The sequence below is a fragment of the Eulemur rufifrons genome, chromosome 24 (genome assembly GCF_041146395.1).
Source record: "Eulemur rufifrons isolate Redbay chromosome 24, OSU_ERuf_1, whole genome shotgun sequence".
Lineage (NCBI taxonomy): Eukaryota > Metazoa > Chordata > Mammalia > Primates > Lemuridae > Eulemur > Eulemur rufifrons.
In genome coordinates, this window is record NC_091006.1 from 18852094 (window position 1) to 18924182 (window position 72089).

General features: G+C 36.6%; 1 protein-coding gene across 1 annotated transcript; it reads right to left on the reverse strand.

The window, feature by feature from the left end:
- Positions 1-659: 659 nt before the first annotated feature.
- On the reverse strand, positions 660-57376 carry MRPL1 (mitochondrial ribosomal protein L1). The gene is made up of 9 exons (XM_069457543.1): positions 57327-57376; positions 50020-50131; positions 41126-41384; positions 38189-38272; positions 37440-37511; positions 33838-33949; positions 23134-23240; positions 5501-5582; positions 660-969 (listed from the first exon to the last, which is right to left on the reverse strand). Exons 1-9 carry the CDS (start codon positions 57364-57366, stop codon positions 851-853), a joined length of 987 nt encoding a protein of 328 aa, XP_069313644.1. The 5' UTR covers positions 57367-57376; the 3' UTR covers positions 660-850.
- Between the last annotated feature and the right edge of the window lie 14713 nt (positions 57377-72089).

Here is a 72089-nt window from a genome sequence, read left to right on the forward strand (position 1 = left end):
ACAGTTGGAAACTAAATGCATGCTAAAATTATCTTTTTTTTTTTTTTTTGTCCCATAGTAAGCACTTAAGGATTAACACTAGTCTGCAAACTGGCTCTTGATGAAGGATACTTTACTTTTTACCTGATTCTTCATCTATGAAGTTGTTTTAGCTACCTCATGGAGGTATTCATTCGACAAACACTAACCAGACACCTATTATGTTATTAAGTAGAGGAATTCAGGATCAAATGAGGTCAAGTATATGAAAACACTACACACACAATGCCTTGTATATTGCAAAACATCGTAAAAATAAAAGGTACTATTATCATAAAAAGTACATTACACAGTGATTCCCAAGGGAAAAAGAGTTTACCCACACGTTTTAATGGCTTAGTAATTTTCTACATTCATGCTATCACAAATGGTGATATGCAGAATTCTTTAGAAGGCACATTTTCCACATTTTTTTTTTTTTTTTTTAAAGAAAACAGTCATATTTATGATGTAGCTCATGACTCTGATTCTCTGCCTTATGGAAACTGAGGATGTAACTATTCGGTCAGATGGTTATGGCTCCCAAGGGAAGGTTATTAAGCTGGAAGTTGCTGCTATAATTACCAGTATGTGGACTCTGGTTTCTAAGGAAGAAAATGCGACAGGATGTAAAAGGCAGGTTCAGACACAGGGAAAATTTTATTTTCTTATTCATGACATTGTGTAAGATTTTTCAGTGTTGAAATTCACTTTCAAGTAAGATGGTCAAGAAATAACAAGACAAGACACCAAATGCAGAAATTATGAAGTTTTATCATGTTCTCTGTTGCTTCTTAATCCATTAAAAAAATAATTTCACAATTCAACACATTTAGGCAGCTTCTTTGCTACTTTCTTCAGTTTTTACTTCTTTAGGCAACAATGGATCAATCTTTAGTAACAAACCTTCACTTGTTGAACTACGAAGGAAAGCACGTACCACAAAGGGACCTGAAAACAAAGACAAGACTCAATTTTGATTTTATTCCATAGATACCTAATGAGCAAATATAGTAGGTCCTCAGTTAACATCGATAGGTTCTTGAAAACTGTGACTTCAAGCAAAATGACTTATAATGAAACCAACTTTACCATAGGCTAATTGATAGAAAAAAGAGTTAATTTTCTACAGCACATTTCTGGTCACAAAAATATCACCAAACTTCTAAATAAAGATCCCAAACACTTCTAATATTAAACGTTGAAATAAATGTGACCTACACATACATTTAAGAAAGATTAATAAAAACAAGTAAAATAATTATTTACCCAACTTTGGGTGAGTGACAGGAGTCATAGTGGTGATGGGTTAAATCAAGGCATTAAATGCAAAGTGAAAATTGTAAGTTTTTACCACCAGGAAGTTCAAAAACTAACAAATATGGTGGATCCACTGAGTAGCTTTTGTACGGGACTATTTACTGTCCTGCATTTGTATGATTATCATATACTTTACAAATTTTTGTTTTACAATAATTTGTATTCATTCATTCATTATTTTTAATCCACTTATTTCAATTCAGCATCTGGGTGGCCAGAGCCTCTCTTGGGCAGGGTGTAAGGTGGAAACTAACCCTGGACAGGACACCACACAGGGTGCCACTCACACCCACAGTCACTCATACTGGGACAATGTAGACATGCCAGTCTGCCCATTTCTGGGATGTGGGAGGAAACTGAAGTACCCAGAAAAAAACCTACACAGACACGAGGAGAACATACAAACTCCACACAGACAGTGGTCCAGGCCAGGAATCAATTTTTTTCTCATCAATGTTATAATGAAATGATATTATTTGAGGACCTGCTCTCAATATGTATAACAGAAAACTATATAGGACTCATATTTTCACTTGAAAAGTACTATATTACTCAACTAATATTTTGAATTATAAGAAAGGGAAGATAGTTTCATTTCTAGAGTAGAAGACAAACTAGCTATACTCTAGAATATTAGAGATTTATCCTTAAAACTACACATACTCAATAATCACTTCTCTCTTCCAGAAAATGATCACCCAAAGTTTATTTTATTGCAAAGTCAACAATGAAAGGAGCAGGTGGTGATACTTACATTTGATGGAAATATTCTAAATATTTGTTTAAAACAGTACAGATGCTCCCTTTGTGTTACCAGTTGGCAAAAATTAAAAATCTTTTCATGAGAATAATATTAAGGGGCTTCATTTAAAATGGAAAAAAGAGAATCACAACATTGCTTAGAGGATTTACTATCCATCATTCTACCCTTGCTACAGTCTCAGAGGATCCCATACCGAAATCAAAGTTCTCCATGGAATACAAGAATTCATATGCATAAAATCACTAAGTATTATGGCCATATTTAGGACAATAGAGTTAACAGATAAGGTATTTATTCATCAGTGTGTTTAACTCCCAAAGAAGGTGAAAAATAGCTTAAGATTGTGTTTTAATTATAAACTTGGTTATAAAACTAAACCTGACAAATTCCTATCATAGTAAGCCTATAAATCAATTGAATATAATCGACCCTTGCTTGGCTTCAACCATTCACAAGTGAAATTTGTCTAAGGAAGAAATCTGAATGGCACATAATGCAATGAGAAGAGGCACTAGACTGGCCCGTGTTCCAGCCTACTACTGCTTCCACATCTCGGTCAAGTTTAGCGATTTACCATGCATCATTCCATTTATAAGTGACTCTCATGACATAATAAAAATGATCTTCTTTCAGGTCCCATTTATTTAGTTTTGTAGTTGCTGTGATTGCTTTGGGGGTCTTCTTCACAAATTCTTTGCCTAGGCCAATGTCTGCAAGAGTCTTCCCCACATTTTCTTCTAGGATTCTTAAGGTTTCATGCCTTACGTTTAAATCTCTCATCCATCTAGAATTGATTTTTGTAAGAGGTTAGAGGTGGGGATCCAGTTTCAATCTTCTGCATGTAGCTATCCAGTTTTCCCATCACCATTTATTGAAAGGTATTCTTTCCCCAGTGTGTATTTTTGTCTGCTTTGTCAAAGATTAGATGAGAATATGTGGATGGTTTCATCTCTGGATTCTCAGTCCTGTTCCAAAGGTCTCTATTCTTGTGCCAGTACCATGCTGTTTTAGTTACTATATAGCCTGTAGTACAGCTTGAAGTCTGGTAGACTGATACCTCCCAGTTTGTTCTTTTTACTTAAGATTGCTTTGGCTATACGAGGTCTTCTCTGGTTCCATACAAAGCGTAGAATTATTTTTTCTAAATCTGTAAAGAATGATGATGGTACTTTGATAGGGATTGCATTGATTCTGTAGATCACTTTAGGTAGTATGGACATTTTAACAATGTTGATTCTACCAATTCATGAACAAAAAGCTTTTTTTTTTTTTTTTTTTTTTTTTGAGACAGAGTCTCACTCTGTTGCCCGGGCTAGAGTGAGTGCCGTGGCGTCAGCCTAGCTCACAGCAACCTCAAACTCCTGGGCTTAAGCGATCCTACTGCCTCAGCCTCCCGAGTAGCTGGGACTACAGGCATGAGCCACCATGCCCGGCTAATTTTTTTGTATATATATATTTTAGTTGTCCATATAATTTCTTTCTATTTTTTAGTAGAGACGGGGTCTCGCTCTTGCTCAGGCTGGTCTCGAACTCCTGACCTCGAGCGATCCACCCGCCTCGGCCTCCCAGAGTGCTAGGATTACAGGCGTGAGCCACCGCGCCCGGCCACAAAAAGCTTTTGTACAGCCAAGGAAACTATCATTAGAGCGAATAGACAGCCTACAGAATGGGAGAAAATATTTGCCCTCTACCCATCTGATAAAGGGCTGATAATAAGAATCTATCTAGAACTCAAAAAAAAAATCAAGAAAAAAATCAAATGACCCCCTCAATAAATGGGCGAAGGACATGAACAGAAACTTTTCAAAAGAAGACAGAATAATGGCCAGCAAACATATAAAAAAAAAAAAAAATGCTCAACATCTCTAATCATTAGGGAAATGCAAATCAAAACTACAATGAGATATCACCTAACTCCAGCAAGATTGGCCTTTATCAAAAAATCCCAAAGCAACAAATGCTGGCGTGGATGTGGAGAGATGGGAACACTCTTACACTGCTGGTGGGACTGCAAATTACTGCAACCTTTGTGGAAAAGAATTTGGAGATACCTCAAAGAGCTACAAGTAGAACTACCATTTGATCCAGCAATTGCACTATTAGGCATCTACCCAAAGGAACAAAAGTCACTCTATAATAAAGACATTTGCACTCGAATGTTTATGGCAGCACAATTCACTATAGCAAGGATGTAGAAACAACCTAAGTGCCGGCCGGGCGCGGTGGCTCACGCCTGTAATCCTAGCACTCTGGGAGGCCGAGGTGGGCGGATCGTTTGAGCTCAGGAGTTCGAGACCAGCCTGAGCAAGAGCGAGACCCCACCTCTACTAAAAATAGAAAGAAATTATATGGACAGCTAAAAATATATATAGAAAAAATTAGCCGGGCATGGTGGCGCATGCCTGTAGTCCCAGCTACTCGGGAAGCTGAGACAGGAGGATCGCTTGAGCTCAGGAGTTTGAGGTTGCTGTGAGCTAGGCTGACGCCACGGCACTCACTCTAGCCTGGGCAACAGAGTGAGACTCTGTCTCAAAAAAAAAAAAAAAAAAAAAAAAAAAAAAAAAAAAGAAACAACCTAAGTGCCCATCCTCAATCCATGAGTGGATTAATAAAATATGGTATATGTATACAATGGAATACTACTCAATTATAAAAAACGATGGTGATCCAGCACCTCTTATATTTTCCTGAATAGAGCTTGAGCCCATCCTTTGAAGTGAGGTATCACAAGAATGGAAGAATAGGCACCACACGTACTCGCCATCAAACTGGCACTGATCAACAATAAGGTGCTCACACAGTAGTAATATCCTTTGGGGGTAGGGAGATGGTGGGTAAACTTACAACTAATGGATGCAGTGAGCGTTGTAGGAGGGGAAGGGCACATCTCAAATCATGGTTGGGATGTGGCAAAGTCATAACATGTAACCAAAATGTTTGTACCCCCATAATATCCTGAAATTAAAAAAAAATGACCTTCTTTCTTTTCTAAAATAAGAGTAAGAAAGATAATTGCTAGTGTCGATGACAAAGTGAATGTCTGGCTTCCCAAGGTCATTTCATAAATGATTTTAGTTTCTATTTAACAACATTGTATGTTTAAAGCAATCAGTTGTGGTTTTCTTTCAAACTTTATTACAGTTAATAGAAAAAATGTGGGAATTTACAAAGGTTTCAGGATGTATTCCTTATCAATGCTCAAGGGGTCTTCTCTCTAAACAACTACACTTATAAATAAGGTAATTAGGAATCCTTTGAGGAATTAAATTTTATTTATTTCATCCCTGGAAATACTGTTGCTATTGTACTTGTATGTCAACTTGATTGTTTTCTTAATATTTCACATTTTTTAAAGTACCACAGGGCTATAGGTAAGTCTACCCTCAGCAAACCACTTACCTAAACTCGGTGGCCTGTGCCTACAAACATCATTAATAACTGCTTGCAGATTGGCAGTTATCTGGTCACTTGACATATCCAACTGAAAGAAAAGGATATATATAACATGAATGATGAGAAAATGAGAATGCTGTACAATTTAGATAACTGTATCAGTATTTTTTCTAGACTATTTTTCAAACATTCAACTAATGCAAATTATCTGATAAGAGACCTAACTGTGAAAGGAAAAAATCCTCATGACTCTTCTTTCAGAATGCTACATTATCATGTCTTTACATGCCAAGATATAATTATCTTACAGAGCATATTATAGCAAAATGTTTTAAGTTTTTGTACTTGAGAGCCCTTGATTTCCAAGTGCTTTCCCCAGACCATATCCTGGAACAGAGTACATCACTTCCCACGGTCCACCCCAAGGAATTAGTGATATTTTCTCTTGAAGTTATTTGTTGATTTACTTTTAAGGGAAATTGAGAAAACATTTAGAAATTAATGCTTTCATGAGTCCAAAATAAAATTACTTGCTACATGCATTCAGATAGTACACATCTGACACAGATATTTTCAGGATGCTGTGCTAACATTCTAATTTTTCAAACATCCTGTGCAATAATAATCTTGCTATTCAGCAAAAACTACAGTAAGTAAATATATAGTGAATGAGTCTTATTCATAAAACTCCCAAACCCCACACACACCCTTGAAAAGTCCTTGTGTTCATCACTCATTCAATAAATATGAATGATTTGAATATCCCAAATATGCCAGTTAAAATCAGTTCTATTACATTCAAATGTTTAGAGGATTTTGCATTGTGCCAATTTTTTAAATCAATTGTAATCAATTTTTAAAAATTCATATAAAACTTATAATAGTGTAACTGCCAAAAATCATACAGTAAAAGAGTTCAAATGCAAACGATTTCTATTTTCCAATGACTCTGAGACCATTGTGAGAAATGTGCTCCACATAAGCATAAAGAGAATTCCTCCTAAAAAGAAAAAATGTTTTTCTATCATCATCAAACACCCACTTGGGCATGATGCAGTCTCAAACCCTAAATGAGAAAGTCTGGACATTATTGGAGGAATTCTCTCATTATGCTAATCCATAAGTGAGAGTTCTGAGAGAAAAAAAAAAAATCACAGCAATGCTTAGTTCGACTTATTAAGTCCATAGACCTTATAGACTTTTAATTTGCATTGAAGCAAGTGGTTCATTGGCAGAGAAGGAACTTTACGTATTTTATGTTTTTTAAAAAAGAAAAGGCTATGGGCATCAGCATGTGTCCCCCACCTCTTTCATTCCCTTCTTAATTCTCCACTTTACCTCAAATTGTCCTTCTATTATCAACTGAAGTGACCATCACAGCTCTAATAAGTTCCTTTACCCTTCATTAAAGACCTATACTTATCTTAAATTTAGAAAATAGATACAAGAAAAAGCAAGATTTCCAACATATCTATTTTTTAATAGTTATGCTCTATATTGTTAAAATATGTACTAAACTTCTCAGATTTTTATAGCTATACTTTCTGCAACCATACATTTGCCATTCCTACAGCAAGCTAAAATGACAACATATGCTTTAAGTGCAAAACAATTACTTCTCATGGAACTTTCATTATTAGGATGCCTTCAATTACTTTATTAAGTTTTAAAAAATATAAAAATTTTATTTTTATTTTTGGAGACAGAGTCTTGCTCTTTTGCCCTGGCTAGAGTGCCGTGGTGTCAGTCTAGCTCACAGCAACCTCAAACTCCAGGGCTTAAGCGATCCTCCTGCCTCAGCCTCCCGAGTAGCGGGACTACAGGCATGTTCCACCATGCCCGGCTAATTTTTTCTGTATATTTTTAGTTGCCCAGCTAATTTCTTTCTATTTTTTAGTAGAGACAGGATCTTGCTCTTGCTCAGTTGGTCTCGAACTCCTGACCTCAAGCGATCCTCCTGTTTCAGCCTACCTAAGTGCTAGGATTAAGGCGTGAGTCACTGCACCTGGCCTTGTTATTTGTTTTTCATAATAGCCATCCTAAAGAGTGTGAAGCAGTATCCTATTGTGATTTTAATTTATATTTTCCTGATGGATAATGTTATGTGTTTATTGGCCATTTGTATATCTTCTTTGGATAGATGTGTATTTAGATGCTTTGTTCATTTTAAAATTGAGTTATCTTTTTATTGAGTTGTAAGAGTTCTTCATATATTTTAGACACAAGTCTCTTATATATATGATTTCCAGATATTTTCTCCCATCATTCAATTGCTTTTGCACTCTATTGATTTTACATTTTCATAAAGTCCAATTTATCTACGTTTTCTTTTGCTGTCTGTGCTTTTGGTGTCGGTATGTAACCTTTTGAGATTGGCTTCTTTCACTTAGCTTATAGTATGTAATCATTTAAGATTCATCTAAGTTGCTGTGTCTATCGATAGTTCATACCTTTTTATTGTTGAGTAGCATTCCATTGTATGGATGTACCAGAAATTTTTTTCACATGTAGGAAAAAATCACCAGCTTTTGGTGATTATCAATAGAGTTACTATAAACATTTGTGTTCAGATATTTGAGTAAATGTAAGTTTTCATTTCACTTTAAATTTTTCATTCTGTGGAATAAAGCCCCAGAGTAGAACTGCTGGGCCATATGGTAAATTTATGGTCAGCTTTATAATATACTACCAAACTTTTCCAGAATGGTGTACTATCTTGCATTCCTACTAGCAATGTATGAGAGTTCCAGTTTCTCTGCAATCTTTTCATTATTGTTTAAGTAATTTTCTTACCATACTTCCTCCTTTCCTTCTGGAACTCCAGCGACATGAGAGTTAGAACTTTTGTTATTGTCCCACAAGACCCTAAAGCCCTCTTCTTTTTTTTGGTCTTTTGTCTCTCTGTTTTTCCGATAGGATAATTTCTATGATCTTCTGTCATCTCCATTAATTTCACCTCCAGAAGTTCATGAACAATTTTATGAGGTCACTTTCCCAAGTTCTGCCTTCTCCTTGATCTCTCCCCAGTACTTACGGTTTCCCTAGGGCTCTCCTTTTCAGCACTCTGCTCAGAGAGCCGGGGCTTTATTTACCCAGTTCTGACACTAACTCTCTGCAAACTGTTCCTCCATTGGGGGCCAACTAGCAGGAGAACAAAGAGAGAGAGAAAAAAAAAAAGCAGAGGTGGTGCACCCTACCTTTCTGTAGCCACAGCTCCCCTAGTCAGAAAGGAAGGGTCGCTTCCCTTAAAGTTTTAGATACCTGCATCTTTCACGACACCTATTGTCATGACGAGGAGACACAATTTCCACTTCTCAAGCCTATAACTGGAGGTCTTCTGAAGCACTCTCTGCTTACACTCATGTCCACTGCCTGGTTTCAGGCTGTGTTGAGACAAGGCCAGGTGACAGCTGACGGGGATAAATGGCAAACTCGCCACTAGTTGGTGGTACTTCAACTTCTGGTCTTCCTTCCCAATCTGCTATTTACTCTTTACTACTTTACTCCTCAAACAGCTGCTCCATACATACTATCCAGGTTTTATAACAGTTGTATTCAGTGGGAGCGACAAGGTATCATGGGATTATGCCATCTCACCTAGAACCAGAACCCTCCAGAATTATGAGTTGTATATTTATATTTTAAGCTTGCAAAACATTTTCTGAAAAAGGCCAGATAGTAAATATTTTAGGCTTTGAGGACCACGTATGATCTCTGTTGCATATTCTTTTCCTTCTTCCTTTTTTTTAATAAACCCTTTAAAAGGGTTCTAAGCTCATAGGCCATACAAAAACAGGCCATAGAACCATTGTTTGCTAATCTCTGTCTTAGAAGACATTATTTATCTATAAATACATGAAAATTCATGTAAAGATAAGCTGTGGTATAAGTTATGCTTTACAATATCACTTTAACGAATTAATATTTTTACCAAAATCTCTAATGGGGAAGAAGGGTACCCTTAGGCAGAAGTAGCTTTATCATTGTTTATGATAAAGTTGCTTAGAAAATGCTTAATTTTGTGTTTATATTTAATAATTCATAATAGGGTCTTATAGATGTCTTGTTTACTATAAACACTGTATTAATGAATGTTACTATTTGTTTAGACATAATACTAATGAAACTCACAAGGAATTACCTTTCAAATCCATTCAACAACTTCTCCCAGTATTTGGATAAAGACAGAATTCAGCAAAAGCTATCATATTTATCATAGGTTTTTAAAATAAAACTAACAAAAGACAGCTGTGTGTACAGTATGCTGACAACTACTTATTAACAAATGGATTGTCACCAAAGTAATCGGCAGACAAAGGAAAGCAAATCAGTTTACTCCCCTTTTACACATCATGCTACATTTGTATTTTTCATCGTGTGTTATTCTATTATCAATGATTACTACATTGCTGAATGAATGCAATGGATTAATGAGAAAAGTTAGCTGTTTCTCTCAAATGGTATGGTTTTCTTATGCTGTTATTTATATATCTGACAAAAGGGGAGAGTCACACTTTCAATTCCCAAAAGTTCTAGGAAATTACTGCTGATTTCAAGGTACTATAGGTTAAGAAAACCGAAAATGATAATAAACTATTTTTTGATTCTAATATTCCCACTGGTAAGAACATTGGTAAAAATCCATCCAAAGAATGTAACCTAAAATACTACCAGGAAGATTCTTCCCAATTAAATATACATCTCTCACAATAAAGCATTAAGGACAGGGCTGGCACAGAATGGATTCTGAGTAAATATTAGCTTCTCCTTTCTTTCTTTGTGTTTTTTAATAGAGTCGGGGTCTCACTTTGTCACCCAGACTGGAGTGCAGTGGCACAATCGTAACTCACCGCAGCCTTGAACTTGTGGGCTCAAGTGATTGTCCTGTCTCAGCCTCCTGAGTTGCTGGAACTACAGGCATGTACCACCACACCAGGCTAATTTTTTTTTAATCTTTTTTTAGAGACAGGGTCTCGTTATGTTACCGAGGCTGGTCTTGAACTCCTGGCTTCAAGTGATCCCACCTCTTTGGCCTCCCAAAGTGCTGAGATTACACGCCTGAACCACTGCACCTGGCTTCTCCTCTTTCTTAGCTCCATACCCTTGTAGATTTAAGATCTACTGCCAATCTACTTCCTGTTTTACATTCTACAGTTTGTTTTCCTCCCTTTAAAATTCCCGTTTATGACACAGTAAGCTGCAGTACACCAAAAATAATGCTACAAAAGAAAAAGTTAATCATTAACTGGAAGGAATGAGGGGAACAAAAACGAGGGCAAGTGGCAATGAGCCATGAGCCAATGGGCTGATGCCTTTTATCCAGCCATTGTTTGTATCTAACTGATTAAAGCAATATTTCTTGCTAGCCACCATTTTAACTTATGGACCTAGCTGCTTCAAAATAAGTATTCTATTTCCTCATCTTGTTGTTTAACTGAACTCCAACACATTTCGCTTTTCCTGTTCTAACATGTTAACTGAAAGCAAAGGTTCTCTGATTTCAACATAGGATTTTACTATGTTTATATTCCCTTGCCCTGAACTTGTTTATTTTTGTTACAATATACTTCAGCTTTTATCAGCTGCCAGGCTGATAGTATTCTTGCCACAAAACAAGTTGCTATTATACAAGCAAACATAGTGATACTTACCTATGAATGGACCATGTCTACAACTTTAAAAAGAAGGATAAAAAATAAAGCACATCAAAGATACTGCCTTTATATTAAGTACGTCAAAGCTTCAAATATATTTGAAACCGAGACAAGAAACACTTGTTAACGCAGGTCTTGGCAAGATTTGGTATTAATATAAACATAAATCTGAATTGTCCTATTCTTTTTTTCTTTTTAGACAACAAGCTTAGGTTTGATGTGCCAATATAGTTAGTGTTTATAAGTCCTTTAAATTTGGATATTTACATGATTGTAAAAGGGCTACAGTTGTTGTTCTTTAATGCTATGATAACTTAATGTGAAAGCTAGGCTATTATACACATGCATTTATATAATGTAATTTTAAAAGATGTTCTTCATAATTTCAGTTATATTTAGTGAATTTTTTTCTAATTCTTGCTCTTCCCAAATTATCTAAGATTTTATGTTCTAATTACATTAAAAATTAAAATAATGGATATAGTAATAGTTTTTAAACTAAAACAAGTGACATCCATATTTTTAAAGTATGTAGTCTCTTTACAATGCTTTACTTACTGTTACTGACGTAGGACTCTACTCATTCATAGGAGGAATCAATGCTTCATAATAAACTTACTAATGCCATTAATTTGTAATTAGTAACAATTCTGAAACTGTGTCAAAGATTAATATGTTTAAAGTTTTATGATATAGTTAATGAATAACATATAAAAGATTGAGGAAAATGTTTAAACATCTTTAGAAAACACTTATGTTAAAAACATTTTCAGGCCGGGCGAGGTGGCTCACGCCTGTAATCCTAGCACTCTGGGAGGCCGAGGTGGGCGGATCGTTTGAGCTCAGGAGTTCGAGACCAGCCTGAGCAAGAGCGAGACCCCACCTCTACTAAAAATAGAAGAAAAAAAAAAAAAGCATTTTCAAATATAAACAACTTATTGGTTAATTATATGGTGTTATTAATTCAGGCATCTATCAAGCAACATTTTTTGATTAGATACTCTGTAATTAAAATAAATTGTATTGTCATTGAAAAACTGAGACACACTCTATGCTAATTCATACTAATTTTCTCATTAATTTCATTTTTCATGTCTTTCTGACATGTAGGTAGACAACCAAAGAGGAAGGGATAAATATAAAAGAGGGAGGAAAAAAGTAAAGAGAGAAGGAGAAAGAAAACAGAAATAAAAAATTTCAAAGAGCTATTAAAAAAAAGAGAGAAAGTGAGAGGAAGATAAGGAAACCTGAAAACAAGCATCAAAAACAAACTATAAATTATAACAACTATTTTTAAATCACATCAAGTAATTCTCACAAAAGTACCAGAAATGAACAACTATCTCTTCGTCTAGAGATGGAAAAAGAGAGTAAAGCTACCTACCACGAATGTTCAAAATGGGAAGGAAAAAATTGTAAAGCTGGCTCAAATGCCTTACTATCATTATAGCCTTGAACTAAACTTCTAGTCTCCTGCCGCCCAGAGGGCCAGAGTTCTGGGAGCCAAGGAAAGGAAGAGGGATGGTGGTGGGGGCTAACGGGAGTTTCTCAGCATTCAATATAAATATATTCATCTAATCTTCCTGTTTTCAATTTCCTCAACTCCTGATCACGTCCAGTCTAGAAGACCCTATGTTTTAATCTCGCCAGTCATCTGCTGGCATGGAAAGGGCAGATACCCAGTGTCATGAAGTGTGTTAGAATTTTCTTCAACAGCTTTCAACCAAACCCCCTTTTCAGACTCCTCTTGCCCCATCCCCCCCTCACACCACTAACACCCAGTTCCAAAGATATCTAGAGCCATATCCTAGCCTTTTAAAGATCCTAAGGTTTAGATTGTATTAATTTTTTGGCTTCCTTCTTTGCTGATTTAGGATTTGGCATTTTCCAATCAGTTCCCACTGTGATGTTCAATCCATTATCTTTACCTGGAAGCCTCAGAACACATGTTATTTTCAAGTGTCCATGAAATACCTGAAAAAAGAATATTAATCTTACACTATAGGTTACAATGACAGTCTCAAGAAATTAAAAAAAATAGAAACTACAAAAATGCATTGTTCAACTGCAAAACAAACTATAATACCACAAAAATTAAAACTAGCCAAAAAATATGGCAAATTTTAAAATAATCTCCCAAATACAAAGAAAAAAAATACCATTATAGACTATTTCTATCATGATAAGAGAACTAAGAATTGAAACATGGGTTTGCAGCTAAAGTTGTAATTGGAGGCAAATTCACATATTTAAACTCTTTCATCATTGAAAAAACAAAACAAAAAAATGAAAACTTACAAATCTCATACATAACTTAGAAAACCAATAACAAAACAAATCTCAGGAAAACAGGATTTAAAAAAGAACAAATCAGGCCGGACGCAGTGGCTCACGCCTGTAATCCTAGCACTCTGGGAGGCCGAGGCAGGTGGATCGTTTGAGCTCAGGAATTCCAGACTAGCCTGAGCAAGAGCGAGACCCTGTCTCTACTAAAAATAGAAGGAAATTAGCTGGACAACTAAAAGTATATAGAAAAAATTAGCCGGGCATGGTGGCACATGCCTGTAGTCCCAGCTACTCAAGAGACTGAGGCAGGAGGATTGCTTGAACCCAGGAGTTTGAGGTTGCTGTGAGCTAGGCTGATGCCACGGCACTCTAGCCTGGGCAACAGAGTGAGACTCTGTCTTAAAAAAAAAAAAAAAAGAATCGTTAGATATGAGGTATATATCATATCAGTAGATTACAGGAAATAATTATCTCAACAGATTAAAAAAAAACTATTCAGTTAATTCCAATAAATATCCCTAACTAAAAAAACAAAATAACAAAAATACCAACTCCTTTCCTCCTAAATATCAAATCTCTTTAAAAACCTTTTCTTTACATTATAAAGAATATTTATCTTGAACCAGCAAACATCATACCCCTACTGAGGAAAATCAAGCTTAAGAACCACCTGTATACTCATGACTCACATTGAGATCTCCATCCCTACCCTTTTCTCTGACCTCAGACTTGAATATCCAACTACCTACTTGACAGTTCCATTTGGATGTCTAAAAGACATCTCAAACTTGTCCAAATCTAAACCTCTGATCATAACCCTTCCCCTCCACTCTACCCCTCTTTGTAATCTTCCCTATTAGTAGGTGGCGTTCATTATTCCAGTGTCTTTGGCAAAAAAACCTTGCAACCACTCTTCACTCCTCTACCACATCTTCTATCCAATAGTCAGTATATTCCATACACTGCACCTTTAAAATAGTTCCAGAATCAAACCATTCTTATCATTTCCCCTGTTATTAATAATACCTGGATCCAAGCCACCCTCATCTCCAGCCAGAATTATTGCAAAAGACTTTTAATTGGACTCTCTGCTTCTGCCCATGCTCTCTTAGGTGTACTCTGAATACAGCAGTGAGAGTGAGCCGTTTAAGAAGTAAAGTTAGATTGAGTTACTGCTCTGCTCAAATCCCCCCAAGGCTTTGCATCTCACTCTGAGTAAAAGACAATATCCTTACCATGACCTAATCATCAATTTCTCTCTGTTTCTCTGCTCTAGCCACACTGCCTGTAGTAGTCCTCAAACATGCCAGATACACTCTTGAGGGGCTTTGCATCTGCTGTTCCTTCTGCTTGTAATGTTCTTCCTTCAGTCACTTTCTCTGGATCATGATTCCAAAGTCACATTTTCAGAGAAGCCCACATGAGATACCCTTATCTAAAATTTTAACATTCTAGCTCTGCTACTTATGTGCACTCCCTTCTTCTAACATTTTTTTTTCAACTTAGCATTTCTATCTGAAACACATTTTTTAACTTTATATTGTTTTCTTCTATCTCCAGATATTCAGTCTTCTTGTTTATCTATTCTGTGCACCACCCACACGTCTATCCCACAAAGGCAGGAACTGTTGTCTACTTTGTTGACGGAGATATCCCTATTACCTAAAGCAGTGCCTGGCATATAGTAAGTACTCAATATTTGCTGAATGAATGAATGATCATGAATCCCTGACGAAAAATACAACCACTCACCCAAGAATAAATGTATGTGTGCATATACACATAATACTCTGCATACAATTTCTGGAAGTTCACAAAATCTTGAAGTCCATTGTTAGCCTCATAAGGGTTTTCTGATGTTAAAAACCTCTGCACAAAAGGATTTTCTATTTAAATAAAATCAAGTCAAGATTGTTATAATGTACAACTACTCAGGAATGTACTGTCAAAATAAAATATATAATTCTATGTTCTCCTGTATCAGAATAGTTTCCTTTGTGCATTTAATACTTTTCTCGGAACTTTTTCAACATGTATTTCTTCAAAGATATTTTAGCCTTTTCTAACTCAGAAGAGAAAAATACCTCTTGTTCCTATAAAATCTCAAGCCCTTTTCTTCCTTTGTACTTGCTTGCTGCGCCCTCGCCCAAGTATACTTTTCTCCCAGATATCTTCACAACTTGTTCTCTTACTTCATTCAATCTCTATTCAAGTGTCACCTCAGGCCTTCCCTGACCAACCCATCTAAAATAGCCACACGTACACACACTCAACCATCACTCTGTCCCCTTACCAAAGTACATACATATTTATTTGTATATTATCTATCCTCCCAACTAGAAAGTAAGCTATTTGAGGACAATTTGGGTTTTATTCACAATACATCCCCACAGTAAGAACAGTTTTTGTCACACAGTAGGCATTCAGGATGTGTGTATGCGTGTACTTTGTGATAGAATAGTACGAAAGGTACACAGTACTAAAGGAGGTGCCAGCCCACGTAAGACCAGCAAAAAGATTTTTTTACTTTTACTAGATTTGGTGTGATATGCTGAATTACTAAGTCAAAGGATGAATGGAAAAAAGAAGGGTGTACTACAGAGAGAATGAAAGCAAAATAACATGGAAGTAAGTTTGTTCTGGACATAATAAATGTATGTGCTATTAATATTTAGCAGAAGCCAGACTTTCTGTTTGCATTTGAACTTTTGCCGCTCAAGAATCAAACCTCAGGTGATCCCACAGCCAGGTGCCTATATTCTCTCTCCTCAGCTATTTTTCCTTTTTAGGGAAGAAGCTTAATTAGAGTTAGGGCTTTATGAAGCAAGAGATTCTAAGAAAATGCATGATGTTTCATTTCTTTACTTCCTTACCTGAAATGTTATGAATATGGGTTAATTTCTCTTTAGATTTTCTTTTGAAAAGTGCTATGAACCAAAGGAGCTCCCAATGTTCTAAGATAAAATGAAGATAAAATAACAAATTCCTGATTTTATGATTTTTTTTCAGAAAATATTATGTAAAAAGCCATTTTAAAAAGCTTTACTTGTGTGCACATGTATACTTGAAAAGAATTACTTTGAAATGAAAATTAAAACAGAAACTGACTGGAAATATAGCAGCCCTTCACTAAACATTCTTCGAAAGGCCAAACATTTTTTACAAGGTGTGGCAAATTCTACCAAGTTGCCGCACTGACAGCAAAGCACTTGAAAAGGGACCAAAATTGTAAAAAAATGGTTGAAAACTTAAGTAGCTTTCATAGTACACTGCATTTTTTAAAAGGTCCAGTGTGCATTATCTTCTTATCCTGAACTTTTATCTAACTTTATTAACCTCAAAAGATTTTTTATTTAGAATTGATTTGAAAATCAAAGTCTAAATCCATGAAAACTATATCAAGTACTTCTACATTTGTGAGATTCTACTCAACTGTATTCAGCCATAAAAGTAGCTAGTTGTTACTTGAAAACATATACACAGAAACATGGGTTTCATTTTATAGGCTCTTGAGTATATATAATAGATCACGACAGTCATATAATTTATTATGGCATTAAATACTATGATAGGTTAAACATACCAAATAAGCACATTCCAAATTTGTCTTTAAATTAAATTTAAGTCATGCCCTCTCTTGTGCATAATTACTTCTTACCACAAGTCCTAAAGTAACATATTTTATAGCTCCTCCTTGGTGAAAAGTTCTACTCCTTGACCTCCACCACTTTCAGCAAATGAAAGAAACCTCACTACAATACTATCACATGTGTGTGTTTTTGAAATATGTGAGGCAGTCACCATGAAAAATGAAAGAGAGAGCATTTGTTTTTGACAAATATTAAGGTATTTATGTGTGCCTCTGTAAAATGGAATAGGCAACATTAATAGAAAATTAGAAAGAACTTTTACCTTATAATGAAGGACAAGTGAAGAAAGCCAATCAACAATGCAAGTGGCCTTCAATTACATTTAGGAGTGTTCTGGAAAAGCAGCCTGAAAGCCAAGTATCTTAAATCACACAAGGAATCTATCAGTGAGAAAAAACAAAGCAAGTTCTGAGGGCCTCACAGCTAACATAAAATGGATTTGTGGTATGTTATAAAATACTAATAGGCACCCTTTGAAAATTACTTCAAAGTCTCTATTCTGACAGGCTTATGCCATAATATCTGGATACAGTTTAATTGTTTTGAATAACATCAAAATATAAACCTAACTAAGCATTTCTATAATAGAGGACAGGATTTTTAATTCTAACTCTCATTTTGTGAAACTCCTAGCAATATTTCATTTGCAGTATTACTCCATTTTGAAAAGTTTTAGCATAAATCAAATTTTTATAAAATAAAGCATTTTTCCATTGATTGACTATATAATTTGAAATGTCTTTTAATAATTTTTAACATCTTCAATTGGCAGATTTTGTTTATTCATACACACGTACGTTCATTCAACAATTACTTACTGAGTACCTACTATTTGCCAGGCATTCTTACAAGACTTGGGGATACAGCAATAAACACAATGAACAAAAATTCTTGCCTTCTACTTTCTTATTCTTTTAGGTGTCGTGGTTCCTCCCAGCTGTGTTAAAATCCTAATTGTCTCCTCAAATCTACCCCCTCTTCTTTTAACTAATCAAAGTTTTAGCTGGGTACATGGCCATACAGCTAGATGCTAATATAACACAGACCTTGAGCTCTAAGCCATGTGACTAAGCTCTGAACCCAAGGGATGGGGACAAAACTGATGAGGGCAATGGCTTACATGCTTGCAAGAAAGCTGCTTGTTCTCTACCTCCTCTTGCCTCCTTCACTCGGGCTACAAGTCAGACATGGTTGTCGGTAAGCTTCAACCACACAGAAGACCTCAAGGAGATAGCAAAAAAAAAAAAAAAAGGGAAGGAACCTTCATCCCTGGATAAACGTGGACTCCTGTGGAGCAACGAAGCCCTGAGCTGAAAACCAGATCAAACTTGGGAGAAAATTAACTTTCTAGCATGACTAAGTCACTGTGATTTGGTCCCTATAAAACAGCTGAATCAACAGCTACTTTATGTGTGATAGTCCATTCATCATCTTGTATATTATTTATATCACCTATCAAACTGACAAAAATGTTTAGGTTTGATAATAACTCAATGCTGGTAAGGGTGTAGAGAAACAGGCACTTTAACATACTGTTGGATGAATTATAAGTTAGTGTAAACATTTTAGAAAGTAACTTGGGAATATTTATAATAAAATTTTCAACATATATTCTATTTCTGGAAATTTACTTTATGGAGATACTTGGGCAATTTTGGCAATATTTATTTGTAAGAATTTCACTAAAGTATCATTTGTAATAGCAAAAAACTGGACACAATAAAGGTCCATAAATAGGGAACTGATTATGATATATAATGGAAAACAATTCTATGCAGACATATGAAAAAGAACATGACAGATCTCTTTGCATCTTTAAAGACATCCATGCTACAGTTTTATCAATGGAAAAGAAAGTTACAGAACATTATATGTGATATATCCTGTACAAAATGAATTTTGTAAGGGTGTTTGTTTGTTTATGCTTTAACATTTCTGGAAGGACAAAACTAAAACTATTAATAGAAGTCCCACAAGAAAACAATTGCAGGGAAGAGGGCTTCAGTGTCTCCTTATATGCTTTTGTGAACTATTTGAATTAAACCATGTGCATATATTAATTTGAAAATTCTTAAATGTCAAGAGAATTGTCTGAATAGAATTGTGACTATCATATTGTTTTCTATATTATAAACTCAGATAAATCCTTTTAAAATTAGTTAATTACCATCTGAAATTAAACTGCTATTTAGAATATTAACACTGGCCACCTACATACATATATCTCAACTTTAGTTTCATTTCTATTTTATGGAAAGAGCCATTGGGGGAAAAAAGTTGAACATGTGTACTTTTTCTCCTCTGTAGCCCTTTATTTTTAGTTTTATGCTTTAAAACCTTTCCCTTAAATCTAATCGCTTAGCAACTTACTTTTATCCCAACCAATTATGCTTCATGCCGAGCGAGAAAATAAATGGTGACTACATGATAGCAATATAATTGATTAAAAAATAAAATATTCCAATAATTTGTCCTATGTTCATGATGTCCAACATATCATTTGAGTGACATTTTCACTAATATGAGCATTTGACTTGATAACATATAATAACCAATTTCATGAATATGTAAGTTATACCTACAAATGGTAGGAAAGATTAAGAATGAAACTAATTTACCTGCAAGTACTGCTAACAAAGGTTAGAGCATGGCTGGCTATAAGAGCACAAGTATACAGAGTGCTGATCTACAAAGGCATTGATGGCTAAGTACTAATACTCGAGAAAGATACTCACCTTAAGAAAGATCATTCAACTGATTGTATTTACCACTTTGACACAGAAGGAAAACTAGTTTAAACTACTCAAGATCAATTTCATATTACATCAATATTAGAATCAGATCTTGAGTGCAGATCGTTTGCAGAAACATAACAAGGGACATCAAGATGATTTAACTAAAGTGAGACAATCTCTCCGGTGCAGTTAGAAACATAAAACTAATCCATTTCACTCTCCCAAAAAGTATTTTTCTAGACCAGGAGTCAGCAAACCTTTCCTGAAAAAAGCTAGACAGTAAACATTTTAGGCTTTGCAGGCCACATTCAATGTCTGTACTGGATATTTCATATAAATGGTCTCATATACTATGTTGGTTCTGTGTCTGGCTTCTTTCCCTGAGTATAATGTTTTCGAGGTTCATTATGTTGCCTTTAACTGTAGTTTATTACTTTTTTATTGCTAAATAGTATTGCATTGGGTATGCAGCATGTTCTTAAAAGTAGACAATTTATTAAGCTTTGACCTATGTATATACTCATGAAATCATCACCAGGTCAGGATAACAAACATATCAATTACTCCCAAAATTTATCATGCCCCTTTGAAATTCCTCCTTCCTGCCCCTCCCCATACACTTTTGTCTCCAAGGAAACCACTGACTGGGTCTGCTTTCTTTTTTTTTTTTTTTTTTTTTTTTGAGACAGAGTCTTGCTCTGTTGCCCGGGCTAGAGTGAGTGCCATGGCGTCAGCCTAGCTCACAGCAACCTCAAACTCCTGGGCTCAAGCAATCCTTCTGCCTCAGCCTCCCGAGTAGCTGGGACTACAGGCATGCGCCACCATGCCCGGCTCATTTTTTCTATATATATTTTTAGTTGTCCATATAATTTCTTTCTATTTTTTAGTAGAGACGGGGTCTCGCTCTTGCTCAGGCTAGTCTCGAACTCCTGACCTCGAGCGATCCACCCGCCTCGGCCTCCCAGAGTGCTAGGATTACAGGCGTGAGCCACCACGCCCGGCCATGCTTTCTGTCACTATACATTACTTCACATTTGTCAGAATTGTACATCAACAGAATCATACAAGATGTACTCCTTTTTTCCAACTTCTTTCACTCAGCATAATTATGTTGAAATCCATCAATATTGTATGTATCAAGAGTTTTGAGCACTAAAGAGTATTTTTATTTATACATTCATCTGTGATGAACATTTGGAATTTTTCCAGTTTTTGGCTATTACAAATAAATCTCATATGAACACTTGTTTACAAAATCTTTGTATAGCCATATGTTTTTATTTCTCCTGGGTAAATTATCTAAAAGTGGAATAGCAGGATCATATTACAGTAGGTGGATACTCAATTTAAGAAACTGCCAAATTGTTTGCCATGGCGGTTGCATCACTTAACATGCTCATAAACACTATGAGTAGTGTTCCATTCCCTCCACATCCTCACAACACTTTATGGCCAGTCTTTTTAATTTTATTCATTCCAATAGATGTGTAGTGATAGCTCATTATGGTTTTCATCTACATTTCCTAACAACTAAAGATAATGGGCACCTTCTCATATGTTTGTCATCTGTATATCTTTTTGGTGAAATGTGTTCAAATCTTTTGCCGATTTTTAAACTGGGTAGTTTTATTATGGAGTTTTAAAATTTTTATATATTCTAGATTAATGGGATACCCCGATCTCTGACTGGATTAAACTTGTTTTGTTCCCTGTCTAAAAGCAAGTTTTTCTATCATAAAACTAGCTGAGAAGCCAGGTGTGGTGATGTATACCTGCAGTCCCTGCTATTCAGGAGGCTGAGGCAGGAGGAGTTCAAAGCCAGCCTGGACAACACAGCAAGACCCTGTCTCCAAAGCAAAAAACACCTAGTTGCATACTTTTGTACATTTTTGATGATCTACAGTGGACACAGCTCAATGAGCTTGAACTACTAGCTGTTCGCTATGATGCAGAATTCCTTTTAAAAGTAAGATGGGAAGACAAAGAGGATTATTTGATTATTGAATAACTGCTATTCAAATAATTCCAGACATAAGCAAGATGGTATAGGGGCAAAGAGCCTGGACTCCTGAGGAAACTGCCAAGGTTCAAATATCTATTCTGCCTTATAGTAGCTGTGAGACCTCAGAAAAGCTATTTAACTTCTCTGTAAAATGGGGGTGATAATTTTACCTCTCATAGGGTTGAAGATTAAAAAAATATATGAAAAGTATTTAGAATAGCACCTGACACTAGGTAGGCACTGCTTAAATTTTGCTATCAACGTTACTCTTATTCTTATAGTTACTGAACAGGAAAAAATTACATATGTTAAACAGGCACTTCAGAGATTCTTTAGTATAAATAACTTTAATGTTTTTTTTTTTTTTTTTTTTTTTTTTTGTTGAGACAGAGTCTCACTTTGTTGCCCAGGCTAGAGTGAGTGCCGTGGCGTCTGCTTAGCTCACAGCAACCTCAAACTCCTGGGCTTAAGCGATCCTACTGCCTCAGCCTCCCGAGTAGCTGGGACTACAGGCACGCGCCACTATGCCCGGCTAATTTTTTCTATATAGATTTTTAGGTGTCCATATAATGTCTTTCTATTTTTAGTAGAGACGGGGTCTCGCTCAGGCTGGTCTCGAACTCCTGACCTTGAGCAATCCACCCGCCTCGGCCTCCCAGAGTGCTAGGATTACAGGCGTGAGCCACCGCGCCCGGCCTAACTTTAATGTTTCTAATGACTATATATTTAAAAACACAGTCCTATAAATCAGACATCTATATTAGTGTCCTAAAAATGGCTTTGCATCTTCTAAAAGCAAATAATTTTCAAAACACAGGGATAATCAGACACAATTCATTAAAATAAAGGAAGTTATTCAATTCCACTAAAGTATAAGCAAAAAATTTTAGAGAACAAAAAATACATACACAAAATAGATAAATAAGGCAAAGTACAAGTAAATGTCAGTGGGTAACACATAACTCTGTTAGGAATTCTCAAGTGCCATAAAAATTTGTGAGTTCAATCTACACAATAAAAAAATTGGCTGGGCATGGTGACTCACGCCTATAATCCTAGCACTTTGATAAGCCAAAGCAGGAGAATTGCTTAAGGCCAGGAGTTTGAGACTAGCCTGAGCGAGATAGCAAGACCCTATATCTACAAAAAATTAAAAAAAAAAAAAATTATGTGTATATTTAGTGCCACTCCTAATGCTAGCTCCAAGGACAAGTTCAAATGACTGGCATATTATAATATTATAAATTATTAATGAATTACTTTAACAAAAAAGAAAAAAGAGGGTTATTTGATAACTCCCATCATAACTTACTGTTGCTATCCTTGTCCCGAGAAAGTTCTCCCTTTCTTCATCTACCTGAATTTCATGTCCATTTTTAAATAGTTCAAGCATTTTGGGGATGTCACGGCCAATGGAATCTGGTTAGAAAAACAAAAAATTCAAAATTAGCACTGTATCTAAATAAGTAGCAGAAATTGTGGAATAAGATAAACATGTATCCCATGTGAAAATACAGCAAATAAGTTGTGGCAGATAGACTTTAGGGTAGCCCCCTAAAAATCCCCATTTCCTGGTGTTCATGCTCTTGTACGATCCCCTCCATTGAGTGTGGATAACACCTGCAACTGCTTCTAACCAAGAAACAGAATGATTATCTGTATATGATTACATTATATACAACTATAATGCCTGTCTTGGAGGAGACTATCCCTTATTGGCTTTAAAGAGACAAGCTACAATGTTGTGGGCTGCCATACAGAGGGCCATAGGGCAAGAAGCTGAAAACAGCCTGAGGCTGATAGTCAGCAAGAAAAAAAACAGAAGCCCGTAGTCTAGCAGCCTACAAGGAACTGAATACTGCCAACAACCATTTGGGTCTGGAAGCAGAACCATCCCCAGTCATGTCTCAGATGAGACCAGAGCCCCAACCAACACATTGATTCGAACTTTGTGAGACCCTTAAGCAGAGCACCCAGCTCAGCTAACATATATTCCTGACACACAGAAATGGTGAGATAATAAATGTGTGCTGTTTTAAGCCACTAAATTTGTAGTAATATTGTTGTACTATTACAGATAACTAATAAATAAGTATATGCAATGGTGATACCTAACATACTTTAAAAACACATTTGACATATTAAAATCTATAAAATAATCTATGACAAAAGCTAACAGTATAGTCCAGAGACTTAAGAACTTTTACCTACCTTGCACAGAATATACCTGACCTCCTTTACCATAAAGAAATGAAAGAGCAGGCCGGGCGCGGTGGCTCACGCCTGTAATCCTAGCACTCTGGGAGGCTAGGATGGAGCGGGTGGATCGCTCAAGGTCAGGAGTTCGAGACCAGCCTGAGCGAGACCCCGTCTCTACTAAAAATAGAAAGACATTATATGGACAACTAAAAATCTATATAGAAAAAATTAGCCGGGCATAGTGGCACATGCCTGTAGTCCCAGCTACTCGGGAGGCTGAGGCAGTAGGATCGCTTAAGCCGAGGAGTTTGAGGTTGCTGTGAGCTAAGCTGACGCCACGGCACTCACTCTAGCCTGGGCAACAAAGTGAGACTCTGTCTCAACAAAAAAAAAAAAAAAAAAGAAATGAAAGAGCTAGATAGCAGTAAGATTTAGCAGTAGAAACAATATCATAATGAATGACACAGTTTGAAGTAGCTTACTGCTACACAATGGTTATAGAAACTGGCATGAGAAAAGAATTAAAAACTGAAACTTAATTTATTGGATTCTAATGTCACTTTGTCCTCTATTAGGATGGAAAAAGAGATGCAACCAAATATAGTAAGGAGAAAAACGCAATGATACTAAAAATTAAGAATTTCAAAAGAACATACAGGAGACTCCAAAATTAAACTATATCCTCCTAAGATTTAGTCATTATCACTTTAACACAAATTTAATACACAAAAGTACATATTTTAAAAATACGCTACCATACCATAACTTAATTTGAAAACTTTTAATTCTATGCATAGAAAATGTGAAGTATTTGAAGGGTAAGAAGAAATACAATGAAGAATGTGTCACTAAAAAGACACCACTCCCTCTGTGCCTCTTGCAAGTCTTCCCTGGATGAGTCAATGCGAGGAACTCATTACACAGAGAGCACAGCATACCCTCAGCATGCGTTACTTCCGAGGGATTATCTCAGCAGTGGTTCAGTATGGCTCGGGAGCACTTCAGCTGCAAATGAAAGTAACTACCTATGAAGAATTTATAATCTAATTGGGAGATAAGGGACATACAAACGGAACAATTACTGTATTTTTCAGTATCACAGTCTGATATAACTCAGCACTAAACAGTATAACAGCGTATTAGCAAACAGTAAATGCTAATAGTAGTATACAAAAAACAGACACTTGGTTAAACCATCTGTATCTCTATCTGAACTTCTTTATTTAAATACATACTTTTTAAAGTTTGTTTCCATAAGAATGGTGCCTTATACATAGTAAGAGCTCAAGAATTATTCTGAGACTTACTTAAATCTATACCCACAACACTGCCTTCTTTTCTGTTACTACAGATGAACTGCCTGTGTTCCTGCCAAAGGCCATCTCTCTTCATTTGCGCACTGAACTGCTCCTCCCTTCTCTCCTCTACAATGTCCATTTTCCCTGCTTCCCTAGATAATCTTCATTAGCTTACAAACTTTCTATAAAAACTCTCTTCTCGAAATAAAACAAAAAACTTCACATTGTCTTTCAATTACCATCCAACACTCTGCTTAAGAGCATAAGGTCTCCAAAGACAAGCTGTCTATCCTTTCTGTCTCTACTTCCCCTCCTTCCATTTTCTTTTATACCTACTTTAGTCAGGTTATCATTCCCATTACTCCATTCCTGACATTGATAATCTATCTTCCCTTAAAAAAAAATCAGTCCAGCTAAAATTTTATCAACTTTATTGATCCTTTTAAAGAACGAGTTTTGCTTTCATTGATTTTTTTCCCTACTGCTTATCCTTTTTCTATTTCAGTGACTTCCACTCTCATCTTTAATATTTTCTTCCTTCTTCTTTGGGCTTGGGTTTAATTTGCTTCTTTTTTTCTAGGTTCATAAGGTAAAACCTTAGAACAATGATTTTAAAGCCATTCTTCCTATCTATCTATCTATCTATCTATCTTTCTATCTATGAGGCAGGGTCTTGCTACGTTACCTAGGCTGGAGGGCAGTGGCTATTCACAGGCATGATCATAATGCACTGATGCATCCAACTCTCAGCCCCAAAGGGTCCTCCCACCTTAGCCTCTCAAGTAGCTGGGACTACAAGCACATGTCACCTCAAACACAACTAATTTAGCCTTTAAAGCTACAAATGTCACTCTAAGTACTGTTTCAGCTGCATTCAACAAGTTTTGGTATGTTGTTTTCATTGTCATTCAGTGCAAGACATTCTCTAATTTCTTCTTTGATCAATGAGTTACTTAATAGGAGGTTGTTTAATTTGAATGCATTTGGAGATTTTTCATGGTTACTAATTTCTAATTGAACTCAGTTACGATTAGAAAACATACTGTGGGCCGGGCGCGGTGGCTCACGCCTGTAATCCTAGCACTCTGGGAGGCGGAGGCGGGTGGATCGCTCAAGGTCAGGAGTTCGAGACCAGCCTGAGCGAGACCCCGTCTCTACTAAAAATAGAAAGACATTATATGGACAACTAAAAATCTATATAGAAAAAAAATTAGCCGGGCATGGTGGCGCATGCTTGTAGTCCCAGCTACTCGGGAGGCTGAGGCAGTAGGATCGCTTTAAGCCGAGGAGTCTGAGGTTGCTGTGAGCTAAGCTGACGCCACGGCACTCACTCTAGCCTGGGCAACAAAGTGAGACTCTGTCTCAACAAAAAAAAAAAAAAAAAAAGAAAACATACTGTGTATTGAGTTCAATTCTTTCAAATTAATAAATTTAAGACTTATTAAAGACTTGCCTTATAACCCAGCCCAGTGGACTACCCTGGTGAATGTGCAATACCAAACAACACTAGCTGTTGTTGGGTGAAGTGTTCTATAAATATCAATTAGGCTAAGACGGTTGAGAGTGTCACTCAAATGTTTTATATCCTTACTGATTTTCTGTCTATGTGTTCTATCAGTTACTGAGAATATTAAAATCTCTAATTGTACTTGATGATCACTCTATTTCTTTCATTTCTGCCATGTTTGCTTCATGTATTTTGAGGCTCTGTTTTTACATGAATGTGACCTATTATTATTATAGAATATCCATCTTTTCTCTAGTAATAATCCTTAAAGTCTATTTTGTCTGATATTAATATGGAATTCAACTCTCTAATGCTTACTATTTTCATAGCATATCTTACTCATCATTTTATTTTGAGCCTATTTGTGTGTCTGAATATAAAGTAGGTCTCCTGTAGACAGCATAGAGATGGATTGTTTTTCTGTCATCTTATACATCTGATAACCTGCCTTTAGGTTGGAGTGTGTAGTCCATTTCCAATTAACACAACTACTGATATGGCTAGACTTAGGTCTTCATTTTGGTATATGTTTTCTATTTGTCTAATCTTGTTTGTTCTTGTTCCTCCTTTACAGACTTACTTTGTTTTAAGCAAAAAAATTTCAGTGTATCATTTGTATTACTCTACTCAGATTTAAGTTATAATTTCTTGTGTGTGTTTTTTGCTTGCTGTAGAGATTACAATGTGCACATTGATTTATCACAACCTACTTCATGTTGATACTGTTACTATTTCATGTTAATACATGATAAAGTTGTATCAGCCTATCTACTCCCTTCCTCTGGCCCTTGTAATATTATTGTCATGCCCAAACCTCTTGTATATTTAGCTTTAATAATATTCACTGGGCTACTCAAGACCAAAATTACGGAATCATTCTAGATTCCTCCTTCTCCCTTATTCCCCACATGAAATCAGTAACTCCTGTTAATTCTACATCTTCAGTATCCCACACAGCCTTCCTCTTCTGTCTTCCTTGCCACCATCAGATGCTGTCCTTATTCACCTTTTATCTAGACTATTGCAACAGACTCCTCACTGGTCACTGTTCTTAAAGTTTCATGATCCTCATATGGACATCTTACCACTTACCCAGTCCCCAAAATACTCATTCTAGTAAGTAAATATTTTATATCACTCTTCTGAGGAAAAGTTTTCAATGGCTCCTATTTGCACAGAGGATAAAATCTAATCTCCATGGTGTAGCACACAAAGCCCTCTGTGACCTGGCCCACTGCCTATCACTGTCAAACTCCATTGACCACTACTATCTGATAACACTTACCTACCACATGGCAGAAAGCTACTTATAATTTCCTTAATATAACTCTCTCATACTTTTGTGCATTATAAAAGGTCATTTCCTCTGCCTGAAATGTCCTCCCCATGTATGTGAGGAAAGCAAATGCTTATTCTTGCTTAACCTCTGAACTGCTAGCTATCTTCTTTATATAATCTGATTCTACAAAGTAGTCCCTCATTCCTCTATGTACTTCAAACATTTTCCACTAATACACTTACTGCATTTTAGTGCAGCAGTTTGTTCTCATATTTCTCCTCTCTTGATGTTTACCTTTTTTTTTTTTTTTTTTTTGACACAGAATCTCACTCTGTTGCCCAGGCTAGAGTGCTGTGGTGTCAGCCTAGCTCACAGCAACCTCAAACTCCTGGGCTCAAGCAATCCTCCTGCCTCAGCCTCCTGAGTAGCTGGGACTACAGGCATGCACCACCATGCCCGGCTAATTTTTTCTATATATTTTTAGTTGTCCAGCTAATTTCTTTCTATTTTTAGTAGAGACGGGGTCTTGCTCTTGCTCAGGCTGGTCTCGAACTCCTGAGCTCAAATGATCCGCCCGCCTCGGCCTCCCAGAGTGCTAGGTGCTAGGATCACAGGCGTGAGCCACCGCGCCTGGCCATGTTTATCTTCTTTTCAATCCTCAGTACTAAGTGCAGGGCCTGCACATAGTAGGCATTTAATAATTATATGCTTGTTCAATAAATGAATTATAAAGGTAGAAATGATATATGAATACATGAAAAAGAATAAGTTCTCCTAAAGTAATGTAGAGAACAGCTACTTTAGGCAGTGTAGAGAGCCAATTATAACAGTGGCCCACATATATTATGTACTTGTTATATACCCAGCTTGTGCTAAGCTCTGCACACATTATCACGAAAACACTATGGGATAGATATTATCATGAAACCCATTTTGTAGATGAATAAACAGAGGCACAAAAATGTTAAAAAGTATGTTCAACATCATGGTAGATGATAAAGTCAAGACTGAGAGAAGTCTATATTTACCACTATTCTATGCAGCTTTTCAATATAGCCAAATGTTAAATTGTCACTGCTATTTCTAGGGCTTTGCTATTCCTTATTGCTATGAAATTGTTCTTCTCTTTCACTACTTTCTCTTTCCTCTGTGTTATATGCTCTTCTATTTTTCTCCTTTCTTCCTTTCCCCTTCTCTTCCTCTAATTCTCTGTTCAATTTCCATAATGAACATAACCTACACTAAACTATATGATCAGGTATTTCACCCTGATGTACCTTCTCTTTTTTTTTTTTTACCATGAAAGACAAGGAATAGTTAGAAAGAAAGGAGGTGAGCTAGGATTGTAAATGTAAGAGAAAGTTTCCAGAAACATTTTGAATCTGGCAAAAGAAAGACCTGTGATTACAACTGACAGTAACATTTTAGCTAAATTATGTAAGAAAAGGCTGTAAGAAAGAATAATGCTTCATAAGGAAATGGAGCTAGCCAATAACCAAAGACTACTTATTTGAAAAACTTGGTATAAAACAACAGAAAGAACTCAGATTATAGCTAGAAAGGATAGTTGACTTAAATATGGCTGGGGGCGGAGGGAGGCTGTGGTTTGCTTTTTGTTTGTTTAACTAGAGACATCTGAGCATAATTAAATGCTAAAGTCAAACCAGTTTGTCTGCTGTGGAAAACAAAACTATTAGTTCTATGACAGCAAAGACCTGGTCTGTCTTGTTCACAGCCATCACACCCAAGGTTTCATAAGTAGTAAATGATTTCTACAAATACAATATTCTAATTTGAGAAAAATCTATAAATTATAAACAGTCCATTTTAAGTTGCATTGTTTAATTATATATCTCCTAACAACTGAATGCTGTATTAAATGTTCATTGTACAAATATTTATAAAGACATATTACAAATATGTAGCATAGGATGGGAATGGGAATATAGCAGTGGACAAAACAAAATGAACCTTGTTCTAATGAAAGGACCTAAACACAAACCACAAATAAAAAAAACACAAGGTAGTGGTAAGTCTTAAAAAGAATACAAAAGCATAATAAGGAGATATCTAGTGATAATGGGAAGTGGGAGTTAATATTTTATATAGGATGGTCATGGATGGTCTGTTTAGGTGATATTTTAGTGAGAAACTGAGCAAGGCAAATAAGCAAAGAGCACTACAGACGTATAGGACAAATGTCCAGAGACCTAACGAGGTCTTAGTGTGTGTGAAGAGCACTTAGTGTGTGTATGTGTGGAGGCACTTAGTGTGTGAAGAGCAAGGAGGCTGAAGCAAGGGATACAAAGTATAATAGAGCCAGCTGTAATATATCCATAATTGATCTACGATAATTACAACAGTACCTAATCATTAATAAAGTCTTTCACATATGGACAGTTTTTAAACTAATAATTGGGGGGGGGATTTTTTTTAATGTTAAATTGATTACCCTACAAAAATTCTGTTTTAGTATTTTTCCTTATATAACCAGAGCTCTGATCATTCCAATAATACAAACAATACTTGAATGTAACATGACTATGAGTTAAAAATACTCCACATTAAATTTCAAAAATTTTGACATCCATGAGTCTCACGAATGATACAACCAACTTCCTTACAGAAAGCAGTGTCCTGCTCAGTAGATGTGAATATCCTTTGGACAAGACTCTGACTAGAGCACTGGTGTTCATTTCTAACAGCTACATGTAAAGAGGAATACGTGTTAGTATGATTCTACTTTTCTAAGATGTCTCTTTCCCATTTACCTGCCAATAATTTGGTATGGTTTAAAAGAATTCAACTGTTTCCATATATGCCACAGTACCTACCATGGCTTAATTAATATATGTAACAGAAAACTAATTCAATTAAGTGAAGATATTTTTCGCATTAGTATTTTTGGTTTAGTAAATGATAAATAAGATTAGGAATAAGAATTTTTTAAAAATCAACAAAGTTGACCTATATTAAAGATAAAAGAATTTTAGGGGCACTTACATTGAGCGGGGAAAAAGCCAAATGATAAGCAAAATGAAGCAAACTTTCTTCTTCCAAGAAATTTAAAAAAGCAAGTTTAAAAATTTTTTTTTAATGAAACAAAAAAGAAATACTGAGAAAACAAGCCAAATGTGCATTTGAAAAATAGAGAACTTGCCCACAGTTACGTAAGCAATTAAACCCAATAAAACTGCAGCGTTAAACATGCTGCAAAATGTGCACACACCCACTCCCATTAGTAAAACCGAAACACAACGGGAAACTAATGAGCTCAGCTGCAGGGGCTTGTTTGTTTGTTTTTTAATTTCATCCACTTGCTCAAAATGTAATTTCTATTTTACCCTAAAGATTTTTGTTGGATATAAGGGGAATCAAACGTTCTTAAACAAGAATCCCAATGAGCTCTGAAAATGCATAATTCAAGCTTCATTTGTTCTAATGCACATCTGATGTATTCTGTTTTAACATTTTTGACAGGTTAATCATTTGTCTTCATGTTTAAAGAACATAAATGTTTTGCCAGTGCTGTTAAACAGATCGTGTGGGGGTGAAAAGAAAATGTTAGAGAAGGGAAAAAACTGTTTTTTCAAGGTGCCTTGTTGAGCAAATGCGGGGGAAGCATACTTAGGTACTTTGACCATGATATGCAAAGTTGTGATTCATTACAAAAGCAGAAATAAAGTGAAGCGCACAAATAAAAATGAACATTTTAACAGGAAACTTTTGTTATTTGGAATAAAGAAATGTTACTTAAAAACAAAAAAACAATAGTCCTAAATTTTGCAATGACAATGGTAATAAAAAAAAAATTCTCAAGGCAAAGGAAAATGGAAGCCAAAAATAGGGTTTTACAGAGTTGTCTATGAATAAAGTAACAAAGGTGACAAAATTAAAGTCTGTGAAAAATCAGTTCACCATGCAAAGTAAGGAGCCTAGATAAACAGTCACTTTCAGTTTTGACTATATTTAGTACTATTTGTTTTGCTCTGATTTGAACTTGAATTTAATTAGAAACAAAAAACAATTATGAGAAATATTTTCATCAAATTTAACTGCAATTCTGGCTTAATTTTTAAAATAATGTTCAGTTTTAAGTCTTACCTAGGAAATAATATAAATATGATTCCATGACAAAAGATACTACTGTAACGGTAATCACTAATAAAAAGTGTCAAACCTCAGTCCAATAGTTAATAAAGATGTGTGATTTACCACAGGCTATCAAAAATAAACAAAACTCTAAGCACAACAAAAGAACTGGAGAATCCATTCGAATTTGCTTAAATTACAGACCATGATTTAGAATTCAGACAAGTGTTAGTGGCTAGCATGGATGAAAAATTTTAGCAGGATTTTTTAGCTCAACTAGAGTTAAAATTTGAAGACAAATCAACTAAAACAATTTTAAATATTTATTCTGTTTACACTACAAAATTTTATTTGAAACAATACCTATCTACACCAGACATTTAGCACTACCTAAAAAAAAAAACTGTTGGCAAATGAACTTGTCTTTCTTCCCAAATGTATCCATTAATGATATTGCTTATAGGAAAAGTCCCTAGGCTTAAAAATCTCAGCATCATTTGATTCTTCCCTTTCTCCCCCTCAACCTCACCATTCCTAAACATTTAGTTGCAAAGTCCTAGTATCTTTGACATTTGTCTTCTTCACTCCAGTCTCATTATAAAGACCTTTATTAGTCTCTTGCAATTGCACACTAACTGGTCTCCCTGCCTCTAGATTCAATTCATGCCAATACATCTTACAAACTCTTGCCAAATTAAAGCTCTAAAGAACAGATTATGTCACTCTCCACCTCAAAAACTTCTAAGGGATTACTTTTGAATACACAATAAAAGTCCATGCTCATTAGCCCATCCTTCAAAGTACTTCTCAATATGGCATCGATCTACCTTTCCAACATCATTTTCCATTATCCTCTTCGATTTCAATATAGGGGTGCCATTCCCTACAGCCAAAGAGAACTAACTGATATTTTTTGTACTTGGCCTATAATTTCTGACTTACTCCAATGATTACTACATTTCTTGTACTCAAAATAATATTCCCGTTAATCAATTCATCCAATTAGTGTCACCTCCTTTATGATGCCTTCCCTGATTTCCCACCTGTATGTAAACTCCTCCTCCACTGAACACTTATAGCACCTTGTGAATTTATTATAAAATATTTCACACTTTATAACATGGCTCTTTATGTAGCAATCTTATTGCTCTATGAGATTTCTTAAAGGGAAAATATCCATAATGGCAAAATTCCCTAAAGGAAAATACCCATAATGGAAAAATTCCCTAAGGGAAAATACCTGCAGAGCCATGCACACAGTCAGCGTTCACATGTACGTTGAATACTTAAATAAATGAGCATACATATTAATTGATAAAGAAGTATAAAAGTCAATATAACAGTCTGATGATAACATACCCAGGAGATAATACATTGTATTTATTTAGAGCTAGACTATAATTTAAATTTAAAGAACCATTATTATAAAGTAACTACATTTTCAAATTATATTGGATTACCAATATTAATGCCAAAGGAAAAAAAAATCAAATCCTCATGTTCTCATATAAAACAAAACTCAAATACCAAGACATACTATTTATTCTACATAAATATTAACAACTTTGTTTCCTAACTGAACAAAGTTAAGATGAAAGTTGTTCATAGTATATTGAAATAATACAAAGAATTCTCTCTTACTTCGAGTATGCTTTGGAAATCTTTTTTTCAGTTTCTTTTTCAATGGATTAAGCTCGGGCATTATTTCTGGAACAGCTACATAAAAGTCTACTTGGATTTCATCATCCAAAATCTGAAAATGAGAAAAAAAAGATAATATTGGATTAGATGAAAAGCTTTATTCTTCTGAGAATAAAGTAGAATGTAGTAATTTGCCTTACAATTCAGAAAACAGACATTAAGCACAATTATTTTCTTCAAACACAAGGATCATATGAAGACATTTACCAATTATGAAAACCAACAGACGTAAAACATTTTCTTCTGTTTCCTTTTAAAAATAGCTACATCCATTTTGTAAAAAAAATACTTGATGGTTTTAATTCTTCCATGGGGTTGTACTAGGGAAAATGTCATAAACTAGAACATTACACTGATATGTACATGGCTCACACAATCCCACAAAGTTGAATTCATATGTCCTTTAAAACTGAAGAAACCTACTAAGCTAAAAGTTTTGCAATAGGTCACATGCAAAATTAATAAGCACTGGCTGCCAAACTCACTACCAACGACTAGCTTCCTAAATTTAGAGCATCAAGAGAACTGAATCTATAATTATTTTCACAAAGAACTGAAACTAAAATTCTCCTTGCCACCAATAACTAAAAATAAAAGAGGAGGGGGAGTGATCAAAGACAAGTTCATTTATAGTTTATTATCTATACTTTATTTCCATTCTCAGAGCAAAGGGATTAATATTGAATTTTTAGAAAACATTTTCGATTAATTCAGGCAAGCACCGAAAATATTATACTACGATAATATACTTACAAATTTTGTTGATTATAAAATTAAGCAACTTTTTAGAATGATACTGCCTTGGCAACAAATATTTCACCAATAATTCTTTTTGCATGAAATCTTACCACAATATGCCATTCAAAACCTTGGATTGGGGCTACACAGAGAACCCTAAAAACTTGAACTCCAGCAAAATTAAGCAGTGGTTGTGGAATTTTATCTTCCTGTTACTATTATTTCTTTTTACAAATCCTTTACTCCTTAAATAACATAATATGGTCTCCTTAACAATAACAATTACATTATATGAGCACTTCTCATGTGCCAAGTATTCTGCTAAATATTTTACAAGGTTTAGTTCATCCAGTCTTCAAAATAACCTTACAAAGTAAGTACCTATCATTGACCACACATTCCAGATAAGGAAACTGAGAACTCGGGGAGGACCAATCAGCCTGTGCACTCATAAGAGGCAGAGCCAGAATTCAAACACAGGAAATACCGTTCTAGAACCAGGGCGTTCATCCCTGGACACACGAAAGCAGAGGCAATTTTGAAATGTCAAAGAACTGTATGTGAGATTTCTATTCCAAGACCTTTCAATATTGATTCTTTGACATGTTCCTTTAAGTTTAAAATTATGTTTAAAAGTTACACCATAATTAACCTTAAGATCACATTTTGGAAGGATACAAAACTGTGGGTGGAAATCATGCTCTGAGAGACAAGTAAAAACATGAAAAACTTTAAAATCTCTCAGAAGCAGGCATATCTATGATATTTCCAAACAAAGTACAATGAATTTAATAAAAGTGTTATCTAAGAAATCACTACAAGGTCTGTAAATTTACCCTACTTTACATTTTACAAGAGCTAAGTAAAATAGTAAACTAATTTGAAAATACAAGAATGCATTAAAAAGTACAGCGTGATACTATTTGCAAAATTGTATTGAATTTACTTCATAACCTGAATACCTTCTAAAAATAACATGGACAAGCTTTAACAAATTCTTACAAGGTAACTTGCAAGAATATACTCATTAGGATGATTTACAAGTGGCATGTTCCCACTAATAACAGATCACCACTGGGGCCCTAAAAAGAAATTCTGTACTTGTAATATTTCATATACCAAAAAAATTCAAAATGTGTTTGGCTTCCTTATTTGGTTTACTTTTAAAGATATGTTTCATTTTCTGAATATATAGCTGCATAACACTTTCTGCTCCATTACCATTTCTTTCTTGAGAAGTAAATAATTTCTAACTTAACATTTGAGAACCAGAGGAGTGGCTATAACAGTTCTACAAGATACTCTTGTGCTTACAGCAAGAAAATAGATGGGCCAGGCACTGTGGCTCACACCTGTATCCTAACATTTTCAGAGGCCAAAGCAGGAGGATTGCTTGAGCCAAGGAGTTTGAGACCAGCCTGGGCAACAGTGAGACCCCATCTCTATAAAAAATTTAAAAATTAGCTGGGTGTGGTGGCACACACCTATAGTCCCAGCTACTTAGGAGGCCGGAGCCAGGAGGATTGCTTGAGCTCAAAAGTCTGAGGTTACAATGAGCTATGATCACACTGCTGCACCCTAGTCTGTGTGACAGAGGGAGACCCTGTTTCAAAAAAAAAAAAAAAAAGAAAAAGAAAAAAGAAAAGAAAATAGATAGAAGATAGTACACAAATTTAATAAGATTAGTTCTCTGATTCCAGAGACCAAGCTGTACTCCCAAATTCCCAAGGATTTGTGGTATGTTTATTTTTTGATAATTAAAAAAAATTTAATTTTAAAAATTAAAACTAATGATACATCAGAAAGAACTGTGTACCATCCTCTGAATTTGGCCTTAGAACTCCTATTAAAGCATAATCTCTTCCTATTTTCTACTAGTTCTGCTCCCAGAAATCATTCTGGAGACTCATCTTAAAAATTCAGAATCCCCACCCAAATTTACAATATTTTTAAGGTGGAACAAAACAAATAAGCACTGTTGTATATCCCAAAGGATAAGCCCAGTTAAAAGTTCCCCAGATGGAAATATGAATATCAGACAAAGGATAAATTTTCAAGTCACTTTTTCTTGTCTCTCCCCATCCTCCAAAATTCCATAATCCAAATGATTATATTTAGAAGAGAAACTTTTGGAGAATATTAGGAAAATCTTTTGTGTTTTCAAAAATAACGCCATGCCTCTTCTTCCAAACTCTTAAAAAAATTTTTTTGTTCTTGTTTTCAAACAGGCTGTACAAGCTCTTTGTTATTTTCTAAAGGCAGGCTACATAATCATTTGTCTCTACCATGCTGAGCCTATAACACTCTGAACTGACTAGGGGGTAAAAGTTAAGAGGAACCAAAAGCACCATATTATAGAGGTCAGATTCAGTACTTTGTCGTCTACTAAGTGAATCATGCTTTCACTCTAAAAAAGCAAAACAAATGTTTGATCTTCAAAACATGAATAGAGATAGCCATGTGTGCCACCTTTTGGATTTCATTTTAAATCTCTCATTGAAAACCAGAGTCATATTGCCCTTTCCCATCTACTCACAAAACTCTCATAGACAAAAAGGAAGCAAAAAAAAAAATTCTAATATAAATCAAGTATATTCAATATGACCTCTCTGGATAGTTTATTCTTACCTTGATTTTGAAACTGAAAAAAGTAGGAAAATTTTTTCCCTGTTCTCATAAAGCCCTACTAAACATTTATCAGGAGATCTGAGCCTAGTGGTTACGTTCTTCATGTAATAAACCAATGGATGGCAAAGATAACAGAACAATCTCTATACCTAATGAACATGAAAACAACACTGTACCTTCTGAATCAGGTTAGTTCCTCCTGCAAAAGCAGCTCCATTATCTTCTGCTATTTTAACCTCTGATGCATTCTACCAAAACACAATAGTTTGAAATATCAATTTTTAAACATATTCAGTTTGCTTTCAAGTATTTTGTCAGAAATAACATCACAGTTCATAATAAAAATTGCGGTTTTTATTTTTAATTGAAAATACAATTTTCAACTAAATGCTTCAAGATATTCAAAATAAATTTAGTTTATAGGTAATCATAAAACAAATTCATAAACATAAGCCAACATTTATAATACAAAAAGACTGACAAAGTGCTTTATTACTACATTTGCTATATACTTGACTTTTTCTTAACTTTCCAGACTACATATTTTAAAAGTAGTAGTTTCTGAGCGACTGAAGCACTAAGCGGTCCCGTTGCTTTACAAAAATCCTATTGTTGTTTGGGGAAGGAAGTTTGAGTAGGAAGGAGTTAGTAGAATAAATTCCACACTTCTCTTTGGTTTCTTGTGAGAAACAATGTGATGGACTAGTAATGATGAGATTAACATTCTAAGTTAGCTCTTTCTCAAACTAGTGACATAACAAAATAAATAATCTAACTGCTTTGAGCTCCAAATGGGGAAAATGAGACTAGGTGAATGTTAAGATTTTCTCTTTTTATTCAGTTGTTCTCATCATTGATTACTGTGATCTCTTAAAAAAGAGAGAGAGAGAGAGAGAGAGAGAAATAGTTGACAAAAGTTACTCACCCATGTAAATACAGCAACTTTATTGGTTTCTGAGGAGAATGGGTATGGTAACCTAAGAACACTGGCAAATGGCTCCACTTTTTTCTAAATATACAACAGGAGAAAAATAATTATGAAAAGTTCATCTTTTCTATATCTCTCATATTCTATCAAAACCAGAACTGACATATTTTTAGTGTTTTAATTCTACCATATGTCCTCCCATTGATCCAGAAGTATTCATTGATTATGATTTTAAAGCACAAAAGATTAAATTTCTTTTTTGAGAAACCATAATAAAAAATCTAAATCTTTCTTCCCAGCTTTGTACTCCCATGGCATTTGGCTTCTATCTCGACGTCATTCATCATAGTCTCTCAAATATTATGAGTGTGTTTGCATATCTATATCTTTCCAGCACCTAATACAATGCTTTCCATCTGACGAATGTCAATAAATGTTTGCTACCTTGAATTGAATTTTCCTTCTTTTTTTTTTTTTTGAGACAGAGTCTCACTTTGTTGCCCGGGCTAGAGTGCTGTGGTGTCAGCCTAGCTCACAGCAACCTCAAACTCCTGGGCTTCAGTGATCCTTCTGCCTCAGTCACCCGAGTAGCTGGGACTACAGGCATGCGCCACCATGTCCGGCTAATTTTTCTATATATATATATTTTAGCTGTCCATATAATTTCTTTCTATATTTAGTAGAGACGGGGTCTCACTCTTGCTCAGGCTGGTCTTGAACTCCTGACCTTGAGCGATCCTCCCGCCTCAGCCTCCCAGAGTGCTAGGATTACAGGCGTGAGCCACCGTGCCCGGCCTGAATTTTCTTAAAAAAAAAAAAAAAAACATGTAAACTTCTAACACCATCAAGAAGGACATGAATACAGCTAGACATGCTGAACAACAGATAATATATAGCTGATGTGCCCAGTAGGTAACCCCTAATTGCCATCATTGGCTCTAAATGATCAGGAAATGTAAACCCTAAATCCAAGACAGACTGCCAAAACTAAATGGTTCTTCTGAGTGGGTCTACTTTGAAACAACCTGGACCACCACCACTTTCAGATTTATTTGGAAAGTCAATTGAAAATCCAAAATAAATAATGGCAAGCATTTGAGGCATTCTAATACAGGTACAGATTCTATAGGGCCTCAGAACCAATCTGGTCAATCATTTTGACTAGGGACCTAAGAAGAACTGAGGTTCAGATCTCTTAGAGAGACTCACACGGAAACAAGTTCTAGGCCCTGCATAGTCTGGGGGTAGCTTTAAGGTTTGGAAGAAAGAGAAAAGGGATTGTCCCCTAATAAAACCGATTGAAAGATTAATATTTTTAGAAAAACTTTGAGTAGAGACATCTTCTTGGGGATTTCTTTTCAGACAAGAAGGCATAAATTCTTAAGCACACTTTATGTCAGCCATGAAACTTAGTTTTATCGACTGGCATTCCTTTTCCATTAACATGTCACAACTAGTTGCAGTAAATTTTTCAATGGTAAGCTATCACAATAATAACATCCTCTGCAGAACACTGGCTTGTTGTACAAGCAACTCTGTGAAGGACAAAAAAATGCCTTAGGAAGACAATAGTATCTTTTCAATGTCATTAGTTTACAAGTGGCTTCCATACATGAAATGAAGCCTGTGGTCCTACAAGACATTGTTACAAACTACATTAACAGTTGACTGAGAAAGCGATCATCTTGATTGAACACTACAAAATTTTTAAAATAAAAGAACATAACACTATAGTCAAAATAGAAATTGTAACATGGCTGGTATAAACTATTTCTAATAAATGAGAACCAAGTAATGAGACAGATCTTTGTTTTAATATTAACTCTGCCCCTATCCTATGACCTTTAGCAAGTTACTTCATTTTCTGTGCCTCAGCTTCCTCTTCTGACAGTATTATAGAATTAAATGAAAAAATGCATGCAAAGCAGTTAGCATTGTGGCTGGTACACAGAAAAGTTTTTAGTAAATGTTGACTGTTATCATTAAGCACTTACTAAGTCCTTTACATGCATTATCTCATTTAATCCCCACTACAACCATATGAACTAAACATTTTAGCTCCCTTTATAAAGAGATGAAAAACCTGAGATTTGAAGAGGTTAGGCAATAAACCCAAGGTCAAAGAGCAAAGAAACCCAAACTCAAAAAAGGTAAGGCAGGATTCTGGTCCTTACATACTGTAATCTGACTCCAGAACCCATGTCCTGAAGCACTATACTATACTGCCTCCTCCTAGGTGCTCTGTTATTGTTGTTGTTGGGGTTGTTAAATTGTATTTAAAAACTTACAACTTCTAGTTTGGCCAAAAAAGGCATCCTCAGAATAAAAATTAAAATATATTTTCTAAAAAAACTAAATCTCTTAAGTAGGAAGCTTACAAAATTAAGGGCTGTAATAGACCTCAATAATAATCTAGTGTTTTCCCTGCTTTTAGAGTTTTATAATCAATAGACTTCTGTAGACTCGTATATGTAAACCGATAAAGCAGAGAGGCTCTGGTTGAAGCGAGAGAGAGGAGCTTGGAACCCCACCCATGCAAACTTAGTCTCAACCTGGGACTCCCAAGGAACAAATCTGAAGGCCACTGAGCTAATCCAAAGCCCTCATTTATAGAGAAGAAACATGACACCCAGGAAGCTTAAGTCATTTTCCAGAGTTACAGTAACATCTCAATTAACTTAACACTACTTTTGTTGAAATTTATACTAGTGACTCTTTCAGGAAATAGGAGATATATGTTCATCAACTCTCCAGAGTGTTTTCAAAATATTTTATATTTGGGAAATTAAAAAACAACCATATTTTTCATACTAAAATACAGAAAGAACATTAGATTTTCTAAAAATTACACAGACAATAATTTGAAACATTAAGAAACACTAACTCATACAGCCACTGTTCACAAATAAACTTATTTTAACTGAGTCTACGTACCTTCTTTCCCAGTGCCATATCCAATGTCAAATCAAGAAAAACACCTTGCTTTGGATAAGTAAAGTCAAGAATTTGAAATTTCTTAAGTAAGTGAATAGCTTTCTCCACATCATATATCTGCCTTGGGTATAACCGTTTTAAATAGACATCATCCTCAGGTTCGCCTTCCATGTACCGGTATGACTTTATTTTCTCTATGTCCTCTTTTTTCTCATCTGGTTCTTTGTCTTTAGCATTTTTTTTTGTTTTCTTTGCAGGCCTTAAAAAAGATCAATTCAAGATTAGTTATATCAATGTGTATTCTGAGACTTTTTTTAAAAAGCTAATGTACACAAGGCAGAGAAAAAATTAAAAATTTTTATTTTAATTCAAAAGCATAGATTGCTTTACAGTTTTTCTAATTCAACAAATATTAAGTGAACTTTTGTACTGTTTGCAGTCATGAATAAATTGAATAAGGCACTGATGCCAATACAACGTGGTAAATACTATGAGACCAGTATCAGAACCTTACAGAAAAGACAGTTAATTCAGCATAGGAGGCTAGGGAAAAGTTCTGGAAGAAATGACCTCAAAGTCAATTCTTGAAGGATAAGGAAGAGTTAACCTAGGTATATACCCCCCAAAAGTGAAAACATATGTCCATACAAAAACTTGTAACAAATGTTCATAGAAGCATTATTCCTAATAGCCAAAAAGTAGAAACAACCCAAATTTCCGTCAACTGATGAATGGAAACATAAAATGTGGTATATCCTTATAATGAATGTTAATCAGCAATAAAAACGAATGATATACTGATACATGTTACAACAGACATAAAGCCTAAGTGAAAGGAGCCAGTCACAAAAGATCAGGTATGTTTCCATTTATACAAAATAACAAGAGTCTATAGAGTCTATAGAGACTGAAAATAGATTTAGCAGTTAGTTGTCTAGGGCTGAGAGAGGAGGTTGAGGGAATGGGAAGTGATGGCTGCTGGGCATGGGGTTTTTTTGGGAGGGCAACAAAAATGTTCTAAAATTGGCCATAGTTTGCTGACTCCTAAAATAAAAGGGTAAAGTAGAAGGCAGGCAAGAGTGGAAGATAAGGCTGGAAAATCTAGATCACAGAGGGCCTACTCTGGAGGCAATGAGCAGTCAGTGAGCAGGAGTAATGCCTGTATTTTAGGTAGAGTATAAATCTGAAGGAAGTAGGATGGGAGACAATTAAGAGACTATTCCCTCCCTTTCTTCTCAAAAAGATAATGAGAACCTGAACCAGAGCAGTGATGGTAATAAGGCTGGAAAAGATGATAGATTCGAGAAATATTTACATAGTGAATATCGAAGATAGAGAAAGGAGAAAGAAAAGACTCTAAAATACTTTCCTAGGTTTCTGGCTTGAGTGACTAGGCATAGAGTAGTATGATTAACACCGGAAATAAAGCAAAACAGGTTTCTAGTGAAAGGAGGTAGTCACAGAGATGAGTTCAGTTTGGGGTATACAGAGTTTGCATGTGGGGCAGATTGTATCACTGGTCTCAATTCTTCACCCCTTCTCCATTCAAGCCCCTTTGCTAAGTGCCTGCAGTTCCTCCCACTAAAAAGTATATTTTCCAGCCCCTTGATTTGGCCAAGTGACTAGTTTTGGCTGACAGAATAAAGCAGAAGTGACGGTTTCCCTACTCTAAGCTTAGGCCATGAGAAGTTTCATCTGTTTCCACTTTTATGTTTGTATTTCTGCCATTTTCATTAGAAGAACATGCCTAGGCTACCCAAAGGTAAGAGCGAGGATAGGAGACACGTGGAACAGAGCTGCCTGCACAGAGCCCTAGGCTATTATATCTTAGACAATTCTCAGCTGACCTCTAAACTCATAGATACCTTGTAAGTCTAGCCAAGATCATCAGAGACATCCATCTGAACCCAGCCTAGGTCAGTGACCCACAGATATGCAGGCAATGATAAATAATTGTGAAGTGGTTTGTTACAGCAAAAGCTAACAAGGTGCTTACAAAATATCTAAGAAAATACATTCAACAGGTAATTGTAGGTAAAAGTTTGAAGCTAAGAAAAAAAGAACTATAAGTTATATAATTTTCTCAGCATTAATTCAAACCATACCTGTAGTCTTAAAACCATAAAAGTTTTAAATTAGTAAAATAGTATTCTGGAAAAATGAGTTCTATGGTAAGTAGAATAATGGCCCCCAAAGATAACCATATCCTAATCCCCAGAACCTGTGTATATATTATTTCACATGGCAAAAAGGTCTTTGGAGATGTGTTTAAGGTTAAAGACCTCAGGATGGAGAGATTATCCCTAGATTATCTATGTGGGCCCAATCTAATCACATCAATCCTTAAAAATTGAGAGCCATTCCCCTTCCCCAGCCGCAGCAGACAGATGAAAAGATCACACAGGAGAAATTCAAGCAATCTGCAGTTGTTTTGAAGATGGAGGGAGGGGAGCCACAAGCCAAGGTATACAGGTGGCCTCTTGAACCTGGGAATGGAAAAGAAACAGATTATCCCCTATAGTCTCCAGAAAGGAACTGCCAACACCTTGATTTTAGCCCAGTGAGAATCATGTCAGATTTCTGACCTACATAACTGTAAAATAAAAAATCTGTGTTGTTTTAAGCTTCAAAGTTTGTGGTAATTTGTTATATGGCAGCAATAGAAAACAAATATGGGGTCCTACAAAATTTATGTGAAAGAAATGAATGACATTAGAACAAATTTCTTTAAAAAGACCTCTGGCCGGGCGCGGTGGCTCACGCCTGTAATCCTAGCACTCTGGGAGGCCGAGGCGGGTGGATCGCTCGAGGTCAGGAGTTCGAGACCAGCCTGAGCAAGAGCGAGACCCCGTCTCTACTAAAAATAGAAAGAAATTATATGGACAACTAAAAATATATAGAGAAAAAATTAGCCGGGCATGGTGGTGCATGTCTGTAGTCCCAGCCACTCGGGAGGCTGAGGCAGTAGGATCGCTTAAGCCCAGGAGTTTGAGGTTGCTGTGAGCTAGGCTGACGCCACGGCACTCACTCTAGCCTGGGCGACAGAGTGAGACTCTGTCTCAAAAAAAAAAAAAAAAAAGACCTCAAAAGCCAATCCAACACATAATTCCATTCTCACTTTTAGCACTCAATAAATCCTTATTACTACCACTAGTAATAGTATCCTCCCAGCTAATGAGTAATTCAACAGAATAGCAGATAATGACAATGTTCATTTTTAATGGGGTGCAGGTGTCCTTCTGGACTGATGACAAGTCTAAGCAAGTGCCCAAGTGGATGGATGTAACACATCACAATAGCTACTTTGGAAGGACTCCACAAGTACTGAAACCTTCCAAACTGGAGAAACCACATTTTTACTTTATATTTAGTAAAGAAGCAGAGAAGCCAGAAGGAGGAGGAGCCTGGAGAGCCTATCTAAGGAATAAATTCTCCTATTTAAAATAAACAAAATGTCTTAGCTGTGCCTTCCAGACTTATTTCACATAAGTGAAGTAAATAAACGCAGATTTCACCACTAAATTTTCAATCATAGTTGAACCTGTGTATTGAATTTGCAATTAGTATGAACTTCTCAGAGGCTGAAATAAAACTTTTTAAATTAATATTTGCAAAATCCAATAAAAGTCTGATACTTAAAGAGACTGAGTTGGGTATAGAGCAATTTATTTATACTTTGGAACTTGTTTCACAAAATATTTGAAGTGGTTCAGTGAAAATACTTGTAAAACAAAAAAAGTATAACATCATTGTAACATAGATCAAATAGGACTCTCAGAAGAATGCATTCTTTGGGGAAAAAACACTGCAATTGAACAAACTCCTTCAATAATAAATAACCTCACAGACCTGCAGCCTGTTTTTCACGGCCCTCCAAAAAATGTCTATCTTTATTCACAAGATTCACATTCAGAAGAACTTTGTTGTTCAGAGCTTATGTGAACAAGCTCTATCAGGAGAGCGTAAATGCTGTGATTCCCAGAGAATAAAATAAATCATACTAGAAAGATTTTTGGGAAGGTGGAGAAGAAGCACCTGGCAATCTAAATCAAAGAGAACAGAAGTTAGCTGCAGTTACCTGGGTAACTAAACCACACAGATTAAATGAGTAGTAAGAGATTATACTCAAGTAATAACTTTCTCCCTGCTTCATTTGTCCCCACCTCCAAAAACATGAAAGAAAAAATAAATCCATGGTCATACCCAATAAAACAAGATTTAAAAAATCTGTGACGCCCAAGAGACCAGACCAAGTCCTTCTAAGGCTGAAGAATCCTTTATATTGAGAAATTTGCGGGACATAAATCATACAACCCTTGTCAAACTAAACTGAACTCAATAAAACTAAAGAGAAAATGCCTAGGGCATATATTAATGGAATGGAAATGTCTGGAACTCTTATTTCTCAGTGTAATCATATAAATGAATTCACCAACATCTCTGATGCTGGTTTATTCATTACCTTTTAAACTAAATGCACAAGTTCTGCTTTCACTTAAAATGTAAAAGCTGGAAAGACCATTAACAAAGAGAAAGAGCTGGATAAACCAAGTAGCCTGAAATCCAAGGAGAGTCAGTCCCTACCCCAACCCCCAACAGCCTCCCCTGTGGCAGAACATGAGAGAAAGGCAAGCAGGTAAGAAACAATCAGCTAAAATCTTGGGGCTAACGCGACAGTATAAGCCCCTGGGAGATCCAGACACACAGGGGGTTCACACTCAATTCACAGGCTCTTTTCCACGCACCTCCTACCAGATGCTCCCAGGAAAGACCGGAGCAGGGCAGCAGACTAGAAAGCTTCCCCAGAGGGTGCGGGCATGGAGGCAAAGGCACAGGTAAATGCCCATTGCGTCTGGAGGAAAAAAGAAGAAAAAATATCCCCACAGAAACTTCTACCCCTGGAAGCAGGGCAAGAAACAGTCCTGAACCCAGTATCCTATACCAATCCAGCTAGGGAAGGGCCAGGATACTTCCCCACGAGACCTGCAACAGATACACAGTACCATGGGGAAAAGGACAGAAATGCTCCATCCCCAAGCTCCAGTCACACTGAGCCTGCTTAAGACCAAGGCTAGATCTAGACAAGAGAATCCCTCCCACCACCCATCCCCAGCCTAGCAAGCACTAAGTAATAAGCAACAGCAGTCTACTGCTAGGGGAGGGGGCAAGAGTATAGAGGGTGACTCCCCTCTGTGGCGCAGCTGCGCAGGGAAGACAGAAAACTGAGCAGGGAGCAGGAACACTGAGAAAAACCCTCCAGCAACCCAGCCCCCACCCTAAGCACAAGATAACTGTACAAAAATTTGAAGCTGGTGGTAACCATGGCAATGACAAAACCAAACCCTAGCTCAACCCCTGACTAGACTGACTCAACGCTCTGACACACGAAGAGGCAAGCCCGTTTGCAGGCATGAATACTATTTACTTCAGTCTCTACTGTTCTACCCAAGATGTCTGGCACTCAATAAAAAAAATTCGGAGGTACACAAAGAAGCAAGAAAAAAAAACCCACTGTCAAGACAGAAACAGACTCAGATAACCTACTGAGCTTTTTTTTTTTTTTTTTAAACTAGGATCTGCTACTAGCAAATAGAGGATACACTGCGCAGACACAGGGGAGTGGGGAGACCCCGAATGACAAAGACAAGAGAGAAGCCAGCCTGTGCCTCTCTGCCCCATCTCAGATCCTGATTTTTAAAAAACTACCCATGAAGAAAACTATTTTTTAGTATATTATAGTCAGTACATTAAAAAATAAAGGTATAACTAAACCTCTGAATACTATGATTCTCATCAAGCTACTAAATAACTCACTGTCAGATATGAAAAAATCATCTGCTTCTGAATAGTTTTTTTAAAATATGCCTATTTCTTGTACTAGGCTTTTTGGGTTAGCAAAAAGTACTTGTAAATTGTACTGGAGTAGAATTTTAGGAAAATATAAAATGAAAAATTTCTAGAGAATAAATGAAAAATTTCAAGATAAAATAGTCTTAAAATAATTAATAGCCCTGATAAACAAACACTTTCACAAAACAGAAAGAAAATGATAAACAGCCCAACAGAAAAACAAGCAGAAGACGTAAATCAGAAATACAGTGAAGAAACACAAAGATTGATGATATCCAGGGTTGTTAGGAATGCGTAAAACTGGACACTCTTCGCTCACTCCTGGGTGGGGATATAAATTGGTACAAGCAGTACTCCTCCAACTTCTCAACAACAAACAAGAATTCAGGCACTATTTCTGCCACATCGCTATTCATCCTGTATTCAAAGCATGTCATACTGTATTTATATCCATATCATTTGCCTTCATGCCCCTGCGCCACTGAAATACTTCACCCAATTCCCCTGCAAAATTCTGTCTTTCAAGACCCTGCGCAAATACTTCTTGCCCTACTCTTCCCCTAGTAGAATTAATTGAACTTTCATCTGTGATCCCATAGCACTTGGTCCTATTCTTCTAATATGACAGCCAAAACAGTAAAGTGAAGTTATATCACAGACATGTGCTAATCTATAAAGACCTCCTACTCAGCAACAACAAAAAATGGAAATAGAACATAAACAGAAAATGCACAGTAAAAACATAAATGTCTCTTAAACATACGAAGAGGTATACAACCTCAAAAATAATAAAATATAAATTAAAATGATAACAATACCATTTATTACCTGTTAAATTGGCAAAGATCAAAAAATTTGACTATATCATATGTGGGAAAATGACATTCTAATAATACTTGCTGGTAAGAATATAAATTGGCAAGATATCTATGACGGCACTATCTATCAAAATTATAAATGCACACATCTTTTGGCCTAAGAAGTCTATTTGTTGGAGTTTATACTACAAATATATTCATCAAATTTGACAAGGTCTATATGCTTGATTATTCACTGCAGGATCATCTGTAATAGCAAAAGACTGAAAAGATAAATGTGTATCAGTAGGGAAATAGTTACATAAATTATGGTACATTCACACAATGAAATATAGTTACAATGACTAAATAGCACCATATGAAACAATTTCCAGATACATTGTTAACTTAAAAGCAGTCAAGATGCAGAACATGGTGCATAGTATACACCACTTATGCAAAAAAATAATATAGTCATGTACTTATATATGCACAAACCATGGCAACTGAGTGGCTAAAGGACAAGGGTGGGAAGACGACCTACTTTTACTATATACCCTTTATACTTTTTTAATTGTTTACCATGACTACCTTTTATCTATTCACAGGGTTAACTAATTCATTTTAATTAATTTAAAAACAAAAAGCAATTATTTATGTTGCTGTCAGCTTACTATGACAGCAACTATGACAGCTTACTACTTCTCAAGGGAAGAGGAAGGGAACATGTGATTATCTTCACATCACCAGCACCTTGCACAATGCCTGGCATGTAGTAGGTGCTCAACGAAGTATGCTATTAATAAATAAATAAATAAAAGAGACTACTGTGGCACAGTTGCCAGATATTCAGTTAGGTTTATAGAAACAAGAATACATTAAACAACTGAGAATTTACAAATTCACCAAAAACATTGCACACTTTAGTTTTCATTTTGGGCATCCCATAACCTAAGGACTATATTCTAGCAAATATGGTCATGAAGTAAGATTTTTATAGATTGAACTCTATGTGCTTTTCAGACCCTACCCTCCAACACAGTCTAGCTATGTAACCTTGGACATATTACTTAATATCTGGGCCTCCATTCCTTTACCTGTAAAACACTTAGGATAGTATCTGTGCTTTATAGAGCCATTATAGGAAGCTTAAATGAACTAATATATGTAGTGTGCTTAGTATAGTGTCTAGCACAAAGAAAGCATTGTGTACATTTTAACTATTCCACAGCTTTTCAGCATCTTATAACTCCCTCTGAGACATTTCTTCAGTTTCAAAAATGGTGACATTAAGGAAGAAGGCATTCAGGAAAAGGATGATGTAAACTACCATCCCTCTGTTTCTATATTTCCTTAACATCAGAGCCACCTGGGAAAAACAACAATTAGTGCTGTGCCCTGCAACCAGATGCTACAAGATAGGAGCTTGAGAGTTTAGCCAGTATCTGCCTTTCAGTGCCATATTTCAGTTGGGCTATCACACTGCCATTCAGTTCAACAAGATGGTGGCAGTATCAAGGGAAGAAAGCATTAGTTCTTATTCCAGTAAGAAACCAGTTTCTGCTCTTGGTGATCAGAAGTTGGAAGAACAAATTTCATTCCTTTAGGTTTTCACATGTTCAAACTCTACATTAAACAATATGAATTTAAACTCTAATATATATTATGCAAATCTGAAATTCTACTATCTAATCATAGTACAGGTAATCCTAGAACACTTGATCTATAAAAAGTGCCTAAGAGGAAAAAATGTAATTTAAAGAGCAAAAAGAACCACATAAACACACATACTCAAACACACATAGTACACCTTAATTAAAATTCATTAATTGTAACAGTAGGTTCTGTCCTAAAGAGGCAGGTATAGCATACTGGAAAAAGCTTAGGCTCTGGAACTAAACTCCTTGGATTCAAATTCAAGTTCTAACACTTACTAGCTCTCTGACTTTGGGCTAGTTATGTAACCTATTAGTACCATGATTTTCCTCTCTATAAAATGAGCATAACACCAATAGTTTCCTCATAAGGTTGCTATGGGGATTAAGTCAGTTATTGAATGTCAGTGTTCAATAAATGTTAAATATTATAATGTCTTATCTTTCCTTCAGGATTATAAGGTCAAAGTGGCAAAGACGATAAACTTTTACAACTGTATGTCCATGTAAGTCTTTATGGAACTAAGCATGCTTTTTAACCAAAATTTTAAATGGTAGCAAATGAAATAATAACTAAAAAATAAATACTTACTTCTTAGCAGCAGCAAAATGTCTGTTGGGCATGTGAATGTTTATAGAACAAGGATAAAGAGATGTCTGACAAACCATCTTGGAAAGACAATGCCTTTGATGATGTCTCAAGACTTAAAAAAGAAAAACATATAAAATATTAACATTAAATAATCATTATAGTCATAATTTTTTATATTTTAAAAATCAGTATTTTCAAATCACAATATTTTGTGATTCTTAATCATTCTTTAAAAAATGTAATATTAATATTCTCAAAACTAAAAGCAGGGAAATGCATCTATTATTTAAACAATTTTATCTTTATTTATTTTAACCTTAATCTAGTTCAGGCTCAAAAGAGTATGTGAGCTCTACTATTAGGGAATATGTATATGTACCTCTGAATTTTTAAAAATAATTTACATTTTATTTTTTCATTTTTAAAATAGATAATACATTTACAGAGTTGCCTGAGTACTTTTGAAAATAAGAACAAAGTGGAGGACTTGCTCTACCAGAGATCAAAACTTGTTATAAAGTTATGGTAATTAAGATACTTTGGTACTGGCACAAGATTAGAAAGACAGACTAATAAAACAACAAATGGCCCAGCACTAGACCCATGCATATATGGATATCTGAAATATAACAGAGATGTTATTGCAAATCACTGTGCAAAGAATTTAGTAAGTAGTGCTAAGACAAATAATTTTCCATAAAGGAAAGACTATATTTGGATCCCAGCACCATATCTGGATCTCACACCACACACAAAATAATAAAATCAAGATGGACTTGCACATGAATGGCAAAACTTAAAGGCTTTCAGATTATAGAAAAATATCTTTATGACCTTTAGGGAGGAAACCTTGGGGATTTCACAAACAAGATCTAAAAGTACTAACCAAAAATTGACTACATTAGTGTTAAGAACCTCTGTATTAAATATACTTTAAAGAAAATGAAAAGACAAACCAAAAACTAGGATGATGTATCAGCAACATGTATAATTGACAAAGGATTAATATTCAGAATATGTAAAAATTGACTCAATTAAAAAATGAATGAAAGAAATGAACAGGCTTCTAACTGAAAAGGAAACACAAATGATGCATAAATATATGAAAAGATGTACAACCTCATTAGTAATCAGGTAAATATAAATTTAAACCACAATAAAGTATCATTTTATATCAGCATTACTTAAAGGGTGATCAGTAGGCCTGTTTTAGGTCTGCAACCAAAGTAAGATTACATCAGCGTGAAAATCAATCACATCACTAAATATGTTGTTTGGTTCAGCTGTCAATATTTTTTTTCACAAAACTTTCTCAATCAAAGGTGTAGTGTTTTAATCTTATTGTAGACAGATAAAACTTTGTAGATCAGGTAATTTATGTAGCACTAATTTACATATATCAGATTGGCAAACTTTTAAAAAAAGAGTCAAGGTTAGCTGAAAATGTCAAGTAAGGGTAAGAGTGTGAATTGGAATGCCACTTTGGAAAACAATATGGCATTACCCAATGAAGCTGAGTATGCACATCTCAATGATGCAGCAATTCCACCTCTAGGTGTGTATACTGCACACATGTATTAAGACATGCACAAGAATGATCATACCATTGTTTGTAGTAGCAGAACTACAGGGAAGAACTCAAACATTTATCTACAGTGGATATGGAATGGATAAATACATTGTGGCATATTCCTATATGGAAAGCTACAGAACTATAAAAACAAATATACTATGAGCCTTTGTTCTTATCCTTGAACAAATTAAGGTAATTACAGCCTCAGGGCCCCTGCATTCAATGTAACATCTGTTAGAGATGCACATCTCCAAATCTTCCAGTGGCCCACTCCTCCTTATCAGCTCTAGAATGTCATCAAAGCCACATGCCAGCCAGGCAAATGGTGGTTCAGGTCTGTAATCCCAGGACTTTGAGAGGATAAGGCAGGAGAATTGCTTGAGGCCAGGAGTTAAAGAGCAGCCTGGGTGACACAGCAAGATCCCCATTTCTACAAAAAAATTTTTTAAATTAGCCAGGCGTGGTGGCACATGCCTGTAGTCCTAGCTGTTTGGGAGGCTGAGCTGGATCGCTTGAACTCAGGAGCTGGAGGTTACAGTGAGCTATGATTGCACCACTGCACTCCAGCCCAGGTGACAGAGCGAATCTCTGAAAAAAAAAAAAAAAGCCACATGCCTAACAACTCAATTTTATCTCTAATCTTCCAAATTGAAGTACAAGATAATCACCAAAACTGTGAATTCTGTGAACACACAGGAGTGACAAATGAGACAGTGTAGGAGACCTATTGCTAGGAATTCTTTGGGGGCAGAAAAGCCACAAGGGAATAAAATGGCTAGGAAGAAAAAATGAAATAAATGAAAAGATCCAGTTCTGGTATGCAATAGACTAGGAGAAGATGCTCCACATTTTTAAAGAAACTGGCTATTTTGAAAAACCACATATGGTAAATGAAGAAACAAGCAATTATCCATTCAAGGCTTGGCAAATAGTTCCAAATAATTCTTTTTTTTTTTTTTTTTTTTGAGACAGAGTCTCACTCTGTTGCCCAGGCTAGAATGAGTGCCGTGGCGTCAGCCTAGCTCACAGCAACCTCAAACTCCTGAGCTCAAGGGATCCTCCTGTCTCAGCCTCCCGAGTAGCTGGGACTATAGGCATGTGCCACCATGCCCGGCTAATTTTTTCTACATATATTTTTAGCTGTCTATATAATTTCTTTCTATTTTTAGTAGAGATGGGGTCTCGCTCTTGCTCAGGCTGGTCTCGAACTCCTGAGCTCAAACGATCCGCCCACCTCGACCTCCCAGAGTGCTAGGACCAAATAATTCTAATTGTACTAAACAAGAACCCAACAACCTTAGAGGATCCCAAAATAATTCTCTTGGGGAAACAAACAAAAATTTCTTGAACAGATCAATTGCAACCTGTTATAAAAAAATCAACCACTATTTAGAATCCCCAGTCATGACAACCAGAAATTAAAATTCTCAGTAGAAATCTATCAAACAGCTACAGACTTAAAGAAACCAATTACAAAAATACCACTATTTATGTAGTACTGTTAGCCCATGATACCTGTATTTTCAATATCTCTGTAGTCAATTTGTCCACATGTATTATTTTATATCCTTTAAAACATTTCTTCTCCCCACACTCTTAGCAGATAACCTCACTTGCTACTTCGGAGAAAACAGCCCTCAGAACTTCCTGAGCTACTTATGAACCTATCTAAATTTGCACTCATTCTTAAGTCTCTCCCACCCTTTGGCAATGAGATGGAAACTACTATATCTCCTTTGCTATTAATAGGTTATTCTCTTATAATTGATACTGAAAGGTTAGAGTTCCCCAGGGATCAATCCTAAACTGTCTTCTGACCTGACTGTATAATCCTCACTCTCCCTAGAAGATCTTACCCATCTAGTTTTTGCCTTCCCTCTACAACCACCATAGTACAGGCCACCATCATCTACCACCTGGATTACTGCAACAGCCTCCAAATTGTTCTCTCTTCTACTACTCCTGTCCCTCTCCATTTCTTTTCCACCTATTATTAGTAAAGATCATTTAAAAATGAAAATCTCACGTCCTTAAAACCCTTGAATGGCTTCACTTGGCTCTTTGAACAAAGTAAATTCTTACCAAAGGTACTCCAATAGCTACTTCTAACCTATCTAGTGAGCGTTATCTAACACCATTCTCCCTCATACTCACCATGCTTGAAATACACCTACCTCCTATCTGTTACTCGAACACACCCTATTTCATAGAAAAATCTTCCTTCCATCTGTGACATTTTCCCCTACCACTTTCAGCTCCACCTTCACATAGCTACTTTATAGTAATCCAGTTATCTTTCAGGGACTCTACGTAAACATTACTTCTTCAGAAGTCTTCCCTGAAGACTCAGAATAGATTATGTCTCTCATACACACTCTTATGGGATCTTGTACTTTTCCTTCACAGCACTTAGGAAAATTGTAATTAAAGAAATAATTATCCAACTAATGTCTGCTCCTCAATAGATAGTAAGCACCATGGACAGGAATGTATATAGCTCATTCACCATTAAATCTCTAACACCTAGCAGAGTGTTTGGCAAATGGAGACTCAATAAACATCTGTTGAATGAAGGGAATTTAAAAAAAATGAGAGCAAAAACTGGATTCAAATTATTTTAAATATTATCCATTACAACATATGGAAGGGGGGACATTTTTTTGATGATCTAGTTCTTCATTCATTCATTCAACAATGAATGTGCCAATGAAACATTGGCTAGCATTGCTTAAAGCATTTAGTATACATCAATGAACAAAACAGACAAAAATCCCTATCTTCATAGAGTTTACATTCTAGTGAAGGGAAGACAATATCAATAAACATAATATTAGGGGAGGGAGGGACTACAGTATAAAAGGGATTGAGTCAGGGGGAAAGTCATTTGCAATTTTAAGTAAGGTGGTTAAGATAGGCCTCATTAAAAAGACTTGAAAAAAAATGAGAAAAGTAGCCGTGTAAATATCTAGAAAAAGTGTTCCAGGTCAAAGATCCCAAGGCAGGAGTGTTCTTGATATGTTTAAGAAACAAGGAGTCCAGTGTGGCTAGAGCAGAATGAGTGTGAAGGAGGAGAATTAGAGAAGTCAGAGAGGGGAGCTGGAGGAGGGGGGTGGGAAAAGACAGGCACCAGATGATGTAGAAGACTATAGGCCAGTGATGGAATTATATGAGCCACATGTGTAATTTTAAATTTTCTAACAGACACAATAAAAAAGTAAAAGGAAACAGTGACATTAATAATATATTTTATTATAGCATATATCTCAAAATATTTCATTATCAATGTGAAAAATATTAATACAATTGAGATATTTTACATTTCTTGTAGTACTAAGCCCTCAAAAATCTATTATGTACTGAACACACTCAATTCGGATTAGCCACATTTGAAATGCTCAATAGTGGCTAACAAAATGGACAGTACAGCTATAGGCCATTCTAAGGAGTCTGGATTTAGAAAAATGGAAAGGCTTTGCAGAGTTCTGAGCATAGGAGTAACAGGATTTAAGTTCTTTTTTTTTTTTTTTTTTTTTTTTGAGACAGAGTCTCACTCTGTTGCCCAAGCTAGAGTGAGTGCCGTGGCGTCAGCCTAGCTCACAGCAACCTCAAACTCCTGAGCTCAAGCAATCCTCCTGTCTCAGCCTCCCGAGTAGCTGGGACTACAGGCATGCGCCACCATGCCCGGCTAATTTTTTCTATATATATTTTTAGCTGTCCATATAATTTGTTTCTATTTTTAGTAGAGATGGGGTCTCGCTCTTGCTCAGGCTGGTCTCGAACTCCTGAGCTCAAACGATCCGCCCACCTCGGCCTCCCAGAGTGCTAGGATTACAGGAGTGAGCCACCGCGCCCGGCCAGGATTTAAGTTCTTAAAGGTCCAATTTCACTATTTATTGACAGTTACCTGTTGAGAAATCCAGGTGAGAGATGGTAGTAGCTTGAAACAGGGTAGTTGCAGTGGAGTAGTGAGATGTCAGAATCTGGATTTATTTTGAGGGAAAAGCCAACCAGATTTGCCAACTATTTAATGTAAAGTGTGAAAAAAAGAGAGGAAACCCTAGCACTTTGGGAAGCCAAGGTAGGAGGATCATTTGAGGCCAGGAGTTCAAGACTAGCCTGGGCAACAAAGCAAGACCCCATTTCTTAAAAAAATAAAAAAAAATTAGCCAGGTACGGTGGTATGCACCTGTAGTCTCAGTCTCAGCTACTTGGAAGGCTGAGGCAGGAGGATAGCTTGAGCCCAGGAGTTTGAGGTTGGAATGGGCTATGACGGCACCACTGCACTCTAGAACAGGCAACAGAGCAAGACCCTATCTAAAAAAAAAAAAAATAAGAGATGAGTCAAGGATATTCTGGGGTTCTAGCCTGGACAACTGAAAGGATGGAGCTGACATCAAATCAGTTGAGAAAGACTGCAGGCTATGATAATGAGTTTGATTTTAAACAATTGTGAGGTGCTGATAAGCTATCCAAGTGGAGATCTATAATAGAATACTCAGATGAGTATAAGAATCTAAAGTTCAGGAGAGAGGTACCAACTGCAGATATAAATTTGATAGCCGAAGGAGTGAATTTAGATACAGAACAGATGAGAATGATGGATAGAATCCTAGTTCCTGGGACACTTGAAGGAAAGAGACTGAAGAGAGGAGGAGGAACTAGACAAGTAATGGGAGAAGGAAACACAGGTCAAACAGGAAGAAAATTAAGAGAATGAGGTATCCTGGAAGCTAAGAAAAGAAAATGTGACAAAAATGATAATCTTCAGTTTTTTTTTTGGTTTCTTTGGTTTTGTCTCATGTGATTTCTGTCATGAAAGATACATGAAAATATATGCCATTGACCTCTTTTCAGTAACAATATCCATTTTGGTTTGCTCCCTTGGTCATCAGAGTCTGTGGCGATCTCTTGGCATCCCTAACTTCTAATTAACAATGATCCCAAGTAATGGCTGTCTTGCCACTGAGCTTTCCTGTGAGAAGCTCAAAAAGAAAACTGTGATGCAGTGTTTTAAATTAAAAAAAAAAAAATCACTGGCCTAGGAGAGCAAGCTTCAGTCTTTCCACTGCCACTTATCTTAAAAACCTAATTTAAATGACAGTATAGATCATTGCGCTTCAAAAACATAACGAAATCAAAAAAGCATTGTACAAACAAGGGCTGTCATCCTAGATAACGAATTGGCCTTTATTAACTGCTGAAAAGAGGTGCTACCCAGAAGTGCTACAGAATTAGTCCCCAAATGATAAACATTGATCCAAATTAGACAACGTCTAAAAGTTGAAGAACTGGAATTGCCTGCAACGATGTCATTCAGAAAGCACCAACAAGCACTTTGAAAACTGTTAAAGTTTACAGACGAAAGCAATTCAAATATACTATTATACCTTTCCCTTACCATAACTCACTTCACATATCAAACTCCAGCCACATCTCCAGTATCGGGAATAGAACATTGTCTTTGCAGTCCCCACAGGTGGCTGGAGGGTGTCAATGTGCATCCCCTTCCCCGCGCCCCCAGTCCCCCGACGTGAACGGTTCCAGGAATTGAAATCCCTGACAAGGTCGCTTGTAACTAGTAGGACCCTCTGGAGAACCTAAAGCTCAGAAAGATCACGAGGCATGTGGAGTATCCACAGCAGACATGCGCCTAGAACAGCCCGGTTTGCACTCTGCTGCAACTGGAAATTCCGTGCCAGAGCTATTTTCCCTGCAAGACAACACCCTGCCTTACCTCTACCGAGACACCCTACGGCCGCCGCCATGTTGACCATTCCGGATGGCGTTCACGAAATTGGTCCTACGTTTCAGCTGGGAAGAATATTTTTAAAGTTCTGTACCGGAATTGGCGAAGGGGGAAGGGGTTAGGAGGAGCAAGAGGAACAGGGCGGGGATCAAAATAGGCTTTACCGCCGGCGTGGCGGTGTTACTGTCAGTCCTCCGTGCTACCCGGGACCCGCCGTCTTGTGGTTCCTGTAAGACAGCAGCTTAACCACCTTCAGGAAAATACGATCCTGTCGGCCATGCCGTAATTATTTTATTCCTTTTTCTTCTTCTGTTTTTTTTTTTTTTTTTTTTTGAGGATCCTACAAGGGTGCTCAGAACGATAATTTTAACAAATTTCTAAGAATACCTAGGAGCCAGCCTAAAATCTTGAAAAACAGAAACCCTGAGGAATCCCAGCAGTTTCCTCCACCACACATCCAGCCTTGTAAAGACTTTTAAAAAATTGGCCAGGCTCTTCGCCACCACCCAAGGAGGGCGAAGGGGGTGTCCCGCTCACTAACAAACTTTTTTTTTTTTTTTTTTTTTTTAACTCAGCACAAGATCGACCGTAGTTTAACATAAAGTCTTATTAACATGTCCTACATTTTCTCCCTGCTGACAAGCGGTGCCATTAGGATCAACTGAATAATAATACTTGACATTTATATTTAACACTACAAGTTTTAAAATGGCAGATCTGAGACCTACGCACAGGTTATTGTGACAGGAGGAAAAAAATTGAGTGTTCTTTCCATTACGTCACAGCTGTGGGTGTGGTTTACCTAAAACAAATCTGATCACGGATTATATCGCTTCCCAGTTTAAATAAAACTTTCCAGTGGCTGGCCAGCTCTGAAGCGGGTTTCTGGTCTCTGCCTACCTCCCCAGCTGCAACCCCATGCCAACATCCCCCCCAAGACACACAGACAAACATGGTTTCTCACTTCCGTGTCTTCGTGCACCCTGTCCCTTCTGCTTGGAATATCTTGTAACGCATCACCCCGGGAACTTTTTTTTTTTTTTTTTTTTTTTTTTAAGATTTCATCTCAGGCTTTACCCGTGTGTGAAGCCTCCCTCCTCACTTCCCAGGTTGAGTTACGGCCACCTCTTCCTGGCTTTGTACAGTACCCAGGAGTTATATCTGGTTTCGTTTGTTTTAAATAGTTTTGAGATATAATTCACATACCGTACAATTCACCAATCTATCCTATACAATTCAATTGTTTTTAGTATAGTCACAGAGTTGTGCAACCATCGCTACAATGTATCTGTTTTTCCCGCCAGTCTGAACTTTTTGTGGACAGAAATCATGTCTTACTCATTTTTGTAACCTCAGCACATACCACATTACCAGGCCTAAAAAGACCCTCAATACATGTTTGTTGAATAAATGAATATATGTATGCATGAATTAGTGACTCCATTAGAATGGCAAGCCTGCAAAATTCACTTGCTTCCATGAAGTTACCCATGGGAAAATGGACTGGATCAAGACAGGTATTTCCCAGATGCTTTATTTCATGTTTATATGTAGTACTCATCTACATGAAGAATAAGATTTCTAATTTATTGCCTTGTCTTGTTGATACCTAAGCAGTTACTACAAAGGTTCCATAACCATTTGTGACTGTTATGCAAAAAATTCAAAGAACTTGAATCTACCTTTATAACTTACTTTCTCTTTCTCCCTCCTTCCCTCCCATTTGCCCTTCTTTTCACAAATATGTGAGTTCCTGCCACGTCTCAAGCAGTGTACTTGGCTATGCATAGATGAAAAAAACTAATTTGATTTGAGAGTAAATTCCAGAATTGAAGCAAGTTCACCTAGTGCATTTCAGACAAAACAAACACCCAGATTAGAGATGCTGGTCCTTAAACTCTACAGCCCTTCCCTTTTCACAGCTGGGATCAGTTGGCCCCCATCTGTGGACTCTTTTATGTCTCCTGTTCTAACTGGAGGATTGAAATATCCAATATTGGGACTCAGAGTAACATGTAGTATGTTTACAGTAATAGCCTCAATAAAGCAATGTCATGTATAGGTACAGCTTACCTGATTGCCCTCTCTGAACACCAGAACTTTAGGGCATTAATCAGGTGGAGTCCAGAATCTAGTCATGTTTAACAATACATAAAGAGATTCTTTAGCTTGAGATGTTATAACAACTACAAAAAGACTTTATAAAAACCACCAAAACCCATAATCTGAAATGGGAACTCCAAACCTCTAAATATTTAATACATAATGAGTTTCTCCTCGCTGAAGAGAGGCAACAGAGCATTTTGTTTAAGCGTCTGTACTCTTGAGCCAAACCGCCTGGCTTTGAATCCCAGTATTATCACTTACTAGTTGTATGACTTTGAGGCAAACTTCTATTAATATACGTCTCTGGGCCTTGGTTTTCTCATCTGAGATATGGAGCTAATAATGAAATAATTTACTGAGGTACTTACTAAAGTACCTGGCACAGATTAAGCACTCAATAACTATTAAATGCCATTATTACAAAACTGGTGAGAGCTCTGAACCACAAAGGCAAAATGAATAGACTGTTCTAGTACCCCTTCTTCCAATATTTGCTTATTTCTTAATATGATCCATGTTGTTTGCATTGTGGTATGTGCCAGAATGTCATTTTCTTTATATCAGAACTTTTATTAGTATTTGCAGAAAGTCTTTAGGCTATGCTTTTGCACTTTCTCAAAGTTCACTTTAAAATGCAACTTTTCCCCAGTTGATTTCTAGGAAGGTTTATACTCTCCAGGAGTCTTGGCAAAATGCCAGCTGCTGGCCTGCTTGGCTAATTCCCTGGGAAAAATTTCTAAATATTTGCCTATCCCTGTAGTTCTCTTGATCTGTGTTCTTTGCCTTCTTCAGCCATCTTCCAGTTGAGCTGGAAACTCCTTTCCCATTTGGGGTTCAAGTTGAAAATGGATTCTTTTATTGAACAAAAACAAGGTACTCTAAGACATTTCCTAATTCAGTAGTGTGCATCAGAATCACTCAGAAAGCTTGTTAAACTCAGACTGGGGAGCCCCAGCCCCAGAGTTTATGACCCAGTAGGGCTGGAGCAAGAGCTTGTGGATTTGCATTTATAAGTTCTCAGGTGATGTTCATATACTGGCCCAGATACTTCGGAAACCATTTTCTGCAGAAGACCATGAAACATTTGTATCCATACTTAACATTAACTTGGTAGTTGCTATTTTGTTTAACAATTTAATGGTTAATATAATATAGGCTATAAAATTTCCTCATGTGCTATGTCTCTAGAACTAGAAACTACGCACTCTTATCTTTTCCCTTTCTACACAGAAACTGCTACTCTGTGCCTGGGTTTCAGCTCCAAAACTGTCTAGCTGTCAGCTGAGAGAATTTCCAATGCCAGTCTGTTTGCCTATCTGGATTTTAAGTATTGCCAACTCCTAGATTCCCTTCTCTCCTTGTGCTTACTTCAGAATTAGATTATGTTTTCATAAAGAAATGACTATCTAAAATAGTTGTTTTTTAGTCACAAAGCTGAAAGTTTGTGAGTGACAGACTGGAACTCGTTTTGTCTTGTCCCCCATATATGGCAGCTTCTCTATCCAAAACCCCCCAGGAGAATATTTTAATTGCAGATTGAATTAGGAGATTTAGAACTGTCCAGTTGTATGATGGTAAAAGTTTAACAACTGATTCTTCAGTACAGAAGAAATGAACTTGTGCCATTTGCCAATTTCCATGATATAAATACTCCCACAATACCTGATTTCAAGCCACCAAACACAAAATCAAGCAACTCAGAATTTCTGGCAATTTGTCATTTGGTTCTCACATGGCTACAAAATACTACTAGAAGTTTTCTATTAATATTAAAAGTCATTAGTAATTTTTAGGAGACCTAAACAAAACGAATTCATCCTAGAGCCACACTTCTCAAACTTTAGTGTAAATTCAAATCACCTGGAAATCTTATAATGTAGACTCTGATTTGGTAGGTCTGGCACAGAGCCTGAGATTCTGATTTCTAACAGGGTCATAAGTGATGTTGATGCTGCTGGTCCATGGACCACACTTTGAAGGTCCTAGAACATATTCAAGAGGAAAACCCACATTTCTACTGTTAATCCCAAACCAGAACCTTTTAAATAGGCTCCTCTTTCTAATACAAGGAATAAGCTTGAATGGATTTCCAAATTTATAGGTATAAACTTCATGGCCTCCATCTTTCAGTGGAGATACTAAAAATATCAATAACTTCCTGCCCCATCCACATCTGATCTGGTGAAACTTCCCCTCTCACACAAATAAATTTCCCAGCCCCAATTCTTTGGAGTAGTGGAAACCATCTGACCCAAGGAAAGTCCATCCATACCGTGGCCAGTGACCTGTCCTGAAAAGAAAGGCCAGACCAATCATTCCTCTCACAAAACTAAAATTGGGAAAATTGAAGGTGAAACATTTAGGTGGGAGAATTCAAGCCCTACGGTCATAGAGTAGATCTGAGGCTAGAGAAGCCTTGAGAGGCAAGCTGAAACCATCAGGAAACAGAAATGATGAGTGAATAAAGTTACATGAAGCCAATCAGTTGCAAGTATAGAATGGAGTGAGGATGCCAAGAAAAGCAGAGATAACATGAGGAAGAAAGAGATCAAGCAGCCTCTGAGAGGAAGATAGCAAATTCTGCCTCAGTTTTTGTCATAGTTTCCAACAGACCAGTTATATCACTGTCCCTCTCCCTGTGTTCTTATGAGATCCCTATCTACCCTATATATCTCTACAATAACCCCTGTTTTCTTAAGCTATCTCTGGTGATTTGAATTTCTGTATCTTCTTTTAAGAAACTAATTAAAACTGTGGGACTCTAGTTATTCTGGTCATAATGCATGATTTGGCAGCTCTATTCCAGAATTAGTAGCAGAGCCTTCATCGTGGAATCTCATAATTTGAAAGCTTTTGGAGGTCTTCCACGTATCTACCTCTATCTTTGCTTAAATTTCTGGTGATGAAGTACTGAATATTCTGTAAGGTAGTTCATTCTATTTTTGGACAACTCTAATTGTTAAAAAGTTGTGTGTATTAAAGCTGAAACATTCTTCTCTGTAACCTGGATTTAATTGAACCCTCTGGGTCAATTCCATTTCCACACGGCAAACTTTCTGATAATTGAGAATAGCTATCATGCCTCCCTTCAAGTCTTTTCCTCATTTGGCTGAATATGTCCCTATTCTTAACCATCCAAAGTTACTCCCTTCTTTGGTGTGGTGGCGAGACCCTCTCATCTTCCTAGAAGCCTTACCAAGGATATATTCTAGATTGCCTACTTCTCTCTTAGAATATAATCCCCAAACTGAGCAAAACACTTCAATGAAGAAAAAGCATTGGTTCTGGAAAAATTAATGTAACCTCAAATTGTATTAACTTCTTTGGCAAATCTAATGCCTTTACTTAGTACTTTGTGATTCCTTTGTTTGTTGTCAATACTTCTTGATTTATGACAAAAAGCATTCCACAAATTTTGAACTAAACTAAAAGCCAAGGTTCTTTTTGATAAACATTTTAAGATTTCTATATTCTAGAAAAGGACTGTCCAATACAAATATAATGCAAGCCACATATGTACTTTTTCATTTTCTAGTAGCTACATTAAAAAAGTAAAAGGAAAGAATTAAAATTAATTATAATAGTTTATTGAACTCAATCTATCCATAATATTATCAGCTCAACATGTAATCAATATAAAAAATGACTTAGGGAGCCAGAAGGAGTGGCGTGAGCCTGTAGTCCCAACTACTTGGGAGGCTAAGGCAGGAGCATCACTTGAGCTCTAGAGTTTGAGACCAGCCTGAGCAACACAGGAAGACCTTATCTCTAAAAACAAAAATAAAACAAAAAAATAGCTTAGATATTTTACAGTCTTATTATATTAAGTATTCAAAATGTGTTGTGTATTTTATATTTGGAGCACATCACAATTATATCTAACTACATTTCAGATGCTCAGTAGCCACATATGGCTACCATATTGGATGGGACAATTTTAGAGTAAGAGTAATAGCTAACGCTTATTGAACACTTACTGTGTACCAGGCACTTTTATAAAGTATTTATATATTTTAACTCTTTAAATTTTCATATCAACCCTATGAGATAGGCACTATAATTATTCTCATTTTACAGGTGAAGGAACAGTCACTGAAAAGTTAAGTAACTTGCCATGTTAGTAAGTAGTTGAGTTGGGATTTGAACCCAGGGTGCCTGGCTGCAGTGTCTATGTTCTTAATCATTATTATACCTGCATCACACACATATTTTAATATGTTGGACACTGTGCTAATCACTTTGCTTATAGTATTACGCTTAATTCAAATTTTATAGATGAAGAAACTGAAGCCCCAAGAAATTAGTGACCTGCCAAGTTCATAAGCTAGTGTGAAATCTAGCATCAGAGCCAATGCATCTAACCACTGCACCCTTTCCTGCTTCACTGCTACCCTAAAACTCTGGTGTTCTTATACATATATACATATAAATACCCACGACTCAATATTTTTGATGTTGATGTTTTAAATTAGAGACTGGCTAGATAACATCAGAGTGTGTGGGAGAAAAATAAATAACATGTAAGTACATATACACTATTTTTTGATCTTCAAAGCCATGCATATAAATCACAAACACCAACAAAACACTAATTAGAGTTACTTTCTTATCTATAATGCATGAGGAGGTAAAACTTGTTTGAAATATTTATCTAAAATGTGGAAATATGCATTTTTTTAAAACTTTGCAGGTCTGAGAAAAGTAACGATACCAACAAAGCAATCCTCAGGAGGATGTCTTATTTTTATAAAGAGTGTGCATAACTCACAAGAGGAGGCAGTACGCAATTGAAAGGATGTGACACTCTTCCTCTCTTTTGTACTGTGTGGCTTTATTGTTCTGTCGACTTAGAAATGAACTAGATATTTTGTTGTTACATTCCTTTCAGGTCCTATCTTTCTTTTAGATTAGGTCAAACTGAGTCTGAGTTCTAGCCTTGTGGGTTAATAAGCTCTTTCTCTACCTCTAGTCATGTCTTTTTTACTGCTTTAGGAAATGAGCACAGAGTTTTTAGAGTAACTTGGGAATTATTTCTTAGTCATTTTTACCTGGAAAATATTGAGTTCAAATACTCCAATATTCACCTGTGCACAGTAGCATTGGGTCTTTGTCTAAACTACTTTATTCCATCTACTGATTTTTCTGTCATTGCTGCTGGGTTAGCATTTTTCTTTTTACCATAGTTATTAGGGGTAGATATAGAGTAGCAGTGATGTCGCAGGGAATGGGGTGGAGCCGGGGCAGGGGAGTGGGAAGGAGAATGGAGAGAAAAGAGACTCAGAGTGGAGGGGCCTTTAATAATCAGGAAGCCAGAGGTTCTGGTCAGGCTTTCCTGGCATGGTCAACCCCAGCAGATTATGTTCCTGCTCAGTGCCTCAGTTTTTCCATCCAAAAATAGGGATGACAATATTTTTGTGGCACATGATTCTCCACTGCAGTTCCTGAGCTTCAGTGACATCTTGATAATTAATTCTAAACAACTATGACTGATTGTTAAGGGTTAACATGTAATATATAAACAAAAGATGCTTTTCTAGCTCCTTTGGGAGAGATAACAGTGTTCTATGCCCTAGCAAAAAACAGATCAAAGGACTACCCTGGGATCCAAGGAAAGGAAGAAATGTAATTTGCATCCTGAGTCATCAGGAGAAATGGATCATATTTAGAAAAATAACCCCAGATTTCACCAAAGGTCAAAGGAAAATAATAATGATTTGGGCATAGGGGTATGAGTAGAAGAATTACTAAATAAAATGCCTTTAAACTGTAATAATCTAGGCTTTAAATATGTACTGGTAATTTCTTATCTTTCTTTAGTTTGTGCTGTCATTAATGGTATATGAAGGCATCTTCACGAAAATGCAAGAATGCATTGCTCTCCTGAACCCACCCTAGAAAGAAAGCTACAGAAGGTTAGGGAGAGTAAGATGCCCTGGTTCTCAAGCCTCTTCTATAGGAAAAGGCCAGAAGCCCTCCGTGGTTGACAGTGAGGGTGGGGATTTTTTGCAGTGTTACCACAACTCACCACATATACAGCACACAGAAAGAATTCAGGAAGTAGCTAGCAGCTGTTTAATAGGAAGTCTCCGCTGAATGCAAACCATGTACACCCTGAGATTCAGGTACATGTTGTACACACAGAGAATGTCTTGACACCCCTAAGGAGTCTTTGCATAGCTCTGGAAAGCAGTTCATCCTGAGGAAGGTGAGATCATTTGAAGAGCACAGGATAAGTATGAAAAAGAAGGCAATTCTGAGTGTGTTGCTCAGAGCCCTGCTTCTACCATCCAAGGATGAATGTTAGAACCCAGCCAGGGGAGGCAACATACAAATATGTAAAAAAAGCCATTTCACTGAAACTGTGAGTTCAGGACTTCTTGTTTATGGAAACCAGGTAACAAAAAGCATCTGAGAGAAATTCTTGAATGTGGCATGTTGCTGCCTGAGATACACTTAGGACAGTGACAGCTTCGATGGCTTTGGCAGCTTTCCTACAGACAGAAGGTAACAAAAAGCAGAAGAGGACAAAAAGGGCTTATGCTATGCAGTAGAAAATGTGTTCGGGAACACTTAATGAGACACCCCCTTAGTACACCCATCAAGAGTGAGGGAGCCTTTGAAGGTGAGGTATAGAGCCAATAATTATTGGTGGGGTCCCAAAGGCAGAGAAATACAAGGACCCTGGTTCACACTTGGTCTGGGAAACACCAGCTACACAGGAAGAGCCATCTGAGAGTAACACAAACAAGTATGATTATGTTTTGTGTTTTTTGAGGGCTTTTATTTATTTTTTTTGGAAACAGTCTCACTCTGTCACCCTGGGTAGAGTGCAGTGACATCATGATAGCTCACTGCAACCTCAAAATCCTAGGCTCAAGCAATCTTCCTGCCTCAGCCTCCCTAGTAGCTGGGACTACAGGCCCAGGCCAACACCTGGCTTATTTGTTCTATTTTTAGTAGAAATGGGGAGGGGCGGTGGGAGGGGTTGTCTGTTGCTCAGGCTGGTCTCAAAACTCCTGACCGCAAGGGAGATTCTCCTGCCTTGACCTCTCAGAGTGCTAGGATTATAGGCGTGAGCCACTGCACCTGGCCTGATTATGCTTTTTATAGAGATGTTGCCTGGTTATGAAGTTTAATAGGTCTTATTCAATGTCTAGTTTTCCTAAATTTGCTTTGACTGGGATTACCAGGGTTTTTCCTTGTATTTTTTTAAATAAAATATCTAACCCCAGGCTATGAATTAAGATGTGACACACTGTACCCTAAATCTTAACTTACTATTAATTGAGTTAATATAAAATCCTTGTCTACTTTGATAAATCTTATCAAGTTACCCATGACTGTTTACCTTATCCCTTCCTCCATGAGAACTAAACATCTTTCATGAGCTACCAGAAGGCATTATCAGGATTCATTGCAAAATCCAAATAAATGATATTGCCTGAATAACCCTCCTTTGTCATTCATGCTGCCTCTTTTAAATAATTTAATAGGTTAGAAGGTAACTATTTTTACAGGACTGTTATGTCCTTATCATGTTGCTGTAAGTTAACCTACTTCATTATCTTTACTCATTTTTTCCTAACAGATTGTTTCCTCCTTGCTATAATTTGGTAAATTACTGGTCATTTCTAATTTTAAAAGGCATTATACTGGTTATACACTATTTGCCACCCACCACATCCCCTCTTCACCTTAGTTCATCCTGCTGGAGACTGAATCTTTTCAATGGTACCCCCTGAGCTCCTCTGGTTTCTGCTGGGGTTTGGCTATGGGAAGTACCAGCAAGAAATAGAGTGCAGGAAGAAAGAGATGCCAGAGTATTGCCCTGCACCCTGCACCCTTATCCTGCACCTCCGTGGCTATAGTCCTGGAGGTGGCTGCATTCCTTGATGGCCACTGCTTCTGCCAGGCAGCCCGTCTTCCACAGCTCCAGCTCTTACCTGGTTCCAATGATATTGTATCTCCCCTTGTTCCTTGCAGCCTGGGTGTGGTTATAGTTCCTACACTTGCTAGTTCACATTTATTTCAACATCCTTGGTAGTGCCCTTAACCCTGCCCACACCTGTGTAAATAATCCTGCTTTTAAATTCTCCTCAGCTAAATTATTTGAGTTTGCCACCTGTTTCCTGCTGGGTCTCTGGCTAATACAGACACCTAGTCAATGTATTGCTAAATCAGACTTTAACTAAAGGGGTGGGATAAACAAAGAGAGTTATTTGTGTTGGTAAAAAAATTTTTAACACTATGCTACCAACAATAGTTTCCATAGTACAAAGGAAATGCGGGCAAGAAGTCAAACCATTCTCAGAAGATCCTCTTAAGGTTGTCTTTAGTTCTTAAATCTGTGCTAAGGTCTGTGTCTCACAGTAAGAACACCATCTTCATCTTACTTCTAATGTGCAATGCTATACCCAGTCTTTGCTAAAACTCTTTCCCCTACGTAGAAGGGATGGCCTTATCCTATGATTTACATCCCTTCCAATATAGTACATATTCAATATTTGGAGTTGTTCAGTCAAAAACAATGCCTTGGAAACTCCTAACAAGACAGTTCTTTATGTTTATTAGCACTCTCCAAGACCCATAGAATAATCCCAGAGGACATAGATGTTGAGCCTAAGAAATACTGATTAATGGAAATGCCCCCTATATTTTTAGAGAGAGAAATGATTTCAGGAGTTTTGCCCTGAAGGAAAATGTGAATGTGTTAGTTCTCATATCAAAAGCTGCCTCGCCTCAGGAGGGCGTCTCAATGGTCAGTAGCAGCTGCATTCCAAGGTGATGCTGCAGCCTCAAGCCTGTGGTTCTCACCTCCTTTCAATGACAAAGCAGGTTTTGCATGGAGCCTCCGGATGGGAGCTGATCAATAGGGACATGCTGCCCAAGACGGACACCTGCGGTTAAAGTAATTAGCATAAGGGACAGCTCTTGCTTGACTTCTGAAAATTCTGTCCTGATACACAATAACCAGAGCCAGGATGTCTCTGTTTTTGCTAAAGTGATAGTTTTATCTTAAAACTTAGAAGTTTGTCCTAAAAAGATTTTGTAACCATTTGTTCACATAGATAGAGTTAATTAAGGGACCTGTAGAAGCCTTTTGGGAGACTTTGAACCTAAAACAAACTACCCGTTATTATGTAAATCTGTTACCCTCCTTTATCTATCCAAGTAACCTCCTTTATCTATCTTCATAAATCTATTCTTTATAAACTATATTTTTGCCTCTGTGTATTATTTTTATTTCTATTTCCTAGTACTTTTTCATCCTTTTGTGACGACTCCTGCCTGAGGGACCCGATTTTTTGCTGGGAGCATAGCTAACTTCCCACACATAGACACTACAGTCCAATGCTCTTAAACTTTTCCATCTAGTGTGAATTGCAAAAAATGCCTCTTTCTTTTTTCAGTTGTCTAGCAGATAACTATTAGATAACACACACACACATACACATACACATCTCCTAAGGAGAAATATGAATTCTCCCCAGAGACAGTATACTTTGTTAATACAGTATTGGCCTACAAATATTTGATGAAACTGACAACTAATTACCCTAAAAATCTAGGTTTCTGTCTTCTTTTGAAAATAATCAGAAGAGCAAGGCATACTGAGCCAATATTTCTACGTGGCCTTGATCCATTGAAGCCAAGTAGACATTGCACTTCCTAGGGGGGACATTGACTCCCCATGCACCACAGTCCTCATCGCACTGTACTGACTCTCCTTTTACTTAGTCACAGTGTCTGGGTAGACCCTGCAGACACTTGAGTTTGCAACGCCTAATTCCACTCCTTTGAAAATTATGTTGAGTCTGTCAGAATAAGAAACAGGTCCATTGCTGAAGAATCAACCTCTTAATGGTTGTTCCATTAGCCAAAAGCACCAGGCCAAAGCTTTGAAATTACCACGTCAAGGTCTGGCTAAATTCTTAGGTAAGATCCATTGGCCTTTCATATTCTAAGCAATTCATCTAAGGGTTCTTCCATCAGCACCACGTATGTTTAATAATTATTTATACCATTTGTTCCTTTTTGTAAGTGGGGGATGTTTTGTATCCCAATGGTATCCTTTTCTATTTTATATACAATTGAACACACTAGAAACTCTTAGTCAAACCGGGTTAGGTAAACTAGCTTTCAGTAAATTAGTCTGAGCTCACTCAATTCATGCTTTTTAATTAAATGAACTATTAAAAGTTTTTTCATTGGGACCCTGTAGTGTTTGTTCAGTTTGAGTTAGTTTTATATGCTGCAGACTGTAACGTAGTCCTAACTCAGACATTTTTTGTCCTCTCCAGTCCACCCAGGGAATTCTTGTTTGAAGCCTGTCCACTACCAACACTTTTTTTTTTTGGAGACAGGTTCTTTCTCTTGCTGAAGCTATAGTACGGTGGTGTCATCATAGCTTGCTGCAACCTCAAACTCCTGGGCTCAAGCGATCCTTCTGCCTCAGCCTCCCGAGTAGCTGGGACACCACCAGGCCCCAGATAATTTTTCTTGTTTTTTGTAGAGATGAGGTCTCACTATTGCCCAGGCTGGTCTTGAACTCCTGGCCTCAGGCAGTCCTCCCACCCTGGCCTCCCAGAGTGCTCGGATTACAGGCTGGAGCCACTGTGCCCTGCCCCAACCCATTATTTAAACTTTATCTTCTACATTACATTTGGAAATATAATAGAATGCTTTACTTAATTTATTAAATTGATATTGTACTGAGGTTGTAACCTTCTAAATGGAATCTCCATTGCAGAAAAAACTTATTTTGAAAGTGCTGAAACTTTTAAGACAATGTCAGTTCAAACGTAGCCATGTTCTTAGTCATGACTGGCTTAAAAATAATGATAAAGAAAACATGGTCTTGTTGTAATTGTAGTACATACTCTGTTGACCAGCTTTCACATAATCAATTAACCAAACTCATTGACCCTTTCCAATGCCTTGGTAAATATATTGACCCATGACACCCTGAAAATTTGGCTAGTAATCTGATCTTTAGGCTACTCACCATTTCTCCTACTAATAGAGTTTTATACTTGATTTTATTGTTTTCCCAAACCCGTTTATGCTTGTTGATGATGTATGAGAGTAAGAAGACAGTGGTTTTTATATGAAAGCTAACTTGAATCCTTTGGAAAGACTTGATAAAGGCAAGCTGCTAAAACCATTGCTACCAAATTTGGGGTAACAAGACAACTATAAAAATATAGAAAAAAGAATAAATATTTAGAAGACATATTTAGAACAGTCTTCCTTCAGACTGTTCCACAAGTCTTTGTTCCACTTCAATGCAAATACTTATGTTGCACTTACTATGATGCCAGGCAAATGTTCTAAGTGCTTAAAACACATTAACTCATTTTATTATCTTATGAGGTAGATACCATTATTACTCTTATTTTACGGATTAAGAAATTGAGGCTCAGAGAGGTTAGGTAAGATCTTCTAGATAATTATGTTGTGGAGCCCCATTTTAAACCTGAGAAGTCTGAGTTCTAGCTGCAAACACTGGATATCATAGGAAACATTATCGCTATGTTGTATGAAGAAAAAAATGAAAATTCAGAACACCAATCAGCAGACCCATATTTAAAAGAAGAGTGAAGCAAATGAATGAGTTTTATACATTTTGAGTGAAAATAAAATGTTTAAGGTATGTAGTTATTATTTTATATGATTAAGTAACCACTGATTCTAATTGAGTTAAATAAAGAGCTTTTTTTTTTTTTTTTTTTTTTTTTTTTTTGAGACAGAGTCTCACTCTGTTGCCCGGGCTAGAGTGAGTGCCGTGGCGTCAGCCTAGCTCACAGCAACCTCAAACTCCTGGGCTTAAGCGATCCTACTGCCTCAGCCTCCCGAGTAGCTGGGACTACAGGCATGCGCCACCATGCCCGGCTAATTTTTTTGTATATATATATTTTAGTTGTCCATATAATTTCTTTCTATTTTTAGTAGAGACGGGGTCTCGCTCTTGCTCAGGCTGGTCTCGAACTCCTGACCTCGAGCAATCCACCCGCCTCGGCCTCCCAGAGTGCTAGGATTACAGGCGTGAGCCACCGCGCCCGGCCATAAAGAGCTTTTTTATTAAGAGAAGTAAGACATAGGGTCAAGCTATAAAAAAGATGTGTTTTCTCATGGGAGAGAAGATGGAATTTAACATTAAAAACAACAGAACAGTCTTGTCAACAAATGGTGCCTGGACAATTCAACATCTATATGCAGAAAAATAATCCTCCTCATTTACCTCACACCTTACACAAAGTTAATGCAAAATGGATCGGGCTGGGTGTGGTGGCTCACACTTGTAATCCTAGCACTTTGGGAGGCTGAGGCAGGAGGATCACTTGAGACTTGAGGCCAGGAGTTCAAGACCAGCCTGAGCAACATAGCAAGACACCCATCCCCAACCCTAGAAAAAAATAGAAAAATTAGCTGGGTGTGGTGGTACCCCCTGCACTCCTAGCTACTCAGAAGGCCAAGGCAGGATGATTGCTTGAGCCCAGGAGTTTGAGGTTGCAGTGAGCTATGATTGTGCCTCTGCACTCTACTCAGGCAATAGAGCGAGACCCTGTCTCAATTAAAAAAAAAAAAAAAAAAAAAAAAAAGAAAAGAAAAGATCATAGACCTAAATGTAAAGCACAAAACTAT

Coding starts and splice junctions, on each gene's coding strand:
- MRPL1 (XM_069457543.1), bottom strand. CDS start 57,366: ATGGTCAACATGGCGGCGGCCGTAGGGTGTCTCGGTAGAG. Junction 38,273..41,125: donor ATATGGCACTGGGAAAGAAG/GTACGTAGACTC, acceptor TTGTATATTTAG/AAAAAAGTGGAGCCATTTGC. Junction 37,512..38,188: donor AAGTTGCTGTATTTACATGG/GTGAGTAACTTT, acceptor GTGTTTTGGTAG/AATGCATCAGAGGTTAAAAT.